The sequence below is a fragment of the Pinus tabuliformis genome, chromosome 4_2 (genome assembly GCF_031772625.1).
Source record: "Pinus tabuliformis cultivar Carrire ecotype Pingquan chromosome 4_2, CPIR1, whole genome shotgun sequence".
NCBI classification, from domain to species: domain Eukaryota; kingdom Viridiplantae; phylum Streptophyta; class Pinopsida; order Pinales; family Pinaceae; genus Pinus; species Pinus tabuliformis.
In genome coordinates this window covers 1,178,703,988-1,178,776,076 of record NC_142304.1, presented here as the reverse complement: position 1 = coordinate 1,178,776,076, position 72,089 = coordinate 1,178,703,988, and the positions used below count along the sequence as shown (strand labels likewise).

General features: G+C 37.8%; 2 protein-coding genes across 2 annotated transcripts; both read right to left on the bottom strand.

Annotated features, from left to right (window-relative positions):
• Nucleotides 1-29,734: 29,734 nt before the first annotated feature.
• On the bottom strand, nucleotides 29,735-30,568 carry LOC149173879 (uncharacterized). The gene has a single exon (XM_089426860.1). The coding sequence runs from the start codon at nucleotides 30,566-30,568 to the stop codon at nucleotides 29,735-29,737; it is 834 nt and encodes a 277-aa protein (XP_089282986.1).
• Nucleotides 30,569-34,005: 3,437 nt separating this feature from the next.
• On the bottom strand, nucleotides 34,006-34,839 carry LOC149173878 (uncharacterized). Its single transcript, XM_089426858.1, has one exon. It carries the CDS (start codon nucleotides 34,837-34,839, stop codon nucleotides 34,006-34,008), a length of 834 nt encoding a protein of 277 aa, XP_089282984.1.
• Nucleotides 34,840-72,089: the final 37,250 nt, after the last annotated feature.

Sequence of the window (72,089 nt, the reverse complement as noted above, 5' to 3'; positions counted from 1 at the left end):
ATGTCATTCCACTTGAAATTTGTGGTATTGTTTTGGGAAGACCATATCTATATGATAAGAGAGTGTTACACCAGATAATCCCTCTTGCAAACAAGAGTGATCTCCCTAGATCCTAAATGGAAACTAGAAACAATCATGACAAATGAACTGACTCTTTCCCTAAGTTGAACATGTTCGAATTATAAGCAGTATATCTAATGGATAGACCTCTTACCGGTTTCACAAAATGCCTGATGAAGATCCCTGGTTGTGACTTGATGCAGCTCTTCAATGCTTGATAGGACCAGAAAACATAAACCATAAAAGGATCAAAACCACATGTGATATAATAATCAAAACAACTTAGCCTAATGATTTTGGAAATCAAGGATTGAATTTGTCTTAATAAATATAATAAACAATTGCAAACCATTCATCATTCACAAAAGACAAAATCAATGGGAGAAAGTGTTCATTTTTATTAATCAGAAGATAAGAGGAGCCTTACAACCTTCGCCTTGATGCTGTGAGGTCCCTCTCAAATGCCTTCAATCTCCTCCTCAGATGACAAGCTCTCCAATCTCAAACCAACAACATAAGTTTGTATTCTTTGAATTCTGACCCCCTTCATCCCTCAACCCTCTAGTCCTTTTATAGATCAAAGAGGAGGAAGTTTCAGATTCCTAAGAAGAGGATGAACCTCCTTTAATGAGGGATTAGGTTACCATGAGAAAAGGGATGGAGATGCATCTTATGAGGGTTATAGTTCGAATAGTCATCACCTGGAAGATTTTAGTTGGGAAATATTCGACCAACTATGTTTCTAGAATGTACTTTTTATTTTTACTTTCTAGAATTCACCTGCGCGGGTTTATAGTTACAGACAGAGCACAGCTCTGTGTTGTTCTTAGAGTCAATTTCAGTGTATGTGCGGGAAACTCTAGAGAAATCGATGCAGGTGGAACTTAACAAGGTGTGAGAGATATTTGATCCAAATTTCTCATGTACTTCAACATATATTGAGTTGTTTGACTTCTAAGGGAGTTGGTTTCAACATGTTCACGAATGGTAAGAATATCCATAAACTAATCAAGTGTCATGGCGACAAATTGACATGTAACAGATTGCCCCCTAAAGTGCGAATTCTGAAAAATAAGTTTAAAATATTGAAGCGCTTTATCATTCCAAGGATTGGATCAGAGGCAATGGTCGAAAACCTGCAAGGAACATTCAAGGGAACACAATGCAAAATATATATCAAAAATCATCTTTGAGGTAAGCATTCCCATACTCAGAGTAAAGCGAACTCAATGAACAAGCATGGGAAAACTAAGATCATATAGATGGTAGACATAGCATGGACACAACCATCTGTCTACGTAATCATGAATATAAAATCTCCCCGCAACCTGGACTAATGAAACTAGATCCCGAGTCTTGATCTTCGTCTCTCGATCCACAGTACGATTCTAACCATGCAAGTGAATGTCTCGAAGTCAAACATGGCAGAAACCACTTGATTACCAATCAATGATGTGAACCCTTAACAAGTGTGAGAGAAACCCCCAATAATGACAATGGTTCTCAAGGTACTCCTAGTACAATCTATGAAGTGCGAATATGTGACCTGAAGTCAAACACTCATAGAATCGTTCCACTGAAGGCCAATGATGAGAACCTGTTAGGCCCCTATACTACTAGTGTAACCCCTTATTGTTATTAGTACAACCCCCTTATTATATTGTTGTACCCATTTAGTCCCCATATTGTTATTATTGTGCCCCATAGAAGCCCACTATTGTTATTATTGTGCCCTTACATTATTATTGTTATGTCGGCTCTGGTTATATTATGACCCCTTATAATCCTATATATAGAAAGGAGGTCCTGTCATTTGTATCATCTAAGAATTGTTTATTTGTGTAACGTAAAGGAGGTTTCCCCTTCGAAGAGGCTAAATTCTAAGGTGTTTATCTCTCTTTTATATCTTTTTGTGAGCTGGTTTCATAACATTTGGTATCAGAGCTTTGGATTCTAGGGTTTCACTACTCCAAACAAGTCATCGTGGCATTTTTGCTGTAACTTTTTTCTACGACATTTCAGATGCTAAAAAAAAACCCATTTGGGTTGAAATCGTTCTGAACCTCGGGTCCAAATTTCAGAGCTTTTCATTTTATATTTGCGAAGATATGATCTGCGAAAGTTGGCCTTTTTGCAGACTCCCGAATTACATTCCAAACAGGTGACCTGGGAAAAATAGTCATAACTTCTGTTTTGAGCATCAGATTGAAATTTCGTCAGAAGTTACAGAAAGAGGACGGATTTTAGTTACATGTATATATCTTTCAGATCCTAAGGTTAAAACAGTGACACGTGGCACTTGATACAAGTTCGATCTTCTGAAAAGGTATATAATCAGGTCATCTTGGGAGATTGTGCATAACTCTTTCTTGGAGAATCTAAATTTGATCAGACTGGTGGCATTGGAAAAAGGACGCAGAGGGCTACTACAGGTCGCAATTTCAAAACTTAAAGATCCGAAAGTACATAGTTACAGTTGTTTCAAGATCGAGCTCCTAAAATCAAGAAAAAGTGAGATGAGGAAGTTTGATGGCAAGGATCCAGTAAATTGGATACTACAGATGGAGAAATATTTTGATCTACATGGTGTACCACTATTACAAAAGGTATGTATTGCATCTTCATATTTAGAACAAGATCAATTTTTACGGTATAAAGGGATTTGTTCTTGTAAACAACTTGTTACGTGGTCAATTTTCACGGAGGAAATTATAGCACATTATGAGAATACAAAGAGCAACACCTTCTTTAGAGCAACACCACAACAATTGGAAGAAAAAAGAGAAAAAGGGCTTTGTTACAAAGTGGAAAGCAAAATTATGGCAACAAGGAATTCTACCCCTCACAACTATAAAGATGGAAGTGTTTTTTCTCCTAGCCTTCCACAACCTACAAGGGTTACACCACAACAATTGGAAGAAAAAAGAGAAAAAGGGCTTTGTTACAATTGTGATAGAAAATGCACTAAAGGTCATAAGTGTGCTGAAAAGAAATTATTTTACATAGAGTATGAAGAGGAGGAAGAAAAGGATCAAGAAACATCAAAAGAAGAGTATATACACTAGGAACCAACCCCAGAGAAAGAAGAAATGAATCCGACCATATCTTGTAAAGCATTGGAAAGAATTACCACTCCTCAAACTCTCAAGATAGAAGGACATAACAAGAAGGAAAAGGTTCAAGAAGTGAAAAATCACATCGAGAAAGAAGAAATGAATCGAGCCATATTTTGTAATGCATTGGCCGGAATTACCACTCCTCAAACTATCAAGATAGCAGGACATATCAGGAAGAAAAATGTTCAAGAAGTGAAAGATCACATCGAGCATCAAGAAATGAATCCGACCATACTTTGTAAAGCATTAGAAGAAATTACCACTCCTCAAACTCTCAAGATAGAAGGAAATATCAAGAAGAAAAAGGTTCAAGAAATGAAAGATCACATCAAGCATCAACAACAAGTTCTCCAGCTTTTAAGGGATAACACCACTTTGGTGCAGAATCGAATGAAACAACAGGTAGAACAACATCGTAGTGAATTTTTTTTTGATGTAGGTGATTGGGTATTTTTACTGCTACATCTCAAGAAAGCTATTTATGAGAAGGAAATGTTGGCAATACTACATGCACTTCAGAAATGACGACCTTACCGAATGGGAAGACACTTCAAGGTAAAAATGGATCATGATAGTCTTAAATACATTTTAGAAAAACTATTATCTTTAGAAGAATAGACAAAATGGGTCACAAATATGTTGGGTTATGACTTTGACATCATCTGTAAAAAAGGGAAGCAAAATTTTGTTTCAGATGCACTCTCAAGAAAGGATAAGATTGTGGAAGCATTGTTTTGTGCTATTTCTATTATCCAACCAGATTGGATAAACGAAGCAAGGGATGAATGGAAGAAGGACGAAGAAGTATGGCCACTCATTCAAAAGTTGCAGAAGATCCCAATTCAAACAATATTGCCAGAACATAAAGAGGAAGGAAAAATCATATTGGAACCTGGAGTAGTCACAGAAACAAGAACCCGCCAGCTACGAAATCGATCAATTTCAGAGTATCTCATCAAGTGGAAGAACTTACTCGCTGAAGATTCCACATGGGAGGACAAGAATTTTATACGGAAGCATCAAGAACTACTCAAGCGTTGAGGACAACACTTTTTGAAGGAGAGGGGCATGTTAGGCCCCTATACTACTAGTGTAACCCCTTATTGTTATTAGTACAACCCCCTTATTATATTGTTGTACCCATGTAGTCCCCATATTGTTATTATTGTGCCCCATAGAAGCCCACTATTGTTATTATTGTGCCCTTACATTATTATTGTTATGTCGACTCTGGTTATATTATGACCCCTTAGACTCCTATATATAGCAAGGAGGTCTTGTCATTTGTATCATCTAAGAATTGTTCATTTGTGTAATGTAAAGGAGGTTACCCCCTCAAAGAAGCTGAATTCTAAGGCGTTTATCTCTCTTTTATATCTTTTTGTGAGTTGGTTTCATAACAAAACCTGTCGTCAAAAGCGAAAAACCTGCCATTAAGGCATGCAGGCTTCAAGGTACTAAAGGTTTCTAAATCCACTTCCTAGATAATGAGTTGAAGTCGATAGGAAGTGATCCGTCGTAGGAAAGGCTACGACACGAAACATGATATCAATTTTTGAAAATAGTTTGCAATGACTTACTCAAGGATGGCCGACGTGAATGAAGGTAAAGATTTTGCAAAGGGATTTGAACCAAGGTTGAACTTCTCTTGAACACATAACGACACTATAATGATTTAGCAGCATTTGACTTAACGATAATACCCAAAACCATGAATAATTTCAATGAGGTTTGATTAAATGTAAGGCAAATGGATTTCCCAACCCAGACATGAATGTGACGAAGTGCCATGTTCAAGAGCGACATGCTACCTTTTAAATGATGGTGTAAAAATGGACACCTTCCCCAATTTTCCACCACCATTACTGGCAAGTTCCTCTTTATTTTTTACAAGCTTGAGGAGGATAACATAAGCTTGGACTATAATCTCATCCTTCAGATGAGTCCATCGAAGTATTTTTAACGAACCCTAAGAAGGAATGGTTCGGTCTCATCATGCTTAGCGAGTCCTATACTGTTTAATTTTTTACGAGTCCAGTAAAGGGGTAACTTGATCTCGTTTTATTTTAAGAGTTTGAAAAAGACACAAAAAGAAAACTCATTCAGCTCTTTAACCGTAAAATTGTAATGAGCCCAGAGAAAGTAAAGCTCGACTTTTTTCATTTTTAGAGAGTTAGAAGAAAAACATAAGTATACTCCATCAAGTTCTTTTTCGTCAGTTTAGTCTCTCATGTCCGAAAAAGGATAAAATAATACAAGAGAGAACTCTATTGACCATGTTTGATCAACGTATAACTTTTTCGTAAATAGTCCTAGCTCAGTCCGTAAAAGGGGTAAACTTATACTGAGTGGATGGTTGTTCATTTACTTTTACGAGTTTGAACAAGCAAGTACTCGACGATCTTTTCATGTTTTAAGAGTCTGAAAATGGCTTAAAAGAAGACTCCATGATTTTCACTTTTCGTAATTTTTAAAGAGCATAAAAAGCGATAAAAGTTTGCTAAAATGTCAAAAATGATTTATCTTGACTCCATAAACGATCTTGCACATTTAAATTCAAAAACTCATCATAACTGCTGTTGGGCTCTTAATTGGTCATTATTATTACCACTTCTTAACATTCATTTCATCTATTTCCACTATTCTTTTATCACATTATTTACCATAATTTATTATATAATTCCATTTCATAATCATTTATGCTCTTGTGGATAAATAATATCTGATCTCATTTATTTTTAATAATTAATGATTATTATGCATGATTTTGTTTTATTCATTCGTTATAACCTCACTCGTGATTTTAGCCTCCAAGATCTCTTTCAGATTGCAGATTTGGTCTTCAACAGATAATTAGATATTCCAACTCAGGAATTCGCTGGCATAAGAAGCGACCGTTTTTCATTGGATGTTTTGGGCAAATGAAAGTGAATCTGGAAAATCTGAGACATGGGTTTTGTTTAGAACGGACCAAATCAGTTACCTTATGAGCCATTTTCAAAAATTCGATTTGTATTGGGAGAAATGCAAGGTTCTTCAAAGGACATATTTGCAGATTTGCTGTTGTGGCCATTTTCTAGAATTGCCCAAATTGTAATAACCAAATTCGACTTGTTCCAGCTGAATCATGATGGACAGATCTCTCAGATCTCATCTTGAATATTGAGATCAATTTGTTGTAACTTTCCTTTGGATGTTTGTATATTTAAAAGACACAATTCAGAGAGAAAGGGGAGCTAGCTGATGGAAGAATTGAGTCTTGTAACAGTGGAACTCTTGTTAATGAAATTTCCAAACTTCTAATATTTTTCTCAATATGTGAGTTGAGCACAGCCCTGACCAGGGAGTTGGTCCCACTCTTCTGATCAGTTGTTGTGCATGTGTCCTTTTTATGTATATTTCTTTTACTAGTTGTATTTTTTTTATTGCTGTTACAGATTTCTATAGATTGTTATGAATGCTTTTCTTTCTGCAATTTAGCTTTCATTACTTTTACAATGATGTTTTGATTTCTTAATCGCGAGCCCTTGATTGATGTAGATTGTAACCTTGCCCCTGCATATACTTTGCACGTTACCTTGAAAAGAGTACGCACCCGGATTGACATATTAATGTAGGAAACGAGATTGAATAATTTGTTCATATTTGGACACCAACATTTTGGCGTCGTTGTCGAGGAAGGCTAACAAGGTGCAAGACACGATTTGTATCGACCAGAGGGTCAATCTCTCGTCCTGGGGAGGGAATCGTTCTTTGACACCCTACTCCAGGTCCTAAGCATAGTTATTTTTCCTGCATTTTTGCTTGTTTTTATTTTATAGGATCCACTCTTGTCCTGGGGAGGGAAAGAGTTCTCTCACACTGCTCCAGGTCCTGAGCTTAATTTTTTTTCCTACATTTTTGTTTGTTTTGATTTTGGAAAAACTAATCTCTCATCTTGGGGAGGGAATGGTCCTTTGACACCCTGCTCCAAGTCCCGAGCTTTAGATTTCCTTGTGTGCATTCTTTTCTTGTTTGGTTTCTTGTCCTGGGGAGGGAAGGGTCTTTTGACACCCTACTCCAGGTCTTGAGCTTTAGATTTCCTTTCAAATTGTTTTTTTTAATAACTAGGAAGAAAAAGGTAGAAATTTGAAGAAATCTTATCATTTCACTCAAAGTGGTGATGTAATCACTACCCATTCCACTAACAAATTGACAGGAATATCTGAAGGAGGAACCTCAAAGTAGCACATGAAGAACATCTTATATTATGGTAAGAAATGGCTTACATTGTTACTTTTGAATTCCCTATCAGCGATCTAGGAGGAGTGACACAAATGCATATAATTCCTCCATCTTCTCTACCAAATTTTCATGTTTTGGATAATGAGGACCCAGAGACATTCTTATTTGAATTTGAAGTAATTTGTAGAGGATATGATTATTGTACTAATGATCAAAGGTTGAAAGTGTTTCCTCTTACTCTAAAAGGAGCAGCTCTCCGATGGTTCATGAGCCTATACTAAAACCTTCTCCCCTGTTGCCAAAATGAACTCTATCTGCCTTGTTCTTTCCCTTGCTGCCTCTTTCAAATGGGAAGTCCATCAAATGGATGTTAAATCTGCCTTCTTGCATGGGGACTTGCATGAAGAAATCTATATGGAACAACCTACTGGCTTTATACAAACAGACTCCAACCTTGTATGTCGGCTTAAGAAATCCCTTTATGGTCTCAAGCACGCCCCTCGAGCTTGGTATGCCAAAATGGATATCTTTCTTTTAGAAACTGGCTTTTCTAGGTGTCATTCTGACAATACTGTCTACACCAAGAAAGTGGGCAAGTCCCTTATCATTCTTGTTCTTTATGTTGATGATCTTATCCTTACTGGTAGTGATCCCAACCTTATAAACCATGTGAAGTCCAACCTTAAAAATAAGTTTGAAATGACAGACTTAGGACAATTGCATTATTTTCTTGGTCTTCAAGTCTTGCAATCCAAGGAAGGTATTTCCCTTACCTAGTCCAAGTATGCCTGTGATCTTCTATGCCATTTTCACATGGAAGACTGTAAGCCAGCCCCTTCTCCCTTTCAGTCTGGAGCCAAACTTTCAGTCACTTGTACTTCACCTGAAGTTGATGCTACCTTATACCGTCAACTTGTAGGAAAACTTTTGTATCTGACCCATACTCGTCCTGACCTTTCCTTTGTTGTTGGCCTTATTGCTCGGTTTATGCAAAACCCACATGAAAGTCATTGGAAAGCAGCTAAAAGAATACTTCGTTATGTTCGAGGTACAGTTCAATTTGGGATTCATTACAGTGCTGAAGCATCTCCTCTATTGGTTGGTTTCACTGATTCCGATTGGGCTAGTGACCCTGATGATCAGAAGTCTACTACATGTTATGTGTTCACTCTTGGTTCAGTACCTATTACATGGGCTTGCAAGAAACAAAGTGTCATTTCTCTTTCTTTAGCAGAAGCAGATTATCGTGGTGTCGTAGAAGCTAGTAAGGAAGCCCTGTGGATTCATCAGATCCTATCAGAGTGTGGCTTTTAGCAGCAGCATCCGACTACACTTTGGTGTGATAATCAAAGTGCCATTCAACTATGCAAAGATCCAGTCCAACATCAACGCAACAAATTCATTGAACTGCACATGCACTTCATCAAAAAGCTCATTCATGACCATGTTCTTGAAGTGAAATATTGTTCATCGGATGATCAAGTTGCAGACATCTTTACAAAGGTTCTCACAAAGGCGAAGTTTACTAAACTTCGATTTATGGTTGGAGTTCAGGAAGTTGTCACTAAGGGGGGATAGGCTCTAATGCCTCCTTCCTTCTCCTATTGTGTCATATTTGTACATCTTTCAATCCTATCCCAAGTTGCTTTTAAGGGGAAATGTTAGGATATTCCAACACATAAGAAATAGTTAAGTATAACTTGGTATAATGTAGAGTTAGGTAAAGTGTGTTTCTTTACTATGTACTTTTGTAACTTACAATCCGACGGTTCATTCTCTCCTCGGTATTACCAACACTTGATCCGTAGCTTAACACCTGATTGGTCCATGATCTTTATTTACAGAGCATGGAGGGTCATTTGTAGGGTAACCGTTCATGAGAGAAGCTTATGTAAATTTTCATTCTTTTATTAATAAATTACCCAAAGTGACCACGTTGGCTCAGGTTGTGGACTGTTTCCCTCTTTGAGGGTCTTAACCACGTCAACAATACTGGTGTATTGATCTGTGATCTGTTTGTGAGCGGTGTCCTTTGGTGTTTTGTCTGAGGAACTTACCCTATAAATTCCTACACTGTAGTGTATCTTAAGAATAGGAGTCCTACTAAGTGTATGAATTATAAAACTCCTTTCGAAGCAGTGTTTGGCTTCATGCCTGCAGTAAGTCATCTTAGAGTTTTTGGATGTAAGGCTTTTGCTCATGTCTCGAAAGAAGATAGGAAGAAGTTAGATTCAAAAGCCATTAAGTGTACTTTTATTGGATATTGCAGTGAGTTTAAGGCTTATAAGTTGTTTAATCCTTCTACTCATAAGGTGTTTGCAAGCAGAGATGTGGTATTCCATGAACAAGTAGATGATGGGAACCCTGTTCGTAGTGATGAAGAATGGCATATGCCTTTACTGTTAGAAGAAGGTGATGAAACAGGGGCTGGTGAGAAGCAACAACAACAAAAACAACATGAGAAAGAAGAAGTGGATGATCAAATCAGGTTTGAAACTAGTGTGCAGAGGGGAGATCAAAACAGGGCTGAAGCCACTCCACCACTTAGGAGATCAGGGAGGAAAACTCAATTTCCAGCAAGATATAGGGAGAATGCTTTTATAACTAGTATGTTAAGTGTAGTTGAACCCTCTAGTTATAAAGAAGCTATTCAATATAGTGAATGGAGGGCAGTCGTGGAAAAGGAATATGAATCAATACTTAAAAATAAAACTTGGGAACTAGTTAAATTACCTAAAGGAAAACAACCCATAAGTTGTAAATGGCTATACAAGCCTAAATTTAAAGCAGATGGGAGTATAGACAAATATAAAGCTAGGCTAGTTGCAAAGGGGTATTCGCCGAAAGAAGGTATTGACTATGAGGAAACCTTCGCCCTTGTAGCTAAATTAAACACAATCAGAATGTTAATTGTTTTAGCTACCAAACATCATTGGGCGATACACCAACTAGATGTGAAATCTGCTTTCTTAAATGGCGAATTAAAAGAAGAAGGGTATTTAGTGCAACCTGAGGGGTTTGTTAAACAGGGGGAAGAACATTTAGTATGTAGATTGAAGAAAGCATTGTATGGACTAAAACAGGCACCCAGGTCATGGTATGACAAAATTGATTCATTTTTCCTACAACATAGTTATAAAAGAAGCAAGAATGACCCTAATTTGTACACCGTGTTTGACAAAGAGGGGCGAATTGTTTTGATTTCTTTATATGTAGATGATCTTATCATTACAGGGAATGCAGATGAACTCATTAAAGAAATCAAAGAGCAGATGTCCCAGGTTTTCGAGATGAAAGACCTTGGAGAGGTACACTACTGTTTAGGTCTCGAAGTTTGGAGGGATGTTGGCTAGACTTTTATGTCATGGGGTAAGTATGTCACGAGCTTACTAGAAAAGTTCAGCATGGATCAGTGCAACGCTATAGCAATGCGCCTTTACAACAGAATACCATACTTCGGAATGATGATGGTTCTAAGGAGGTTGATGCAACATTGTATAAACAACTAGTTGGGAGTCTAATCTACTTGACTACAACTAGGCTGGATTTGGCTTATGCAGTCAGTGTATTGAGCCAATTCATGTCAAAGCCTCTTGAGAGTCATTGGGTTGCAACGAAAGGCGTCTTAAGGTATCTGCAAGGAACCTTAGACTTTGGTATTATTTATATTGATTCATTTGATGTTAGATTGACAGGTTTTTCAGACTCCGATTAGGCTAGAAATGTAGATAATAGACGATCCATAACAAGTTATGCATTCAGCATTGGGTCTAGGGTCATTGCATGGAGCAGTAAAAAGCATAATACAATATCCTTGTCTTCAGAAGAAGCCGAGTATCAAGCGATGTGTGCAGCGACTTGTGAAGCAGTTTGGTTGAGGAGACTTCTCCATCGTGCTGGAGAAGAACAGAAGGTTGCAACAATTATCAAATGCGACAACCAGAGCTCTATCAAACTTGCAAATAATCCAATAATTCATAAAAACACAAAGCACATTGATACACAGTTTCATTTTGTTAGGGAGAAAGTTTGGTCAAAGGAAATTTGTATTGAATATTGTAATACATGTGACAATGCTATGGATATTTTCACTAAGCCTCTCGGTAGAATCAAGTTTGAATTATTTAAGGAAATGTTAGAAATACTTGTGAACCCCTTTCTCCATTAAGGGGGAGTGTTGAAGATAATGAAGAATATGTAAATCTGGAGAGATTCGGTTCACTAGAGCCTTAGATTAGAAATTAGTTCTTACTTCTTAGGTAGTTGTTCTAACTTCCCTAAATGTGTGAACACTATATATATTTTTGATTTAAGATGATTGGGGTAGAATGTTATGCCAGAGGCAGTCTCTAGGTGGAACTCCTCATCTATGAGTTGTCCAATTTGTCAATAAAGTTGATTCTTCAGTTTTTTAACCAGCGCTTCATAGTCGTATGTCGTCCCTAATTCCCAATGCTCGGCTAGGAGCCATTGCGAATAGCCTTTGACATTTGGTGGACTCTGCGTTCTGGTTGCCGAAAAAATATTGCAGCGTTCTATTCCGCATGATGGAAAAGTTTCCAGGCTAGAATTACACCAAATTTGTAGACAGCGACATCCGAGACCAGAGGTACATCCCTTCCCTAAATTGGAAAGAGGGGTGTCAACTGTTCCTTACAGGTGTGAAATTAGAAGAATACCGGGAATTACCCTTTATGGAAGCCAACAGACAAAAAGTTTTGTGGACAGGTTCGATCCCTCACAACTCTTTCGTTAGCTCTGATACCAGTGGATGGGATCAGAGGTGAGCATAGAAGCATAAACAGACACAACAGAGGAGCACAGACAAATGGACAACAAGATAAAGATCACAAATAAAAATGGAGAACACACAATATAAGCTTTTTCATTACTGGAAGCCCTGGGCTTGGCCTTGGCTTGCTTTATAAATGAGCTTTATAGCTGATAAAAATTAGCTAGATGTAAAACTCAGCTGCAAACTGCCCTAACTTTCGGCATAGACGGCAAAGTGGTGCAGAAAATTTCAATTCAACTTCACATTTAACAACAATCACCATTTTTGTTACATCTTCATCTTTGAAAGCTCATCCTCTCCCCAAAAAATAAAATGTACATGCATCCTGATCATAGTTCGAGGAAGGCTTTACAACCTGTAGCATCTTTATGTAACAATTGCGCAAATTCCGCAAGACCAACTTGAATATTAACATTGAAAAAGTATTGTTGAGCAGACAATTTTGGCTTCAATGTTAAAATTGTAATTTCAACGCAGCCCAAAACCACCGAACAAAACCACAAACCAGCTGAAGGGATTTCGCACCGCTTTTCCGAAAAAGCTGTTTCCGTATGAAGGGAGCCGCCGCAATCACTTTCTGCCACGCGTCCCTTGTACAAACACCAAAACTGCTTTCCCCGGACGGTAAAGATCATTTGGTTTGCTGGAGGTTGGCGTGCGAACCACGTAGGATCGGCTCAGCGATTTGATCGCGTGATCTCAGCCGTTGACTTCCCGAATGTGCATTCCGCCTACGTCAAATCACATCTTGCGTGGAGTGAAAGACTTTTGCATTGACCGCCGAGAAGGGAATTCAGTGTCTTTAATGTTTTACGTAGTTTTTAGGTGGAGGCTTTAATTTTGGTGATGGGCATACGTCCCACATATATTTTTTATATATGTTTTATGTAGATTTAGGTGAGGCCCTTTAATATAGTTATGGGCATGCATACGTTATATTTTTTTATGTTTTCATATATGTGTTATGTAAGTTTTTTTTGTGTGCGTGGTATGTATGGTGGCTACGCAAAGCAGTGTGTGTAATTTTTGGTGCACAGCAGTGCGAAATTTCCAAAAAGAAACAAGGGTTGTAATGTTTAGTTTTTAGTCATTGAAGAACAGAGGACAATTTATGTAATATCCATAGCAGTGAAAAATCTGTGAGAGAAGCAGAGTTTTTTTTGTGATTCCCTCTTTGAACAGAGGAAGAAATATGTAACAGAATGTTTGTTTTAATTAATAGAAATGCTTTGTGACTGTGTTGTCTTCTGAGTCAATTTGTTTTAAAAGCTTCACTGAGTAAAGATCCTGGACAGAGGAAACAGAGCATTGTCTCTGTGGTGAATTTTTATTTTGGTTTTGGTATTTCTCCATCAAAAATACCCAACAGTGGTATCAGAGCAGGTTCAGGCTCTTTAAAGAAGTTAAAGAAGCTGAAGGGAGAAGGTTGTTGCTGCAGCAAAACCTCTCAGGTAGACAGAAGACTCAGACAGCGAAGGATTCAGGTATTCCCCAAAATCATTTCTCTTGTTACTGCTGAAGACAGTCAGTTTTTTTTAAAAAAAAATCACAGTCAAGGATTTAAAACCATAGTTCAAGATGCAAGGAATGGCAAGCACAAGTATGGGTATGTTTAATACCCAGCTCCCACAGTTTAATGGGAAGAACTATGACTACTGGTCAATAACTATGACAGCCTTATTTGCCTCCCAAGATTTATGGGAAATAGTTGAGGAAGGTTTTGAAGAACCAGCAGATGAAACTGAGTTTAATAGATTAACTCCAGCAGAGAGAGATCTGCTGAAGAGCAATAGGAAGAAAGATTCAAAAGCCCATGTGTTGTTGTATCTAGCAGTAGACCAGAGTATGTTTCCAAGGTTAGCAGCAGCCAAGATAGCCAATGAAGCATGGCAAACCCTCAAGACAGCCTATCAAGGCATGGAGAGAGTGAAGACAGCAAAACTACAATTGCTGAGAAAGGATTTTGAGAATCTGAACATGAAGGAGTCAGATAACATTGACTCATTCTTCACTCATGTGATTGGTGTAATCACACAAATGAGAACTCATGGAGAAACCATTGAAGATAGAAGGATTGTGGAGAAAATATTGAGGGTCTTACCCTCAAAGTTTGATACCATAGTCACCACCATTGAAGAGACAAAGGATCTCTCAAACTATTCAGTTGATGAGCTACATGCATCACTGATAACTCATGAGCAGAGGTTGAGTAGGAATGAAAACTCATCTCTTGAACAAGCCTTCAAGACCCAGATGTCCTTTGGAAGAGGAAGAGGTCAAGGAAGAGGAAACCGAAGAGGAAGAGGCAGAAGCCAGAAGAGAGGTGGAAGGAACAGCCCATCAAATGCACAAGGAAGAGGCAGCAATCCAAATCAGAACCAAGGTCAAGGCAGCAGCCAACAAAGAGATCAGTATCAGGCTCAAGGACAAAGGTATGATAAATCTAATGTTCAATGCTATTATTGCAAAAAGTATGGACATTATGCTAGTGATTGTAGAAAGAAACAGCATGATATGAACAGCAGACAAAATGCAAATGTTACAAGAGAAAACAGCAGTCAAGAAAATGTCCTGTTAGCTTGTAACATGGCTGAAACACATAGTGAGGACATATGGTTTTTAGACTCAGGTTGCAGCAACCATATCACAGGAAACATTGCCCTCTTCTCAGCCTTAAATCAGAATTTGAAATCAGAGGTCACACTAGGAACTGATAGTAAAGTGTCTGTTATGGGAAAAGGGGAGGTAAAAATATTTACAAAGCAAGGAGAAAAGAAAACCATAGCAGATGTATACTATGTTCCCGGAATGAGATGTAACCTATTGAGTGTTGGACAGCTTGTCCAAAAGGGTTACAATGTTTACTTTGTAAATGATGTGTGCACCATCATGGATATACCACCCAGCAAAAGATGCATTGCTGAAGTGAAGATGACAAGGAACAGAATGTTCCCTCTCCGGATCAGGGAAGACTTGAAGAACAAAAGGGAAGTGGCAGCAGTCACCCAAGAGGCCTTCCAAAGCATGCCAAAGGATGAGAACTGGTTATGGCACTTGAGATTCGGGCATCTAAATTTTGGAGGTCTAAACTTATTGAGAAGAAAAGGAATGGTAAAGGGATTACCATTGATAGAGAAGCCAGACAGCCTTTGTGAAGGTTGTATATTGGGCAAACAACATAGAGAGAGTTTTCCATCAAGGAAAAGTATAAGGGCAAAGGCACCCTTAGAGATTATCCACTCAGATTTGTGTGGACCAATGCAAGCTCCATCATTAGTTGGCAGCCTATATTTCTTGACAATCATTGATGATTTACAAGAAAGACTTGGATATATTTCCTCAAGAACAAAAGTGAAGTCTTTGAGAAATTCCAAAATTTCAAAGCACTTGTGGAGAACCAAAGCGGGCTGCACATAAAAGTATTGAGAACTGATATAGGAGGTGAGTATATCTCCAATGAATTCCTAAAGTTTTGTAGAGAAAATGGAATACATAAACAGTTCACAACTCGGTACACCCCACAGCAAAATGGAGTTGCTGAAAGGAAGAACAGGACCATCATGGATATGGCAAGGAGCATGTTGAAGGCAAAGCATTTGCCAAATGAGTATTGGGCTGAAGCTGTACATTGTGCAGTTTATATTTTGAACAGGTGTCCTACAAAAGCAGTCATGAACAAAGTGCCAGAAGAGGCATGGAGTGGGAGAAAGCAAGAAGTCACCCACATGAGAGTTTTTGGGTGTGTGGCCTATGCACACATTCCGGATCAGCTAAGGAGGAAGTTGGACAGCAAAGGGGAGAAATGCATCTTCATTGGATACAGTGATGAATCCAAAGCCTATAGGCTGTACATCCCATCTACCAAGAAGTTCTTTGTTAGCAGGGATGTTCAATTCATTGAAGAGGAAGCTTGGGATGGAAGCATAGAGAAAACAGTGAATGTCAAAAACTGTTTGTCTCATGATGAAGATGAAGAGGAGGTGGCTGAAATGAATCCCCAAACAGCAGCGCCAACACAAGGACAGCAAGGTACACCATTGAGGATCAATGAGAGTGCTTCTCCAAGCACACCACAAGGAGGAAATTCAAGTGCATCTTCAAGCACTTGCACACCAAGTGAAAGAGGTAAGAAATTTAGAAATCTAAGTGACATTTATGATGAAGGAATGAATTCCTTATTTGCCTTGTATTGTCATGTTGATGATCCTATTCATTTCGAAGATGCAATTAAAGATAGGAAATGGATAGAAGCTATGGATGAGGAGATGAATGCCATAGAGAGAAACAAAACATGGGATTTGGTTGAGCTACCCAACTATTTCCCATAAATCTTGGGAGGCAAATAAGGCTGTCATAGTTATTGACCAGTAGTCATAGTTCTTCCCATTAAACTGTGGGAGCTAGGTATTAAACATACCCATACTTGTGCTTGCCATTCCTTGCATCTTGAACTATGGTTTTAAATCCTTGACTGTGATTTTTTTTTTAAAAAACTGACTGTCTTCAGCAGTAACAAGAGAAATGCTTTTGGGGAATACCTGAATCCTTCGCTGTCTGAGTCTTCTGTCTGCCTGAGAGGTTTTGCTGCAGCAACAACCTTCTCCCTTCAGCTTCTTTAACTTCTTTAAAGAGCCTGAACCTGCTCTGATACCACTGTTGGGTATTTTTGATGGAGAAATACCAAAACCAAAATAAAAATTCACCACAGAGACAATGCTCTGTTTCCTCTGTCCAGGATCTTTACACAGGGAAGCTTTTAAAACAAATTGACTCAGAAGACAACACAGTCACAAAGCATTTCTATTAATTAAAACAAACATTCTGTTACATATTTCTTCCTCTGTTCAAAGAGGGAATCACAAAAAAAACTCTGCTTCTCTCACAGATTTTTCACTGCTGTGGATATTACATAAATTGTCCTCTGTTCTTCAATGACTAAAAACTAAACATTACAGCCCCTGTTTCTTTTTGGAAATTTCGCACTGCTGTGCACCAAAAATTACACACACTGCTTTGCGCAGCCACCATACATACCATGCACACAAAAAAAACTTACATAACACATATATGAAAACATAAAAAAATATAACGTATGCATGCCCATAACTATATTAAAGGGCCTCACCTAAATCTACATAAAACATATATAAAAAATATATGTGGGACGTATGCCCATCACCAAAATTAAAGCCTCCACCTAAAAACTACATAAAACATTAAAGACACTGAATTCCCTTCTCGGCGGTCAATGCAAAAGTCTTTCACTCCACGCAAGATGTGATTTGACGTAGGCGGAATGCACATTCGGGAAGTCAACGGCTGAGATCACGCGATCAAATCGCTGAGTCGATCCTACGTGGTTCGCACGCCAACCTCCAGCAAATCAAACGATCTTTACCGTCCGGGGAAAGCAGTTTTGGTGTTTGTACAAGGGACGTGTGGCGGAAAGTGATTGTTTAAATCCTTGAGCTACCCAACTATTTCCCAAGATTATTATCTTCCTCAGTACAACTATCTGTCCTCCTTAGTAAACCCAAGTCCACCACATCCATTAGTCGGTTTGGAAAACTACTACCCACCCATTTTTGCAAGTTCATTCCTTCGACAAACATGTCGTGGGTGGGCTTCTTTCCAGTGAGCATTTCCAATAGCAGTATTCCATAACTATAAACATCACCATTTGTTGTGACTTGTCCACCTACTCCATATTCTGCATTCATAGATCATCATCTTAAGGTTTTTAATTCACAATGGTTAATAAAGATTTAGAAAAAAAAATCACAAGATTAATTAAATATGGTATATAGTTTAAATAATACCTGGAGGAATGTACCCAGTAGATCCTTTGAGTGCATTTGTGGAAGTGAGAGCTCCATCTTCATTTTTTGCAAAACATATAGTAGCAATGCCAAAGTCTATTAAATATGCAGTCATATCTTCACCCAACAATACATTGTTAGGTTTCAAATCACAATGAATCACTTGCACAAAGCAATGATGATGGAGATATGTCATGCCTTGGGCGATATCTATTGCTATATTCAACCTTTGAATCAAATTGAAACAACTTTGTTCTCCATCATCGGGATATAACCACTTTTCTAGGCTTCCTTTTGGCATTAATGGAAATATCAAAGCTTTGATTTGGAGATCTGAATAGCAAGTTATGACCCGAATCAAATTTCGGTGTCTAACTCTACCCAAAACTTTGCATTCTCTATCAAAACTCTTTTGAGCCCCTTCATTTTGTAGATTGAGAAGCTTGACAGCAACCATTGTGCCGTCATTCAAAATCCCTTTGTACACTTTTCCAAAACTACCAATTCCTAACAAGTTTGCATCACTAAATTCATTTGTTGCAATGACGAGCTCTGCATAGGAGATTCTTCGATGCCCCACATTTAATGATGGATCAATCTCTCTTTGAATATTTCTCTTGCAATTCCATCCCCACAAGATTGCAAGAAACAAACACAATACAACAATTGCGACAACAACAACAGGTATGATAACTCTTTTGAGATTCAAAACACTTTTATGTTTATGAGCATAGCACGGTGGTAGTTTTACCCAAGGTCCACATAGACCAAGATTTCCCATAAACGCTGTGGCGCCAATCGTTTTGAAAACTCCTTCTTTAGGGACTTCCCCTGACAACTTGTTAAAAGAAAAATTCAAGTGATGGAGCATTCTCAGATTTGCTAGTGATATAGGTATTCCACCTGACAAATTGTTGGAGGAGAGATCTAGGTCTTCAAGACTTAGAAGTTCACTGATTGACACTGGAATTGGACCTTCAAGTGCATTGTAAGAAAGATTCAGATATGCTACTTCTTTGCAGCTTCCAACGCTACTTGGAATGTAGCCACTTATTTGATTTGTGGAAATATCTATGGCTTGAAGCATATTGAACTTTCCTAGTTCTAATGGCACATGGCCACTTAATAAATTGTTTGACAAGTTGAAATAGAAGGCTAAATTTGCAAGGCCTGCAAGCTCTTGAGGTATGTGCCCACTAAGCTTGTTGTATGATAGATCTAGCAGTAGTAAGTTCACACATTTCCCTAAATTTGCATTTATATCTCCTGATAACTGGTTATGATTAAGATCTAAATATCTTAATTGCTGGAGATTGGCCACAAAATCAGGGATTTTTCCAGACAAATTATTTCCAGAAAGATATAAGAGACCTAAACCCTTTAGCTGCCCAATTTCCATTGGGATGTTCCCTTGTAAATTATTGGAATTCATATATAACCTCTCCAACTTCTGAAGCATACTAACTGAAGATGGGATTGACCCTGTAAAAAAATTACCTTTTAAACTAAGGAATATTAAGTTACTTAAATTTCCAATAGCAGGAGGTATTTCTCCAGCTAATTTGTTGATGCTCAAGTCTAAGTATTTGAGCTTTGTAGAGAGGTGGCCTATAGAAAACGGCAATTGCCCAGTGAAGTTATTCTCAGATAAGTCTACTTTTTGTAGATCGGAGCAGTTACTAAGAGCAGTAAGAATGGGGCATGTCGTGGTGTTGCCACTAATCAGGTGATTGCCCTCCAAGACAAGCTGCCGGAGATGTGTCAATTTACCCAACTCCATAGGCACTATTCCGCTGAGCTGATTCTTTGCTAAGTCAATCGATTGCAACTTGGTACAATTGAAGATGGATGAAGGAACGTTGCCACTTAGCTGATTAGCACCCAGATAGAGTTGCTTTAACTGGGCGGTCTTCTTGGTACACAACTCCAACGGAATGTGGCCAACTAATTGGTTAAAACCTATATCCAATGCTACAAGATTGGTGCAGTTGGACAACGAAGACGGAATAAGTCCCGTGAGATGGTTATGCGCCAGGTTAAGAAGGATGAGCTGGCTTAGCATACCCAATTTGGAAGGAACTCTGCCGTGAAGGTTGTTGCAACCTAAATCTAAGTACTGCAAAGAGGATATGTTTCCCAAGCAGTCCGGTATTGTTCCCATCAAATTGTTAACTCCCAAGGCCATGAATACTAGGTTGGGGAGAAGACATAGTTGTGGGGTAATGTTTCCTGTGAGATTGTTAAAGGAGAGAGTCAAGTTCCGTAAACTGTGGCAGCTACCGAGAGTGGGCGGAATGGAACCCTGGAGTTGATTCTTAGACAGGCGAATGTGGAATGTGGCCGTGCAAACTATTATTGTGAAGATCGACTACTGTAAGAAAGGAGAGATTGGCGAGAAGGGGAGAGATTGTACCTTGTAATGCCATGCTTGAAAGATTGAGGGAAACGACTCTCTGCCTGCGCCTGCTGCATATGATTCCCGTCCACTCACAAAACGAAACATTTGGCATCCAAGACGTGGCTAAGGACTGGTAGGGATCATATGTGATTGCAGACTTGAATGCAAGCAGAGCGTGTTGATCGGAAACATTGGTGAGACGAGGAGGATGGTGAGGGAAATGGGCGATGGGTGTGGAAAAGACAAAAGGAGGATTGAGAAAGAGAATGGAATAAAAGAGGAGTAGGTGGCAGCACCAGAAAAGAGAAGGGACGTAACAGGTATCCATCATTTCCTTCTGTGAAACACGCACAACAATGACAATGCTTCAGAAAACCAAATTGTGATTGTTTAGATAGACGCATAGATACATTTGTAAGTTTGAACTTAGAATTCATAGAAATTCGAACTTGGAATAAAGTTGTCTCGAAATCGTCGAGTCCGTCGATTTTTTGGATCAACAATGTGTTGGTTATTTTTTTGATGGGAAAATACCAAAACCAGATAAAATAACCACCACAGAGACAATGCTCTGTTTCCTCTGTCCAGGATCTTTTGCAGAGAACCTCTTTTAAAAAAAATTAACCCAGAACACAGTCTATTACACAGTCACAACACATTTCTATTAATTTAAAACTGAAAGACTGATACAAATTCCATCCTCTGTGCAAAGAGGGGTTCACAAAAAAAACTCTGCTTCTCTCACAGATTTTCCACTGCTGTGGATATTACATAAGCAGCTTCAAAAACATTCCTGTGTTTTTCATTTCCCGACAAAACACTATAGCACTGCTGTGCATATACAAAAAGATAATCACACTCTCGTGCGTAGCCACCACTTAAAAAAAACTACACTACTACAGCACGTAGACCCTTTTTTTAATGTATGACAACGTGTATTAAAAAACATATAAAAAATAAAGCGTATGTCATATGGGACATATGCCCATAACCAAAAACATAAAAACATTATATGTGCCGTAAGGAAATTAAGACAACTACCTACTTTCTACGAACAACAATGAATACATTAAATTTCCCTTCTCGGCGGTCAACTAATAAACTAGCACTCCACGTAAAAATTGATTTGACGCGGGCTGTATGCATCTTCGGGAAGTCAACGGCTGAGATCACGCGATCAAATCGCTGAGCCGATCCTACGTGGTTCGCACGCCAACCTCCAGCAAACCAAACGAACTTTACTGTCTGGGGAAAGTGGTTTTGGGCGTCGTACAAGAGACGCGTGGCGCCATGTGAATGTGTTCGGAGCCTCAGCTACGGATACCGCCTTTGGTGAATGGCGGTGCGGGGAGACCGGGTGGTTTTCCTAAACCACCGCGCGCCGTAAAATTACAAATTTAACACTCCCCTTTAATTTTAACAGCCGCGCGTTCAGTCATTCCCAAGCATTTTCTCAAAAATTCGAAACTCTTCTGAACTAGTGGCTTTGTCAAGATGTCTGCAACCTGTTCCTGGGTCCTGCAATGTTCGAGGACAATTTCTCCATTGTTCACTAATTCTCTGATGTAGTGAAACCTTGTATCGATGTGTTTCGTTCTCTTATGAAACACTGAATTCTTTGACAAAGCAATAGCTGAGCTATTGTCACAAAAGACCACTGTCGCTTTTGCCTGCTCTTGGCCTAAGCTTCTCAACATCCTTCTCATCCAAACTGCCTGACATGCTGCTGTTGTCGCTGCCACATATTCTGCCTCTGCTGTAGACAATGCTACTATGGACTGCTTCTTAGAAGCCCATGAAATGGCTCCTGAACCCATATTAAAAACATAACCGGAAGTGCTCTTCTGATCATCTACACTTCCAGCCCAATTGCTATCAGTGTATCCAACTAAATCTGAACTTTCTGAGACACTATATAATATGCCAAACATTTTGGTACCTTTGACATACCTTAAAATTCTTTTTGTTGCCTCCCAATGTGCCTCCTTTGGCCTCTCCGTAAATCTGGAAATTAAGCTAACAGCATACATTAAATCAGGCCTAGTTGTTGTTAAATACATAAGGCTGCCCACAATGCTTTTATACAAGCTAGGATCAAAATCCTTGCTGCTGTCCTCTCTGCTGAGCTTTAATCCCATCACTGTGGGAGTGATTGCTGCCTTGCATTCTTCCATCTTAAATCTGCCCAAAACTTGATTTACATATCTTGCTTGAGATATAAAAATTCCTTTTTCATTTTGATCTACTTCTATGCCTAAGAAGTATCTCAACAAACCCATGTCAGTCATTTCAAATTCATCCTTCATGACTGATTTAAAATTCTCAATAAGATAAATATCATTTCCAGTGAAAATAACATCATCTACATACAAGACAACAATTAAAATTTTACCATCCTTTTCCTTGATGTAGATTGTGGGTTCTCCTTCACATTTGTCAAATTCATTATCCAATAGATATGAATCTATCCGGCTGTACCATGCTCTTGGCGCTTGCTTCAGCCCATAAAGAGCTTTCTTCAATTTGCACACTTTGTGCTCTTCACCTTTCTTCTCATATCCGAGAGGCTGTTCCACATAGACCTCTTCCTTTAACACTCCATTTAGGAATGCTGATTTCACATCCATTTGGTAGACTTTCCATTTGTTTTGAGCTGCTATGGACAGCACTGCTCTCACGGTTTCCATTCTTGCAACCGGTGCGAAAGTCTCCTCATAATCTCTCCCATACTGCTGCTTGTAGCCTTTGACAACCAGCCTTGCTTTATGCCTTTCAATCTTGCCTTCAGCATTGCTCTTGGTCTTGTAGACCCATTTCACACCAATGACTTCTTTGCCTTTTGGTAACTCAACCAAATCCCATGTTTTGTTTCTCTCTATGGCATTGATCTCCTCATCCATAGCTTCTATCCATTTCCTATCTTTGATTGCATCCTCGAAATGAATAGGATCATCAACATGACAAAACAAGGCAAATAAGGAATTCATTCCTTCTTCATAAATTTCACTTAGATTTCTAAACTTCTTACCTCGTTCACTTGGTGTGCAAGTGCTTGAAGATGCACTTGAATTTCCTCCTTGTGGTGTGCTTGGAGAAGCACTCTCATTGATCCTCAATGGTGTACCTTGCTGTCCTTGTGTTGGTGCTGCTGTTTGGGGATCCATTTCAGCCACCTCCTCTTCATCCTCATCATGAGACAAACAGTTTTTAATGTTCACTGTTTTCTCTATGCTTCCATCCCAAGCTTCCTCTTCAATGAATTGAACATCCCTGCTGACAAAGAACTTCTTGGTAGATGGAATGTACAGCCTGTAGGCTTTGGATTCATCACTGTATCCAACAAGGATACACTTCTCCCCTTTGCTGTCCAACTTCCTCCTTAGCTGATCTGGTATGTGTGCATAGGCCACACACCCAAAAACTCTCATGTGGGTGACTACTTGCTTTCTCCCACTCCATGCCTCTTCCGGCACTTTGTTCAACACTGCTTTTGTAGGACACCTGTTCAATATATAAACTGCACAATGTACAGCTTCAGCCCAATACTCATTTGGCAAATGCTTTGCCTTCAACATGCTCCTTGCCATCTCCATGATGGTTCTGTTCTTCCTTTCAGCAACTCCATTTTCCTGTGGGGTGTACCGAGTTGTAAACTGTTTATGAATTCCATTTTCTCTACAGAACTTTAGGAATTCATTGGAGATATACTCACCTCCTCTATTAGTTCTCAGAACTTTTATGTGCAGTCCGCTTTGGTTCTCCACAAGTGCTTTGAAGTTTTGGAATTTCACAAACACTTCACTTTTGTTCTTAAGGAAATATGCCCAAGTCTTCCTTGTAAAATCATCAATGAATGTTAAGAAATATAGGCTGCCTGCTAATGATGGAGCTTGCATTGGTCCACACAAATCTGAGTGGATAATCTCTAAGGGTGCCTTTGCCCTTATGCTTTTCCCTGATGGAAAACTCTCTCTATGTTGTTTGCCCAATATACAACCTTCACATAGGCTGTCCGGTTTCTCTATCAATGGTAATCCCTTTACCATTCCTTTTCTGCTCAATAAGTTTAGACCTCCAAAATTTAGATGCCCGAATCTCAAGTGCCATAACCAGTTCTCATCCTTTGGCACGCTTTGGAAGGCCTCTTGGGTGACTGCTGCCATTTCCCTTTTGTTCTTCATGTCTGCCCTGATCTGGAGAGGGAACATCCTGTTCCTTGTCATCTTCACTTCAGCAATGCATCTTGTGCTGGGTGATATATCCATGATGGTGCACACATCATTTACAAAGTAAACATCGTAACCCTTTTGGACAAGCTGTCCAATACTCAAGAGGTTACATCTCATTCCGGGGACATAGTAGACATCTGCTATGGTTTTCCTTTCTCCTTGCTTTGTAAATATTTTTACCTCCCCTTTTCCCATAACAGACACTTTACTATCAGTTCCTAGTGTGACCTCTGATTTCAAATTCTGATTTAAGGCTGAAAAGAGGGTTATATTCCCTGTCATATGGTTGCTGCAACCTGAGTCTAAAAACCATATGTCCTCACTATGTGTTTCAGCCATGTTACAAGCTAACAGGACATTTTCTTGACTGTTGTTTTCTCTTGTAACATTTGCATTTTGTCTGCTGTTCATATCATGCTGTTTCTTTCTACAATCACTAGCATAATGTCCATACTTTTTGCAATAATAGCATTGAACATTAGATTTATCATACCTTTGTCCTTGAGCCTGATACTGATCTCTTTGTTGGTTGCTGCCTTGACCTTGGTTCTGATTTGGATTGCTGCCTCTTCCTTGTGCATTTGATGGGCTGTTCCTTCCACCTCTGTTTTGGCTTCTGCCTCTTCCTCTTCGGTTTCCTCTTCCTTGACCCCTTCCTCTTCCAAAGGACATCTGGGTCTTGAAGGCTTGCTCAAGGGATGAGTTTTCATTCCTACTCAACCTCTGCTCATGAGTTATCAGTGATGCATGTAGCTCATCAACTGAATAGTTTGAGAGATCCTTTGTCTCTTCAATGGTGGTGACTATGGCATCGAACCTTGAGGGTAAGACCCTCAATATTTTCTCCACTATTCTTCTATCTTCAATTGTTTCTCCATGAGTTCTCATTTGTGTGATTACACCAATCACATGAGTGAAGAATGATTCAATGTTGTCTGACTCCTTCATGTTCAAGTTTTCAAAATCCTTTCTCAGCATTTGCAATTTTGCTGTCTTCACTCTCTCCATGCCTTGATAGGCAGTTTTTAGGGTTTGCCATGCATTGTGTGATGTTGTAGCTGCTGCTATCCTTGGGAATATACTCTGGTCCACTGCTTGATACAACAAGACAATGGCATTTGCATCCTTCTTCCTATTGAGCTTCAATAGGTCCTTCTCTCCCTGAGTTAGGTTATTAAATGCTGTTTCATCTGTTGGTTCCTCAAACCCATATTCTACTAGTTCCCATATATCTTGAGAGATGAACAAAGCTCTCATGGTTATAGACCAGTAGTCATAGTTCTTCCCATTAAAGTGTGGGAGCTGGGTGTTGAACATACCCATGCTTGTGCTAGCCATTCCTTGCATCTTGAACTATGGTTTTAAATCCTTGACTGTGATTTTATTTTTTTTAAAAACTGACTATCTTCAGCAATAACAAAAGAAATGCTTTTGGGGAATACCTGAATCCTTCGTTGTCTGAGTCTTCTGTCTGCCTGAGAAGTTTTGCTGCAGCAACAACCTTCTCCCTTCAGCTTCTTTAACTTCTTTAAAGAGCCTAAGCCTGCTCTGATACCACTGTTGGTTATTTTTTTGATGGGAAAATACCAAAACCAGATAAAATAACCACCACAGAGACAATGCTCTGTTTCCTTTGTCCAGGATCTTTTGCAGAGAACCTCTTTTAAAAAAAATTAACCCAGAACACAGTCTATTACACAGTCACAACACATTTCTATTAATTTAAAACTGAAAGACTGATACAAATTCCATCCTCTGTGCAAAGAGGGGTTCACAAAAAAAACTCTGCTTCTCTCACAGATTTTCCACTGCTGTGGATATTACATAAGCAGCTTCGAAAACATTGCTGTGTTTTTCATTGCCCGACAAAACACTACAGCACTGCTGTGCATATACAAAAAGATAATCACACTCGCGTGCGTAGCCACCACTTAAAAAAAACTACACTACTACAGCACGTAGACCCTTTTTTTAATGTATGACAACGTGTATTAAAAAACATATAAAAAATAAAGCGTATGTCATATGGGACATATGCCCATAACCAAAAACATAAAAACATTATATGTGCCGTAAGGAAATTAAGACAACTACCTACTTTCTACGAACAACAATGAATACATTAAATTTCCCTTCTCGGCGGTCAACTGATAAACTAGCACTCCACGTAAAAATTGATTTGACGCGGGCTGTATGCATCTTCGGGAAGTCAACGGCTGAGATCACGCGATCAAATCGCTGAGCCGATCCTACGTGGTTCGCACGCCAACCTCCAGCAAACCAAACGAACTTTACTGTCCGGGGAAAGTGGTTTTGGGCGTCGTACAAGAGATGCGTGGCGCCATGTGAATGTGTTCGGAGCCTCAGCTACGGATACCGCCTTTGGTGAATGGCGGTGCGGGGAGACCGGATGGTTTTCCTGAACCACCACGCGCTGTAAAATTACAAATTTAACACAATGATGGTAAATACCCAATTTTGTGTGGAAGTTTGAATAAAGTAGGAACTGACTTATAAACAATGATGGTAAATACCCAGTTTCCGAAAAAGTAAGAAAGAATATCACTAATAAAATAAAATAAAATTAATCAAAATGCATTGGTTGCATACACCACGGGAGTAAATTTAGTGACGAAAAGACCGTCCTCAGATTAATTAAATCTTTCCGTCTGTTTGAAGTTTGAATAAACGAAAAAGCATTCTCATTTTCAAAAAGAAAGACCTCACTCACTCGGATTAATTATTAAATCTTGTCATCTTTTTGAAGTTTGAATAAATGAAAAAGCATTCTCATTTTCAAAAAGAAAGACCGCACTCAAGAGATTAATTAAATCTTGCCCTCTGTTTGAAGTTTGAATAAATTAAAAAGCATTCTCAGAAGTCTTGTGGAGATCATCAGGTCTGTTAATTTATTTTAAAAAAGAAAGACCGAAGTCAGGTTAATTAAATATTTCCGTTTGTTTGAAGTTTGAAGAAATGGCCCCATCTTAAGGAAATAAGGAAAAGAATAAGGTGTTTTTGATAAAATTAAACACAAAAGTATGTGTTGCACCGTCAATGGGCAAGAATTAGTGAGCAAAAAGATTGCTTTCTAAGAAATTTAATGAGAAGTAATTTTATAGTTTTGAGAAGTAATTTTATAGTTTTTTTAAAAATCAATTAGAAGTACATATTTATCAATCACATTAATAATTATTAGATGTATAGTGTTAATTTACTTATGAGAAAATCTCTATTCATACTTATTAATAACCTTATAAATAATAACAACCTTTATATATCTATATATATATATATATATATATATATATATATATATATAAGCATTTATATATTTAACAATAACAAAATTAACATAATATAATAATAGTATGCGGTTATTACTAATAGTACTTATTTATTTCTCACTATTATCCTAATGATTAATATACATTTATTAACATATTAATATAACTATCAATATTCTTTATATATACTTAGATTATAATCACAATGTTAATAATATTGACCCATATATAAATAATATAGTATATTAATAATATTAATTATATTAGTAGAGATTAATTGTCCAATAATATTATAAACTCAAGGGATTAATATTATAAAGCCAAGGGAACAATATTAAACCTTAAGAGGTTCAAAACTAGGGAAACAGAAGAAGAATCATCTGAAGAGCTAGGGTTTCTTGGATTTTTGCAGGGTCACATGGCGAAGGAGGAGGATCGATGGCCATACGAAGGAGATGGTGCAGGCGGCAAGCTTCGCACCACTTGCTTGGGACGCAAGAACAACACCCCATATGACTGCCCGCAGACTGGACACCATGCACCCGCCGTTGTTAAGGCAGAAGAGGCCGCCGCCAACAATAGAAGGAGCGGCAATACCTGGTTCTCAAGGATCGTCGATCCGGACCCCCGTTTGATCACTCAGGGCGCCGCTAAATGGCTTCCTTCGGCCTTCAATAAAATTCACCCCGCGCTTTCTTTTGTTGGAGACGTTGTGGAAGAAATCGAAGAGGACAACCTTCAAGAAGTTCCTAAAGAAGCAGTGGAAGGAACCAAGGCCGAGATGAAGGTCGACTACAACAAGAGAGTATGTGATTTGCTGGAGAAATACGCACAGATGTTGGACTGCGTTGCAGACAATGTGGGATCTGTTAGCGCTTGAGATTTCACCCTAGGCTGAGGAAGGTAAACCTTCAAGGCTACATCAAACCATTTCACCTCGTAGCTAGCCCTACGAGGTATGAGAAGGCTCTCTCGGGTCAGATTCGATAGATCTTTCAATATGATTAGGCTGACCAATTAAGAATAAGGATTTTAGGCTAGTAAATTGATAGGGGGTTTGGATTTAATGATTTTTGGGGTTTTTTAATGGAATGACGGGGCTTTTCTGGGCTACATGGGCAAAATCACAGCTTCAAACAGAAAAATATAATGACTACACAGGTTATCAACTGAGGCAAGGTAGGCATGCAATTTAACACCAAATCTGGTTTCAAATGGGATGGCAAGACTGGTGAGGAGCTAAGGAGGGCAGACAATAACTCTGAATCCTACTTAAATAGTAGAAAACATCGAATGCGAACAAACTTATAGGAGGAGCATATAATACTATGAATTCCTACCTAATCACTTCATTTGTTCAGCTTGAAAGGGTCATGAAATGAAATGGAACATAACTGATTACATATGAGACAAAGGGAAAAACTTATGCTAAATCAACATACCACATGAATCTCAGCAAACAGAGCTGTGAAATTCCATTAAATTCTCTGTCATAAAACTGTACAATAAAAAGCTCTCTGCTTCTCCAGCAGCTCCCAGCGCTCAGAAAAAACTCTCCCTCCTTCCCTCTCTCTTTTTATTACAAAATTATTATTTTATAAACTATTCTAAAACAAAACAACAGATCAACCCACAATCTGGGCGCTGTTTGAAACTGAAATTACAAAAAAAAAATCAAAAATAGAAAAGCCTTCTATTCTAAAACCATGTCCCTAAAAATCCTCTGATTGACTAATAAAAATATAAATGCTGGAGCGCAGATCTTTCTGAGGTCTTGAAATAGGAAATTGGTTCCTATTTTTCTGTTTATGATTGACATTCTGTGGCGTAAATGAGGGCCGGATCTAGTGCCTTGGCGTGGTTCCCTGTTTTACATTTGTCATTTAACCGCACCCCATCCATGTATTCCAAAACAAGAACTTTTTCTGCTGACCGGATGACTTCAGGAATAAGTACATCAACATAATTAGCAACGGAACTATCACTCTGCCTGCTTCGATAATTAAGGTTCCTGGCAACCTTTCGTGTATTTTCAGCTTCTGTGTTGAAGTCGAGTTCTTTGGGTGCTTCATTACACCATTCATCAATCACTGGACTAAAATCATATTGTGGTTCTGCCCAGGCTATCCATTCAACAATTGTCCTAGCATTCTTCAAATCCTGAAGAATGACATCCTTGATGCCCTTATGCTGAACCTTTACAACCACATCCCGTCCATCCTTCAAACGACTTCGATGAACTTGGGCTATCGAAGCTGTGGCAAGAGGTGTTTCATCAAAATCCGTAAATATTTCACTTTTGGGCTTTCCCAACTCTTTCTCTATGGTCTGGTAAACCTCTGATAATGGACGAGGTGAAAGAGAGTCCTGTAACTGCTTGAGCAGCTGTATATAAACATCGGGAAGAACATTTGCACGGGTAGAGAGATACTGGCCTAATTTCACCCATAATCCTTCTAATTCAATCATGGCACTAAGAAGGCGATTAGCATTCCGTTCATGAGCTCTCTCCCATAGATCATCCCGTTTATCCACAGTAATCCATTCGTCCTTCTTCTGGATTGTCTTGTAATCCAAATATATTGTCAAGGCAACTGTAAATATTTTCAAACGCCTTCTGAAGTTGCTTCCCTGTCCCATTGACAAGAAGGGGATATGCACTTGCTTCCCTTTCCTTTGACTAGTTCCATCCAGTAGAATCCTCGTTTAAAGGACAAAATATATAACAATGGAGATGACTCCCACTCCAAAGACTATCTGTAACCTCCCCAAATAAAGGAATGATATAATATTAAATGCATTAACCTCATGGCAATTGTTCTCTTCTCACTTTACCGTGTAAATAACAAACAGCTCTCGTCCATCTAAACATGAATGTGGTTTCTCCTTTCAATGGGCTTCAGGCTATCTGGCAGAGCATCTTATCACAATAATGGAAATCAACCCCTGGATGGAACAACGCTTGAAGAATGCCGAGAAGAAAAACGAATATGGGATTATTAAGTTAAAGCAACCATGTAGAGATATTGCTGCTTTACTCTGATGCCACCGCCACCATCAAACTTATCTACAATATATAGATACTCTGTTTCTCCATTTTGTAGATGATCAATTACAGGGAAACCATTATGACTATTGCTCTGTAGCATTGCAACTACATCTCCAACCTTAACGACACGTGGAAAATATGCAACCTTTTGATTTACACAAGCTTCTTTGGCAATCATATTGCGCATATACTGTTTTGGCCTCGATTCGAGCAATGGGATACCTCTCAGCCGAGCTTGCTCTTCATAAAATCCTCCATTAAAAACATCACCAACAGCCTTAGATATGAGAAGAACTAGCATAATCAGGGGCAAAAGCTGCAGATTGTTTGTGATTTCGACCATAATGACACAAAAAGACACGGTCATTCTCATGGATCCTCCAAGAAAAGACGCAGCTCCAGAGACACTTATTGCTATCCTGACCTTTGAAAACATTGTGCTTAATGCAAATGCCATAGTAATCAGAGATAATTTGAAAGAATAAACAAGTAGAAAAGTCACTTTTGTATCTGATACAGCAAAGAGTCCAGTGACTTTGGCCATCAAAACCAAGATCAGAGAGGTGAAAGCACCCATTGCCTTGACTGAACCTGCATGATAATCTGCTAAACAATGACCCCTTGCATTTCATCTTTCGCTGTTTCACCATCTGCTCTATTCATAAAAGCAACAAAACCACAGTTCCGTTGCCTCCTTCGCTCTTCTTCTGTTCTTGGCCACATTAATTGGGTTTTTATCCCTCATTTCGTTGCCAGGCAAATTTAATATCCTATTTTGGAGATATTGGCTCCATCAATGACCCCGCCTCTTCATGTTTTCTGGATTCAGCTTCGCCATCAATAAACACTTCCCTTTTGAACCTACCATGACAGATCAATTACATAAATTTAAACAATACATTAATGATTTCTTCTTCAAAACAGGGTTTTGAAGAAGAATCAATCTCTGACAAGAGACGGAGTCTAACATCGGCTCCATTTGGGATGGCAGCTGCCGCTTCGTGGAGGTGCCAAGAACCGCAGAACTTTGGGAGAGCAGACCGTGCCTCCACCATTGGGCAATGGAGTCATCATCAACAAATCAACACAGCTGAAGACTTATTTTCACACTGAAACTGAACTCAAACAAACTAAAAGCCAACCGAAACAAGATGCTGCCCCTGTGGCTGCTTATTTATTTACAACATCTACTCTAATCTGCTGTACAAATAATAGATCAGGTAATGCTAAAATGCCATATTAACCATTCAAGTAAACCTGATAATGAAGCCGCTTGAGAATGCTGCCACGAAGTCACAGATGCAATTGCTGGCAGCCCTTCATGCACATACTGATCCTGGTCACCGAGAAGACAGCCCGATCTGTCAATCAACCTGAAAAATGTATCCATGTATGCCGCAATAGGATCACGGACACTGGACTCTGTTGGCTGCCCCAACTCTGCAATGCATACTTCCAGCTGCACATTGTCAATGTATACCTCTATAGGCAAGTCTGTTATTGCTTGTTGTGAAGGAAGAAGGATTTCCAAGAACTTTTTAGGGTCTTGGAAATCATAAGACTGAATCTGCTCATCGAGACACTGAATCTCATTTTCAACTCTTTCAACAACCAACTCACAGACGCTAGGATGATAATTCGGAGATTTCAAAAATTGAAGGAAAATACTGAAAATTTCTTCATTAATTTCAATATCTACTAACCATTCTCTAAATTCGTTTAGAGGTTCACACAGTGCAAGGTTTGCCACATACCCTACCATTTCATGAACATATCAACAGGCACTGGAATGTCTGGATCGAGTTGAGGTCGCCAGGTGAATGATTCAGCCTTTCAAGTGTCTGATCGTTGTCCACTATCAACAATCAGATCTGAACTTGATATATGTACTGGGGTAAAGTGTCAATGAAGCGCTATGTTCACAAATCCCACGGAGATAGACTGAAGCAGCGTTTATCTACTTGCGCTGATGTAAAACAAGAGCGTTTTCGAAGGCTTCTGGCGTAACTTCAGGCTCCGTCTAAGACTTATGAAATAACACGACAATGAGCAAACGATTAATATGTTCTCCCCAGTATGGTCGCCACTATGTTAGCGCTTGAGATTTCACCCTAGGCTGAGGAAGGTAAACCTTCAAGGCTACATCAAACCATTTCACCTCGTAGCTAGCCCTACGAGGTATGAGAAGGCTCTCTCGGGTCAGATTCGATAGATCTTTCAATATGATTAGGCTGACCAATTAAGAATAAGGATTTTAGGCTAGTAAATTGATAGGGGGTTTGGATTTAATGATTTTTGGGGTTTTTTAATGGAATGACGGGGCTTTTCTAGGCTACATGGGCAAAATCACAGCTTCAAACAGAAAAATATAATGACTACACAGGTTATCAACTGAGGCAAGGTAGGCATGCAATTTAACACCAAATCTGGTTTCAAATGGGATGGCAAGACTGGTGAGGAGCTAAGGAGGGCAGACAATAACTCTGAATCCTCCTTAAACAGTAGAAAACATCGAATGCGAACAAACTTATAGCAGGAGCATATAATACTATGAATTCCTACCTAATCACTTCATTTGTTCAGCTTGAAAGGGTCATGAAATGAAATGGAACATAATTGATTACATATGAGACAAAGGGAAAAACTTATGCTAAATCAACATACCACATGAATCTCAGCAAACAGAGCTATGAAATTCCATTAAATTCTCTGTCATAAAACTGTACAATAAAAAGCTCTCTGCTTCTCCAGCAGCTCCCAGCGCTCTGAAAAAACTCTCCCTCCTTCCCTCTCTCTTTTTATTACAAAATTATTATTTTATAAACTATTCTAAAACAAAACAACAGATCAACCCACAATCTGGGCGCTGTTTGAAACTGAAATTACAAAAAAAAATTCAAAAATAGAAAAGCCTTCTATTCTAAAACCATGTCCCTAAAAATCCTCTGATTGACTAATAAAAATATAAATGCTGGAGCGCAGATCTTTCTGAGGTCTTGAAATAGGAAATTGGTTCCTATTTTTCTGTTTATGATTGACATTCTGTGGCGTAAATGAGGGCCGGATCTAGTGTTTTGGCGTGGTTCCCTGTTTTACATTTGTCATTTAACCGCACCCCATCCATGTATTCCAAAACAAGAACTTTTTCTGCTGACCGGATGACTTCAGGAATAAGTACATCAACATAATTAGCAACGGAACTATCACTCTGCCTGCTTCGATAATTAAGGTTCCTGGCAACCTTTCGTGTATTTTTAGCTTCTGTGTTGAAGTCGAGTTCTTTGGGTGCTTCATTACACCATTCATCAATCACTGGACTAAAATCATATTGTGGTTCTGCCCAGGCTATCCATTCAACAATTGTCCTAGCATTCTTCAAATCCTGAAGAATGACATCCTTGATGCCCTTATGCTGAACCTTTACAACCACATCCCATCCATCCTTCAAACGACTTCGATGAACTTGGGCTATCGAAGCTGTGGCAAGAGGTGTTTCATCAAAATCCGTAAATATTTCACTTTTGGGCTTTCCCAACTCTTTTTCTATGGTCTGGTAAACCTCTGATAATGGACGAGGTGAAAGAGAGTCCTGTAACTGCTTGAGCAGCTGTATATAAACATCGGGAAGAACATCTGCACGGGTAGAGAGATACTGGCCTAATTTCACCCATAATCCTTCTAATTCAATCATGGCACTAAGAAGGCGATTAGCATTCCGTTCATGAGCTCTCTCCCATAGATCATCCCGTTTATCCACAGTAATCCATTCGTCCTTCTTCTGGATTGTCTTGTAATCCAAATATATTGTCAAGGCAACTGTAAATATTTTCAAACACCTTCTGAAGTTGCTTCCCTGTCCCATTGACAAGAAGGGGATATGCACTTTCTTCCCTTTCCTTTGACTAGTTCCATCCAGTAGAATCCTCGTTTAAAGGACAAAATATATAACAATGGAGATGACTCCCACTCCAAAGACTATCTGTAACCTCCCCAAATAAAGGAATGATATAATATTAAATGCATTAACCTCATGGCAATTGTTCTCTTCTCACTTTACCGTGTAAATAACAAACAGCTCTCGTCCATCTAAACATGAATGTGGTTTCTCCTTTCAATGGGCTTCAGGCTATCTGGCAAAGCATCTTATCACAATAATGGAAATCAACCCCTGGATGGAACAACGCTTGAAAAATGCCGAGAAGAAAAACGAATATGGGATTATTAAGTTAAAGCAACCATGTAGAGATATTGCTGCTTTACTCTGATGCCACCGCCACCATCAAACTTATCTACAATATATAGATACTCTGTTTCTCCATTTTGTAGATGATCAATTACAGGGAAACCATTATGACTATTGCTCTGTAGCATTGCAACTACATCTCCAACCTTAACGACACGTGGAAAATATGCAACCTTTTGATTTACACAAGCTTCTTTGGCAATCATATTGCGCATATACTGTTTTGGCCTCGATTCGAGCAATGGGATACCTCTCAGCCGAGCTTGCTCTTCATAAAATCCTCCATTAAAAACATCACCAACAGCCTTAGATATGAGAAGAACTAGCATAATCAGGGGCAAAAGCTGCAGATTGTTTGTGATTTCGACCATAATGACACAAAAAGACACGGTCATTCTCATGGATCCTCCAAGAAAAGACGCAGCTCCAGAGACACTTATTGCTGTCCTGACCTTTGAAAACATTGTGCTTAATGCAAATGCCATAGTAATCAGAGATAATGTGAAAGAATAAACAAGTAGAAAAGTCACTTTTGTATCTGATACAGCAAAGAGTCCAGTGACTTTGGCCATCAAAACCAAGATCAGAGAGGTGAAAGCACCCATTGCCTTGACTGAACCTGCATGATAATCTGCTAAACAATGACCCCTTGCATTTCATCTTTCGCTGTTTCACCATCTGCTCTATTCATAAAAGCAACAAAACCACAGTTCCGTTGCCTCCTTCGCTCTTCTTCTGTTCTTGGCCACATTAATTGGGTTTTTATCCCTCATTTCGTTGCCAGGCAAATTTAATATCCTCTTTTGGAGATATTGGCTCCATCAATGACCCCGCCTCTTCATGTTTTCTGGATTCAGCTTCGCCATCAATAAACACTTCCCTTTTGAACCTACCATGACAGATCAATTACATAAATTTAAACAATACATTAATGATTTCTTCTTCAAAACAGGGTTTTGAAGAAGAATCAATCTCTGACAAGAGACGGAGTCTAACAGGATCCAAGCAGTTGTAGGGCATTTGTGCCGGGTTGAGGCCCAATCCAGTCGTTCTGATGGGGAAAAGTGCAGAGAAGTTGGGGAATAGCGCCTACCACTCTGTAAACAAATCTGTACAGATTTTGAAGAACAACATCTTCGCAACAAGATCTGTATCCCCGGTAAGCTCCCACCGCTTCCAAGTCTTTGTCAAAACTCCTGCCGGAAAAACACAATTACTTTGGGTAAAAGAAACCGACTCTGTAAAGAAACTTCAGAATTTTATACTGCAACAATTTGGATATCCCACCAAATCACAAAATCTGATTCATGGGGGCAGGGTACTCCAAGACACAAAGCACCTCAAGGAATACAAAATCTCACCCTTGTCAACAATAATTCTCAATCTGAGAATAAGAGGGGGCGCGACAGACAACAGCAGAAATCCTTACAGGGGGAGGGAAGTGGGACTGGTACAAAAACTACAGGAACACATCAGGGGAAAAAAACAGGAAGTATATCCTTAAAAAATATTCTTCAAGGAAAAACACAACTGAAGCAGCACCAAATCAAATAGGTATGGATGCAAGGCCATACATTGTGGAACAGCTGAATCATACCCCAAAATATAACACAAATATACCAGAAACAGATGAGCACTGCATTATATATGAAAGACAAGCAATAATTTGTAGATTCAACTGTTTTTGGCCCAAACCAATTGACCTATTTCATTGGATCTTCACAAACTAGACTACACAATGTGAAATACATCTCTGTTCCAAGGGGTTCTTTATAGTGATCTTTCCTTCAGCAGAGGCTACAGACTTTGTAATACAAGAAGGACCTTGGTTCTGGGGATCCATAGGACTCTTCATCACACCATGGTCCCCAGAATTTGATGCAAATACAATGGTTGTCTCTAAGATGCCAGTTTGGGTGCGATTGCACAATCTCCCATTACACCTCTGGAGTCAACAAGTACTCACAGGAATCGGTAATACTATTGGGCACTACATCAAAATGGACACCCAAAGACTGGAGGAAAGAATCTACACTTATGCACGAATATGTGTGGAAGTAGACTTCAGCAAAGGCTTGCCAGACCAAATTCAACTGAAGCATATACAGAGGAGCTGGTCATAGATTTTAGATTACGAAAACACAGCATTCAGATGCAAAACCTGTCAACAAACAGGACACCTACAAAGCACGTGTCCAACAGCCAAAAAAGACACTAGTAGGAAAAAGAAGACAGGGAAACAAGCCAAGGGATGGCAATTTCCTCCACCACTCTCGGATGATGAGGAGGAAGAAGAGGAGGAATATGTAACCCCCAATGAGACCAACCATATGAACAAAGAACCAGAAGTAGAAGACATAAATCCACAAGAACCTATAGACGTACAGTCGGCAAGGTTACTAGAAACAATGGATATGAGCAGATCCAAATGTCAACACATATCAGACACATTAGATTATGATAAAGACAATCCCCAACCTGTGGCTGATACAGCGCTAGCACTTATAACTCCAACAGAATCTCAGGGGGGGTGGAGAAAGGTTGAGAAGAAAAAAGGGTGAAAAGCTTGACTTTTCCCCATCTGTACATTATTACTTATGTTTCTTGTTTTTCTGAAAACTGAACACCCTGTGTGGTGATAGATGATATATGCATCTTTTTTTGACAAAACTGAGCACCTTTTTAGATTATGGCTCACAACAAAAGGGCCAACACAGCATATGCCGAAAGGCATCTACAACATGTAATTTTTCAATTATAATGAAAGATTACGATTTTTCCAGTGGAAAAAAAAAATATTAAACCCTAAGATTTATATTGTAAGCACAAATCATTATAAACTTGAGCATTAATATTATAAATCCAAGAGATTAAAAACCCTAGGATTAATATTATAAACCCTACAATTATAAACCTTAAGATTATAATCCTCAGAGATTAATATTTGAAATCCAAGGGATTAATATATAAACCCTATGATTATAAGCCTTAAGAGAATATTAAACCTTAAGATTAATAAAAAATAAACCCTTGGGAATAATAGACATATTATAAACCCAAGGGATAAATATTATAAACTTTTAGGATTAGTAAATCCAATAGATTAATAAACTTAAGGGATTAATATTAATATTAATATTATAAACCCTAATATTAAAAATCCAACATTTGAAATCCTTACACTAGATGCGATATTATATCCAATATTAAAAACCCTAATATTATAAACTCAAAGGATTAATATTATAAACCCAAGGGGAAATAAACCCGAATTAATATTATAGACCCAAGATTATAAACCCTAGTGTTAGACCTAAGATTAGTATTATAAACCCTACGATTATAAACCTTAAAATTATAAACCGAAGGAATTAATTTTATAAATGAGATAATATGACATTGATATTAATCACCTAAATATAAATATAAATATTTATAACTAAAAATAAAAAATAATATAAATATTGATATTAAAAATGAATAATCCTAAAATTAATATTAATAGTTAATAATTATTCAATATTAAATATTTATTATCAATAATTACTATAATTAATGTTCGTAAAAGGGATAAATATTATAAACCAAATGGATTGATACTATAAACCCAAAGATGAATATTATAAAACAAAGGGATTAATAAACCCAAGGGATTATTCATATTAAAAACTAAACATATTTAAAACCCAATGGATTAATATTAAAAGCTTAAGGGATTAATAAAACCAAGGATTAATATTATAAACTTTGGGGATTATGAACACAAGCGATCAATAAACCCAAGGGATTAACATTATAAACCCAAGGGATTAATGAACCCAACTAATTATTAGCATTATAAATCGAAGGGATTAATAAAATAAACATATTAATATTATAAACCCAAGGGATTAGTATTATAAACCGAAGGGATTAATATTATAAACCCTAATATTAGAAGTTATAAATCCAAGAGATTAATATTACAAATTATAAACCCAAGGGATTTATATTAAACCTTAGGATTAATATATAAACCATATCATAATACTATACCATAAGAATATGAACCTTCAGATTAATAAACCATAGGGATTGATATTATAAACCCAAGGCACTAATAAAAACAAGGTATATAAACCTTAAGGTAAATATTATAAACCCTAAAACAAGCATGGTTGACCATGATTGATTTTCATATTGACACAATATTTGTCACAATGCAATGTTGGACCATAGTTGATCATGATTGATTTTCATATTGAAAGAATCATTATCACAATGTGACGTTGGACATTGGTTGACCATGATTGACCATGGTTGGATTTAATATTTACAATATTTGTCACAATGCGATGTTGGACCATGGTTGACATAACATTAAACCTTCGGTTTAATATTAAATCCTAGGAACATAAACACTAGAATTAATAAACCAAAGGGATTAATATTATAAACCCAAGGGGCTATAAACTAAAGGGATTAATATTAAACCTTAAGATTAATATTATAAACCATAGGCTTAATATTAAACCCTTCGAATATAAACCCTATGATTAATATTGGAGACACTAGGATCAGTACAATAAACCTAAGAGATTAATAAATCCATTGGATTAATATTAAAAACCCAGGGGATTATAAACCCAAGGGAATAACATTAGAGCCTACAATTAATATTAAATCCTAGGAATATAAACCATAAGATTAATATTATAAACATTAGGATTAATATTATAAACCCAAGAGATTCATACTATAAATCCAAGGAATTTATAAACCTAAGGGATTAATATTATAAACTCAATTGATTATAATCCGAGGGGAATAATTTTAACCCAAAGAATTAATATTATAAACCGAAGGCAATAATTTTAAGCCCATGGGATTAATATTATAAACCTAAGGGAATAATTTTAAACCCAAAGGGATAATATTAAACCCTAGGAATATAAACCCTAAAACTAATAAACCCAAGGGATTAATATTGTAAACCCTAAGCTTAATATTAAACCCTAGGAATGTAAACCCTAGGAATTTATAAACCTAAGGGATTAATATTATAAACTCAATGGATTATAAACCAAGGGGAATAATTTTTAAACCCAATGGATTATTAAATATTAAATATTTATTATCAATAATTACTATAATTATTGTTCGTAAAAGGGATAAATATTATAAACCAAATGGATTGATACTATAAACCCAAAGATGAATATTATAAAACAAATGGATTAATAAACCCAATGGATTATTCATATTAAAAACCAAACATATTTAAAACCCAATGGATTAATATTAAAAGCTTAAGGGATTAATATTATAAACTTTGAGGATTATGAACACAGGCGATCAATAAACCAAAGGGATTAACATTATAAACCCAAGGGATTAATATTATAAACCCTAGGTATTAAAAACCCAAGGGATTAATGAACCCAACTAATTATTAGCATTATAAATCGAAGGGATTAATAAAATCAACATATTAATATTATAAACCCAAGGGATTAGTATTATAAACCGAAGGGATTAATATTATAAACCCTAATATTAGAAGTTATAAATCCAAGAGATTAATATTACAAATTATAAACCCAAAGGATTTATATTAAACCTTAAGATTGATATATAAACCCTATCATAATACTATACCATAAGAATATGAACCTTCAAATTAATAAACCATAGGGATTGATATTATAAACCCAAGGCACTAATAAAAACAAGGTATATAAACCTTAAGGTAAATATTATAAACCCTAAAACAAGCATGGTTGACCATGATTGATTTTCATATTGACACAATATTTGTCACAATGCAATGTTGGACCATGGTTGATCATGATTGATTTTCATATTGAAAGAATCATTGTCACAATGTGACGTTGGACCATGGTTGACCATGATTGACCATGGTTGGTTTTAATATTGACAATATTTGTCACAATGCGATGTTGGACCATGGTTGACATAACATTAAATCTTAGGTTTAATATTAAATCCTAGGAACATAAACACTAGAATTAATAAACCGAAGGGATTAATATTATAAACCCAAGGGGTTATAAACTAAAGGGATTAATATTAAACCCTAAGATTAATATTATAAACCATAGGCTTAATATTAAACCCTTAGAATATAAACCCTATGATTAATATTGGAGACACTAGGATCAGTATTATAAACCTAAGAGATTAATAAATCCAGTGGATTAATATTAAAAACCTAGGGGATTATAAACCCAAGGGAATAACATTAGAACCTACGATTAATATTAAATCCTAGGACTATAAACCATAAGTTTAATATTATAAACATCAGGATTAATATTATAAACCCAAGAGATTCATACTATAAATCCAAGGAATTTATAAACCTAAGGGATTAATATTATAAACTCAATTGATTATAATCCGAGGGGAATAATTTTAAACCCAAGGGATTAATATTATAAACCTAAGGCAATAATTTTAAGCCCATGGGATTAATATTATAAACCTAAGGGAATAATTTTAAATCCAAAGGGATAATATTAAACCCTAGGAATATAAACCCTAAAACTAATAAATCCAAGGGATTAATATTGTAAACCCTAAGCTTAATATTAAACCCTAAGAATGTAAACACTAGGAATTTATAAACATAAGGGATTAATATTATAAACTCAATGGATTATAAACCAAGGGGAATAATTTTTAAACCCAAGGGATTAATATTATAAACCCTAGGAATATAAACCATATGATTAATATTGTAAACCCTAAGAATTTATATTATAAACCCAATGGATTATAAACCTAAGGGATTTATATTAAACCTTAGGATTAATATATAAACCCTATAATAATATTCTACCCTAGGAATATGAACCATTAGATAAATAAACCCAAGGGATTGATATTATAAACACAAGGCATTAATATTAAAACCCTAAGGGATTAATATTAAAAACCCAAAGAATTTTAAATACAAGGGAATAACATTAAAACTTAGGATTAATATTAAATCCTAGGAACATAAACCCTAATATTAATAAACCTAAGGGATTAATAATATAAACCAAATGGATTTTATACTAAAAGGATTAATATTAAACCCTAAGATTAATATTATAATCCATAGATTAATATTGAACTTGTTGACACCTAATCATTGGGATTGTGTGAACACTTGTAAATAATGTAAATAGTAAATTATGGAAAATGAAGAGTCATCGGGAGGTGAAGCCCAAGAGTCACTCCCTCATGTATATAACCATGAGTAATCTTAATGAATACACATAATTCATATGAGGAAGTAATTCTTTGCCTAACATGGTATCAGAGCCAACTCCTAAAATTAGCTTTTGTGTAACTCATGGGATCAGTTTTCTACCATATTTTGCCCCTCTATTCTCTGTCGCTCTCTACGATCTCTGTCATATTGTCCCTATGGTCTTTTTTTAATAATTGTTGTATTATATTTTCATTGTCCATTGTGGCCTGAACGCACCATAACCCGAGAATTAATGAATAGATGTCCATCTAATGCTATTAGAAACAAGACTCCTTACGAAATGTGGTATGGCCACATTCCTTCGGTAAAGCATCTCAGGGTCTTTGGTTCTACCTGTTATGCCTTGATACCAAAGGTACATAGAAACAAACTTGGTTCAAGGAGTCGTAAGTGTATCTTCTTGGGGTATTCAAATACCTCCAAAGCATACCATCTCTATGATGAAGTTAATAAAAGGTTTGTTGTATCTAGAGATGTAATCTTTCTTGAATCTCCCAAAGCTTACAATGTTATTGAGCGAAAACTTGATCGTTTGGATAGATTCAGACATGAAAAATTATTTCAGGAATTTGATAATCAGATTCCACATCTTGAAGGGGGGATTCCTATACTGGATCAATATGTGGAATCTTCTTCTGAAGCACTCTCTCCCCCACATGAAACTCCAACCACTGATGATACTTTGAGTGATGTGATTGACATAATTGGGAGACTCAATCTTGATTCAATCCCAACTCTATCAACTGCGCAGCCTGGACCATCTCAGAAAGGTCCCCCAAAGTGGTTGACAAAGACACTTGAAAGTGTTCATCCTGATGAGGTTGGAAAGACAGGAACAAGAAATTCAACCAGGCAAAATGAAGGTGATGTAGATGATTCTGATTCACCTATTGATATGGATGTTTCTTATGATTGTGAACTGAATTTGTCTACATATTTTGAACCAACTTCCTTCAAAGAAGCCACTTCTCATGATGAATGGAAAGAAGCGATGTAAAAGGAGTATGATGCCTTCATAAAGAATGGCACTTGGAAGTTGGTTGATCCTCCACTGGGAACCAAACCAATTGGCTGCAAGTGGGTCTACAAGAACAAGCATAAAGTTGATGGCTCACTTGACAAGCACAAAGCCAGGCTTGTGGAAAAAGGTTTTGCACATAAGGAAGGGGTCGATTATGAGGAGACTTTTCCCCCATAGAAAAATGGGCTACCATTCAGACACTCTTTGCCTTAGCAACTCAGAATGGTTGGAAAGTCCATCAAATGGATGTAAAAACTGCTTTTTTGAATGGAGATCTGAAAGAAAATGTTTTTATGTCCCAGCCAGAAGGATTTGTTGTGAAGGGACATGAACATAAAGTATGCAAACTTGTGAAATCCTTGTATGGCCTCAAGTAAGCAACGCGAGCCTGGTATGAAAATTTAACTGAGCATCTTCTGAAACTCAACTTCAAATATTATGATCTTAATGATGCAACTTCGTTTGTCAAGAAAGTTGGGAAAATAGTTGTATATCTTTTGGTATATGTAGATGATATTTTGATGACAGGGAACAATTAGAGCTACATTGCATCCGTAAAAAATTAATTGAGGAAAGGTTTTGAAATGACTGACTTGGGCTATGTTCACTACTATCTTGGTATTGAAGTAACTCAACATCTAAAGTCTATATTCCTCTCTCAAAAGAAGTACATTGGAGATCTTCTGAACAAGTGTGGCATGGCTGAGTGCAATCCTCTGACTACTCCAATGGAAGAAAACTTAAAGCTCACATCCATTGAAGAAAAAGAATTTGAGGATGCAATAAAGTATAGACAACTTGTAGGAAGTCTCAACTACCTGACTACTACCAGACCAAGCATTTAATTTGTTGTTGGAATCCTCTCCAGGTTTATGCAAAAGCCTTGTGAGGGACATTGGTCTGCTGCAAAAAGAGTTCTAAAGTACTTGAAGGGAACCCAAGACTTTGGACTCAAGTATACACAGGTGGGCGACTTCATCTTGATTGGATACTCTGATTCAAACTTTGGTGAGGACAAAGAAACTAAGGTATCTACTTCAAGTTATGCTATGAGTCTTGGATCAAGAGTTGTCTCCTAGAGATCATGCAAACAATCAGTTCCAGTAGATTCCACAACAGAGGCAAAATATGTGGTAGCAGCTGAGGCAACAAAAGAAATTATATGGCTCAGGAAAATTCTAGAAGATTTGCAGGTAAAACAAGTACATTCAACTCCACTCATTATTGACAACACCTCTGCAATAAAGTTGGCCAAGAACCCAAAGTTCCATGATCGAATGAACCACATCAATACAAAATACCATATGATTCGACATCATGTTGAGGCCAAGACAATCCATCTACGCCATTGTTCCACTATTGAGCAGATTGCAAACATCTTCACCAAAGCTCTTGGAAGAGAAAATTTTGAAAGATTCAGAACGATGCTTGGACTCACCAACATCCATTCAGATTAAAGGGGGAAATGTTCACACCTAATCATTGGGATTGGGTGAACACTTGTAAATAATGTAAATAGTAAATAATGGAAAATGAAGAGTCATCGGGAGGTGAAGCCCAAGAGTCACTCCCTCATGTATATAACCATGAATAATCTTAATGAATAAACATAATTCATTTGAGGAGTTACCTCTTGGCCTCACAGAACCTTCACAATATAAACCCTATGATTAGTATTAGAAACCCTAGGATCAATATTATAAACCTAAGAGATTAATAAACACATTGGATTAATATTAAAAACCAGAGGGATTATAAACCCAATAGAATAACATTAGAGCCTAGGATTAATATTAAACCTTGGGAATATAAACTCTAAGATTAATATTATAAACCTTAGGATTAATATTATAAACCCAGAAAAGATTAATACTATAAATCCAAGGAATTTATAAACCTAAGGGATTAATATTATAAACCCAAGGGAATAATATTAAACCCTAGGATGAATATTAAACCCTAGAAATATAAACCCTAAAACTAATATACCCAAGGGATTAATATTGTAAACCCTAGGCTTAATATTCAACCCTATGATTAATATTATAAACTCAAAGAATTTATATTATAAACCCAATGGATTATAAACCCAAGGGATTTATATTAAACCTTAGGATTAATAGATAAACCCTATTATAATATTATACCATAAGAATATGAACCCTTAGATTAATAAACCCAAGGGATTGATATTATAAACCCAAGGCACTAATAAAAATAAGGGATTAATACTAAAACTGAAAAATCCAAAGGATTAATATTGTAAACCCAAGGTATATAAACCTTAAGGTAAATATTATAAACCCTCAAACAAACGTGGTTGACCATGATTGATTTTTATATTGAGACAATATTTGTCACAATGTAATGTTGGACCATGGTTGACCATGACTCATTTTCATATTGAAAGAATCATTGTCACAATGTGACGTTGGACCATGGTTGACCATGATTGACCATGGTCGGTTTTAATATTAACAATCTTTGCCACAATGCGACATTGGACCATGGTTGACATAACATTAAACCTTAGGTTTAATATTAAATCCTATGAACATAAACACTAATATTGATAAACCGAACGGATTAATATTATAAACCCAAGGGATTAAAAACTAAAGGGATTAATATTAAACCCTAAGATTAATATTATAAACCCAAGGGATTAAAAACTAAAGGGATTAATATTAAACCCTAAGATTAATATTATAAACCATAGGTTTAATATTAAACCCTTAGAATATAAACCCTATGATTAATATTAGAAACCTTAGGATCAATATTATAAATCTAAGAGATTAATAAACTCATTGGATTAATATTAAAAACCAAAGGGATTATAAACCCAATGGAATAACATTAGAGCCTATGATTAATATTAAATCCTAGGAATATAAACCCTAAAATTAATATTATAAACCTTACGATAAATATTATAAACCCAAGAGATTAATACTATAAATCCAAGGAATTTATAAACCTAAGGGATTAATATTATAAACCTAAGGGAATAATTTTAAATCCAAGGGATTAATATTATAAACCTAAGGGAATACTTTTAAACCCAAGGGAATAATATTAAACCCTAGGAATATAAACCCTAAAACTAATAAACCCAAGGGATTAATATTGTAAACCTTAGGCTTAATATTAAACCCTGGGAATTTATAAACCTAAGGGATTAATATTATAAACTCAATGGATTATAAACCAAGGGGAATAATTTTAAACCCAAGGGATTAATATTATAAACCTAAGTGAATAATATTAAACCCAAGGGAATAATATTAAGACCTATTAACATTAACTCTAAAACTCATAAACCCAAGGGAATAATATTAAACCCTATTAACATTAACCCTAAAACTCATAAACCCAAGGGATTAATATCGTAAACCCTATACTTAATATTAAACCCTAGGAATATAAACCTTATGATTAATATTATAAACCCTAAGAATTTATATTATAAACCTAAGGGATTTATATTAAACCTTAGGATTAATATATAAACAATATCATAATATTATACCCTAGGAATATGAACCCTTAGATTAATAAACCCAAGGGATTGATATTATAAACACAAGGCATTAATAAAAAAGAGGGGTTAATACTGAAAATACAAGGATTAATATTGTAAACCCAAGGTATATAAACCCTACGATAAATACTATAAACCCTAAAACAAACATGCTTGACCATGGTTGATTTTCATATTAAGACAATATTTTTCACAATGCGATGTTGGACCATGGTTGACCATGATTAATTTTCATATTGAAAGAATATTTGTCACAATGTGACGTTGGACCATGGTTGACCATGGTTGATTTTAATATTGACAAGCTTTGTCACAATGTGATGTTCGACCATTTCCTAAAACTAATAAACTAAAGGGATTAATATTGTAAACCCTAGGCTTAATATTAAACTCTACGAATGTAAACCCTAGCAATTTATAAACCTAAGGGATTAATATTATAAACTTAAGGGAATAATTTTAAACCCAAGGAAATAATATTAAACCCTAGGAATATAAACTCTAAAACTAATAAACACAGGGGATTAATATTGTAAACCCTAGGCTTAATATTAAACCCTAGGAATATAAATCTTATGATTAATATAATAAACCCTAATAATTTATATTATAAACCCAAGGGATTTATATTAAACCTTAGGATTAATATATAAACCCTATCATAATATTCTACCCTAGGAATATGAACCCTTAGATTAATAAAATCAAGGGATTGATATTATAAACACGAGGCATCAATAAAAAGAAAGGATTAATACTGAAAATCCAAAGGATTAATATTGTAAACCCAAGGTATATAAACCCTAAGATAAATATTATAAACCCTAAAGCAAACATGGTTGACCATGGTTGATTTTCATATTGAGACAATAATTTTCACAATGCGATGTTGGACCATGGTTGACCATGATTGATTTTCATATTGAAAGAATCTTTGTCATAATGTGACGTTGGACCATGGTTGACCATGGTTGATTTTAGGATTGACAAGCTTTGTCACAATGCCACGTTCGACCATTTCCTAAAACTAATAAACCCTAGGGATTAATATTGTAAACCCTAGGAATTTATAAACCTAAGGGGTTAATATTATAAACTCAATGGATTATAAACCGCGATGAATAATTTAAACCCAAGGGATTAATATTATAAACCTAAGAGAATAATTTTAAACCCAAGGGAATAATATTAAACCCTAGAAATGTAAACCCAAGAGATTTATATTAAACCTTAGGATTAATATATAAACCCTATCATAATATTCTACCCTAGGAATATGAACCCTTAGATTAATAAACCCAAGGGATTGATATTATAAACACAAGGCATTAATAAAAGGGATTAATACTGAAAATCCAAAGGATTAATATTGTAAACCCAAGGTATATAAACCCTAAGATAAATATTATAAACCCTAAAACAAACATGGTTGACCATGGTTGATTTTCATATTGAGACAATGTTTGTCACAATGCGATGTTGGACCATGGTTGACCATGATTGATTTTCATATTGAAATAATCTTTGTCACAATGTGACTTTGGACTATGGTTGATCATGATTGACTATGGTTGACCATGGTTGATTTTAATATATACAAGCTTTGTCACAATGCGACGTTCAACCATGGTAGACCATGGTTGTGATAATGTGATGTTGGACCATGAGACAATCTTTGTCACAATGTGACCATGGCAATTAATGATCATTAACCATGATTGACCATGGTTGACCATGATTGATTTTCATTTTGAGACAATATTTGTCACAATGCGACATTTGACCATGGTTTACCATGATTGAAGATGGTTGACCATGATTGAATATGGTTGACCATGGTTGATTTTCATATTGAGACAATCTTTGTTACAATGTGATGTTGGACCATGGTTAACCATGAATGACAATGGTTGAAGATGGTTGAAGATGGTTGATTTTCATATTGAGACAATATTTGTCACAACGTGACATTGGGCCATGGTTGACCATGAATATAAACCTAAGGGATTTATATTAAACCCTAGGATTAATTTTATAAACCATATGAATAATATTATACCCTAAGAATATGAACCCTTAGACTAATAAAACCAAGGAATTGATATTATAAACCAAAGGGACAAATAAGCGCAAGGGATTAACACTAAAAACCCAAGGGAATAATATTAAACCCAAGGTATATAAACCCTAAAATAAACATGGTTGCCATCGTTGACCATGGTTCATTTTCATATTGACACAATCTTGTCACAATGCGATGTTGGACCATGGTTGACCATGAGTGATTTTCATATTGAGACAATATTTGTCACAATACGATGTTGGACTATGGTTGACCATGGTCCTAGTGAGACAATATTTATCACAATGTGAAGTTGGACCATGGTTGACCATGGATGACCATCATTGTCATAATGTGACGTTGGATGAAGAGACGATCTTTGTCAGAATGTGACCATGATTATTGACCATGGTTGACCATGATTGACCATGGTTGACCATGATTAACCATCATTTACCATGGTTGAGGATGGATGAGCATGGTTGATTTTCATATTAAGACAATTTTTGTCACAATGTGATGTTGGACAATGGTTGACCATGATTAACGGGAAGAAACGGGAAGAAGAAAAAAGGCAAGGCACAATGACAGAGCGAACAATGCCAATACATGTGGATAAGCCGAAACAACCAGCAGTTGATAAAGAGAGTGAACATATGCAAGTTCCCTTACCAAAGCTAAGCATAAGAACCAAGTCCGGTTAGAGGTCGACAGGTACATGGAGTAGCTGATGCGCATGGCCACTAGTGATGACCTGCAGCTGAGCGCAGACAACATGAAGAAGTACATTAGTGGTCTAGCCACACTCACGACAATGTATCAAATACTTCAAGATGAGATGGAAACAGGTTCCAAGACCACATACCTGGATTCCATGGAGGCAAGAATCCGCTTTCAGAAAGATAACATCAAGAAGTTTGGGGACATCACATCACAACACCAAGCTTGGCATCAGTACATAACTGAGAAGCATCAAGTGGGTGTTGTCGGGTTGGTATTTCCCCAAACCTCAAATTCATAGTGTTTTTTCTTGTTAGGTTGTCTCGAGCCCATTTTGTCTCACATGGGTACATGTGGAAAATGTATATTATTGTAAACATGTTGTAAGTGAAATTCCAAGTGTCACTAGTGGAATGTGAACAGTCACTATGTAATGTGAAGAGTCATGAGCGTAGTCCAAGAGTCACAAAGGGGAATGTCAAGGCTAACCCCACCCTTTGTTACAAATAGAACCTCATAACTCATAGAACTGGCTTTTGAGAGCCAAGCTTATGGCTAGGCATTCCTTAGAGAAGGCTTGGAGAGTATTCTGATGAGCCTTTGCTTCTTCCTAGTGTAGAGCGAGTACATCTCTTTGGAGGAGCAGGCAATGTTGAATGTAATGTTCCACTATTGGGGCTAGGGATATTCAATGGTGTATGTATGGATGTAATTTTCACTTTATATATATAATAGATCCAACACGTTTTCATGTATATGTTGTTATTATAGTTGGACTATTCTGGTTTCTTTAGCAATGTATGCTATTTAACTTACACATTTATGTATGAACTATTTTGTATGCAATTGTACGAATCTTGTTGCAGATGTGTTGTTGGTTTAACCTGTCACTTTGGATTGTGGACTATTCCGCTTCAAACTTGTGATGTCATTCAGCTCGTGTGTTCCTTTCAGGATGCGTACTATTATAGGCTTCTATGGGACACACTTCCTTTTCCCCTCCATGTGATAGAACCCCCATGCATCTCACCTGACTCGCTGCAAGGTCACACACTTGCTTCTAACAAAGTTATCACACTTACCTCTGCGTGCTACCGCAGTCAAGGCATTATTTTACTACCCACTTCTGGGACTCCTACTCCGAACGGTCTGAGGTCTAGTTGGGACTTCTTATTAGGGAGATCCCCTAACATGTTGGCGGGTCCAACATCGTCAACAGGACCTAGGGGAAAGTTACCTGAAGTGTTGGCATGGTTCTCATGGGACCTTTAGCTGATGTGGAAGGTCTGTGTGTTGTGTTTCCATCGATTCCATTTCCTTAAGGTCACATAGGAGGTCGAATCCAACCATAATAACCTCTCGTCGCATGTTTACCCTGGTTGGTCGATTACTTGGGTAGATGTGGAAGGAGGGTGTTATAGTAATGTGGTCGTATGGTGGGCTGTCACGACCGTTGAAACATATGTGGTGGTTTTGGTTGGGCCTTCGAGCTATGCGGTGGTGGGGTTTTACCACCCACCACCACATATATATAATATGACCGGGGGTGGCAACTCGTCCCCCAATTTTAATATTTATTTTTTTTGTTTTACTAAAAACAAGGAGCCAAAATTTTCGACCAGTTTTTTAAGGGTCACTAGAAAAATTAAGCAGGCAACAAATTTTCCTGTTCCGATGGATGGATTTCATGCATTGCGACTCTACAAAATTGTTACTTCATTAATGGCTCCCACTTGGCCAAGTTTGACCAGGACTTTGACCAGCTATAGCTTGAGCATATGAACTCAGATTTGAGTGTCGTTCACGCCATTGAAATCAGGACGACGAGCGCTATGATCTTGTCCTATTTTCACTTCAATCCGACAACTTTTATTTTTGAGCTATTTCTGGATTATGAGCATTCCTGGAGCCACCTGGATCATTCCTCCCCAATGAGGAGATTTTCGTCCTCCAAAACCATGAACATAATCTACAACTGTTGTGTTACATTGACTACACCACAAGTGTCTTGACAGGTCACACTTCCTTCTCCTTCACCCTTGTTCTTCGGAGCCATAAGTTATGAGCTGACACCTTCATCCTCTAGAAACCTGTAGTACAATTTTTTGCAAACTAGATGACCAACCATGAACCAATCATCCCCATACTTACCAAGAGTTTATAAGATACACTCTTTGGTCAAGTTTACATTAGAATAGAAACCAATACCACAACTATCAATACAAGGCCAAAACATCATTGTTTCTTTAATAAGCGATGGAAAACACATCATCACTTTTACATTTATATTGCAACACATGATTTATAAAAATGTGGAGATGATAATATATCATATCTACTAAAACCATCTCTCACTGATTAAGGTGAATGGGTCATCTCCTTGTGAAATATTTGCTTATTGAACAACTAGTTTTTGCACGGGTTCTTTCTCCCTAAGACGCCACTCTGGATGGAGCCTCCAACACATGTCTCTTTGATGTCCACCCCTATAAAAATGAATGCAAAATTTCTTCTTCCTCCAGACCTACTTTACCTTCTTCCTTCCTTGATGTGGAGAAGTCCTTTCACGCCTCATCCTCTTTCTTTTTGCCATTCTCTTCCAACACTCAACAACCACATGGTTATATAAACCACAAAAACTACATGGTTTTCTATGCCATGATTTCTTGTCATCATGAACTCTAGAATAATGAGAATGTTTGTACCTCTCTTGGTTGTCTCTAACATGATCCTGATGATGAGAGATTGCCTTATCTCTTCCTTTGCAATGTGCATTGTTATGTGTTAGAATCATCCTCTTTCTCCGATGCTTCGACAATGTCTTGGAAGCTTCCGTTGCCTTTGCGCCCTCTCCTTCAGTGTACCCCAAACCTAAAAAACAAGTTCTTAATGGTTGATTCATCCCTTGGCCATTAACACCAAGTCCTCCTCCTTTATACCCCATCTTGGTAAGGAATCCCATGCCAGTTCCTGTTGGAAGTTTGACAACTAATTATGTAAATTTGGGTAAAATATGTTAATTAGTAACAAGTTAGTTTTATACCCAAACATCAGTTATGTAACTGAGGAGGCTCATATAAAACTGATAAATGCCCGAACTATTGTATGGAGAATCATTTATTGATTGAATAGAGATTCCAATCCCTTGCCCCGTGGATGTTTCCTTGACAGCCAGTCAAGGTTTTACCACGTAAATCTTGTGTTGTTACTTGTGTGTGTGCATTCATTTTTCCAGTTAGTTATATTCTTTTCTCGGTTAATGTATAACAGCAAATGTCTTCTTTCTTTACTCATTCACCTATTTGAACAATATATGGTATCAGAGCAAGTTAGTTGAGTTGAAGGTCTTGGAAGCTCTTGGAGAAATCGGAACTGTGAGTGTTGCATGTTAAAAAAAGACCGGAGCCATCTCTGCGAGAAGAGAGGAGGACTGCGCCTGAGATCTCTGCTTTCTGCGTGGCATAGTGGCCATCTCTGTGAGAAGAGAGGAGGATTGCGCCTGACTTCTGCTTTCTGCATGGCATAGTGGCCATCTCTGCGTGAGGAGAGGAGGACTGTGCCTGAGACTTCTGTTTTCTGCATGGCGTGAAGGCTCCAGTGTGGTGCTGCGTGGTGTGAAGGCTCCAGTCTGGTTCTGCGTGGTGTGACTGTGCTTGAGACTTCTGCTTTCTGTGTGGCGTGAAGGCTCTAGTGTGGTGTTGCGTGGCGTTAAGGCTCCATTCTGGTGCTGCGTGGTGTGAAGGCTCGAAGTCTGCGTGTTGGAGCAGAGCAGCTGTGTCCCTATGTAATAGAGTGCGTGGCCTATTGCTGCGTGAAAGAGAGGTCCAGTGTGGTGTTGCGTGGTGAGAAGGCTTGAAGTCTGCGTGCTGGAGCAGAGAGGACCAGTCTGGTGCGTGCTGCCAGGAAGTGTATCCGTTGAAGTTGACCTCTGCGTGTTGGAGCAGAGAGGAGTTGTGACTGCGTGCTGCCAGAAGTGATGCCAGAGCAAAGCATGCGTGCTGCCAAAAGCCTGGCTTGTGGATCCGGGTAATTTTTTAAATTTGAGAGAAATTTTTCCAGAAATTTGAATTTGGAGGGAAGAAAATCAAAGAAATCCAAGAAATTTTTTTCCAGAAATTTGTGAAAAACAAAGGGGTGGATTTGTTTAAATTGAAGGAAAGAAAAAATCAAAGGGTTTTTTCATTAAAATTGAAGGAAAGAAAAAACAAGGGTTTTTTCATTAATTTGAAAGAAAAATCTGTTGAAGGGTTGTTTTTTTTTTTTTAAAGGGAATTATTTTTTAGTACAAAGAGTTTTTTTTTTTAAGAAAGAAAAAATATAAACCCTAGTTGAAAGACTGAAGACTAAAACCCTAGGAGGAAAAAAAAATGGCCAAGATGTTGAATGCAAAATTCGAGGTGGAGAAATTCACCGACAAGAGCAATTTTGCTCTTTGGAAACTGAAAGTTAGGGATCTGCTGGTGCAACAAGGGTTGCACAAGGCATTGGACGGGGCAACTAAGAAACCTGCAACCATGATTGATTCGGACTAGGAGGACTTGGATGCTCGAGCTCTCAGTACCATCAGGTTATGCCTGGCGGATGAAGTTCTCTTCAACATTGTTGAAGAGAGTACAGCTTCAGGTTTATGGGGAAAACTGGAAAAACTCTATATGACAAAGTCGTTAACCAATAGAATTTATCTGAAAAGACAACTGTACAGTCTTTGAATGAAGGAGGGTTCAAAAGTTGCAGAACATTTGAATGTTTTTAATACACTCATATGCCAATTAACAGATATGGAAGTTAAAATTCAGGAAGAATACAAAGCTATAACTTTGTTGTGTTCTCTGCCCGAATCATGGGACCACTTCGTAACTTCAATCAGCTTGAGCACCGCTGATTCTTTGAAATTTGAATCAGTTGTGGGAGCTCTCTTGTCTGAAGAAGTATGAAGGAAGTCCAGTATTGAAATAGCTGCATCAGAAGCCATGATAGCTAGAGGATGGTCAAAGGAAAGAGGAGAAAAAACAAGGGGGTCTTCCAGATCTAAATCAAAGGGAAAGAAGTGTAAGGAAAAATGTTGGCACTGCAATAAAATTGGACACCTGAAGAAAGACTGTTGGAAACGAAAAGAATTTGATAACCTGAAGAAGGAAGAAAATCAGGTCGATTTAGGTATGATAGATGAAGTTTTATCTGCTGAAGAATTATGTATGATAGATGAAACTTCACCTGAATGTAATGTATCTCAGGGTTTAGAAAGTTGGCTATTAGACTCTAATGCTTCTCATCACATGTGTCCACACAGAAATTGGTTTACTTCGTATGAAAATGTAAATGGTAGTTCTGTGTTTATGGGTAATAATGTATCATGTCAGACTATTGGGATGGGAAATATCAGGATTAAAATGTATGATAACACAGTTAGAACATTAACTAGTGTTAGACATGTACCTGATTTGAAGAAAAATTTGATTTCTTTGGGAGTGTTGGATTCGGATGGTTATAAGTTTACAGGTCAGAATGGCGTGCTGAAAGTCTTTAAAGGCACCCTAGTTGTTATGAAAGCAGAAAAGGTCGGAAATCTTTACAGACTCAAAGGAAGTACTCAGGTCAGTGAAGCAACGGTTGCATCAGAAAAGGAAGAAGCAGGTACTTGTCTATGGCATCAACGATTGGGTCACATGAGCGAGAAAGGTCTTCAGATACTGATGAAATGTAAATCTCTTCCCGATCTGAAATCTTTGAAGTTAGATTTATGTAAACATTGTGTGTATGGAAAACAGTGTAAACAGAGATTTAAAACTGGAAATCATAATAGTAAAGATATTTTAGACTATATTCATTTTGATTTGTGGGGACCATCTCCTGCTGTGTCATATGGAGGTGCTTTATATTTTTTAACGTTTATTGATGATTTCTCCCATAAAGTTTGGGTCTTTATGCTAAAAAGGAAAGTTGATGTATTCAATGTCTTTAAACAATTTAAAGCAATGGTAGAGAAAAGAACAGGCAAATCAATTAAATGTTTAAGAACTGACAATGGTGGTGAATTCACTTCAATAGAATTTGAACAATACTGTAAGGATGAAGGAATTATTAGACACAAAACTGATGTTTATACTCCTCAGCAAAATGGTGTTGTTGAATGTATGGATCAGACTCTTATGGAAAGAGCAAGAAGCATGATCAGCAATGCTAACTTGCAAAAGGAGTTGTGGGTAGAAGCAGTATCCACTTCTTGTTATTTAGTTAACAGATCACCTTCAGTAGCAATTAATTGTAAAATTCCTGAAGAAGTTTGGACAGGTCAGTCTTGTGATTATTCACATTTAAGGATATTTGGCTGTGATGCTTATTCTCTTATTCCTAAAAATCAGCATTCAAAATTAGATCCAAAATCGAAATGTTATGTCTTTGTTGGGTATGACTATGCAGTGAAAGGATACAAGTTGTGGGATCCTACATTGCGGAAGATAGTCATTAGTAGAGATGTAACATTTGATGAATCTTCTCTTTTAAAATCAAATGTTGAAAGAATTGAACAGGAACAGGTATCACCAAATCAACAAGTTCAGTTGGAGGCTAGACCTTTCGGTGACAGTCAAAAGGAAGGAGAGACTTCTAGAGAAAAAGGTGTTGAAGATACAAAGGAAGCTATTGAAGTTTCTGAACCAGTTCAGCAACTAGTCACTCTAAGAAGGTCTACAAGGGAAAGAAAAACTCCCAAAAGGTATGAAGATTCTGCTTCATCTTTTGCTTCGATTACTGAAGATGTGGAACCTTCTTGTTATCAGGAAGTAGTAGATGATACAGATAGCGAAAAATGGAAAACGGCTATGAAAGAAGAAATGGATTCCTTAGCCAAGAACAATACCTGGGATCTTGTAGAACTTCCTGAAGGGAGAAGTGTTGTTGGATGCAAGTGGGTCTTCAAACTGAAACGGAAATTTGATGGAAGTATCGAAAGGTATAATGCAAGACTGGTAGCAAAAGGATATTCTCAGGTTGAAGGTATCGACTTTCATGAGATTTTTTCTCCAGTTGTAAAACTTGTTTCTATTTGTACTGTGTTGGCACTAACTGCATTACTTAACCTTGAGTTAGAACAGTTAGATGTTAAAACAACTTTTCTACATGGTGATTTGAATGAAGAGATATATATGGAACAACTAGAAGGTTTTGTACAAGGTCACAGCAAAAGATTAGTTTGCAAGCTCGAGAAATCATTGTATGGTCTAAGGCAGTCTCCCAGACAATGGTACAAGAAGTTTGATTCCTTCATGGTGAGCCAGAACTTTATTAGAAGTGAGTATGATCATTGTGTATACTTCAAAAGTTTCAATGGAATATTCATTATCTTAGCTTTGTATGTTGACAATATGCTTATTGCAAGCAAAAGCATGGAAGAGATCAACAGGTTAAAGGCTCAGCTTTCTAGGACATTTGATATGAAGGATCTTGGAGCAGCAAAACATATCTTGGGCATGGAGATACACAGAGATAGGAAAAATGGTAAGCTTTGGTTATCACAACAGAAGTATGTGGAGAAAGTACTTGAAAAGTTCTGTATGAACAATGTGAAACCTGTTAATGTTCCATTAGCTTCCCATTTTAATCTTTCTTCGGTTTTGAGTCCTAGAACTGATGAAGAAAAGCAGTATATGTCTCATGTACCATATGCAAATGTTGTAGGCAACTTAATGTATGTGATGGTATCTACAAGACCTGACATTTCACATGCAATTGGAGTTGTCAGCAGGTTCATGGCAAATCCAGGTGAAGAACATTGGTGAGCAGTGAAATGGGTGCTTCGATATCTAAGAGGCACAAGTGACCATTGCATCATCTTTAGTGGTAGTGAAGGATCAGTCTGCGAATATGTAGATGCTGATTATGCAGGTGATTTCGACAAAAGAAGATCTACTATAGGTTATGTCTTTACTCTTGCAGGTGGAGCAATTAGTTGGATGTCAAAGCTTCAAGAAACAGTTGCATTGTCCACTACCGAAGCAGAATATATAGTTGCTTCAGATGCCAGTAAAGAAGCAATCTGGTTAAAGGTTCTGCTTGATGATATTGGAAGAACGCAGGAGAAAGTGAATATACTTTGTGACAGTTAAAGTGCTATTCACTTGGCTACAAGTCCTGCTTATCATAGTAGGACCAAGCACATTGATGTAAGGTATCATTTTTTGAGACATGTGATCAATGGCAGAAAAGTACCTCTTCAAAAGGTCCATACGCGAGAGAATTGTGCAGACATATTCACAAAGCCAGTTACAGTAGATAAGTTGCGATGGTGTTTAGCTTCTCTTGGCTTGCAGAAAAGATGATGAATGGGCATGGGCAAGGGATTAGGAAAATTGTTGTTAAGGTGGAGTTTGTTGGAAGTTTGACAACTAATTATGTAATCTGGGTAAAATATGTTAATTAGTAACAAGTTAGTTTTATACCCAAACATCGGTTATGTAACTGAGGAGGCTCATATAAAACTGATGAATGCCTAAACTATTGTATGGAGAATCATTTATTGATTGAATAGAGATTCCAATCCCTTGCCCCGTGGATGTTTACTTGACACCCTGTCAAGGTTTTACCACGTAAATCTTGTGTTCTTACTTGTGTGTGTGCATTTAGTTTTCCAGTCAGTTATATTCTTTTCTTGGTTAATGTATAACTACAAATGTCTTCTTTCTTTACTCATTCACCTATTCGAACTACAGTTCCTGAAATGGGTACCTCCATGTTTCCAATAGAAACAACATCATGTTAAAATGAAACTAAAGAATGATCAACACTATTTACCTCAACTGTTGATTATGAAACAGGTGATGATTTATTCTCTAAGCCTTCCTTGCGCTTAAATTTTTCCAAGGCCTTTTCTGTGGCTTGTAGCTGAATCTACAATATCCGCTTCTCCTATTTTTCTTCTCATAGAAGTCTCCTCAATTCAAAATTCTCTGCTTGAAGGATCTGATTGATCTCCTCGGCTGAATGATGAGAAGATGATGAAGAATATGAATAATCAGTGGAATATGGAGATGGATTATTATCGTCTGTTCTTTCTTTTTCCTATTCCTCAATTTCCATCTTCTCCTCATAATCTACATACATTAAATCTACCACGCGTTCCATCCTGAGGAGGTCCTCATAGAGATCTCTGTTGTTCTCCATTTCCCTTCTTGTCGCACATTCAACCATCGATGAAAACTTGACTAAACCAAGAGGGGGGGTGAATCAGTTTAGTCCATTCATGGACATTAAACTTGTTTTCTTTAAACTCATTAACTAATAAATTAAATGAACAACTTAACAATTAATGACCAGGAGATGGAGTAGAGCTCAATTAAACTAGATGTAAGTCTCTTTCGTATTTTTGGAAGTGAAACATGGGCCCATATTCCAGATGAGAAACATAAAGCTTTAGAACCTAAGAGTGAAAAATGTATTTTTGTTGGATATTCTGAAGATGTCGAAGGATATAGACTTATTCCACTTAAGTCCAAAAATGTTATCATTAGAAGAAATGTAAGGTTTGCTAAAAATATATCGACCTACGAGCCTAGTTCGACGGATGTGCCACCTCTATCTATCCATTCTACTTCTGAAAACATTTCTTCTTCAGATGATGACAACGAGGATGACAATCCTCCCCCACCTTCTCAGGATCCTCCTTCAGCTCATCAGCTTCCAAAATGGGTCCATGCTACTCGGGATGCAGCAGGTGCTCTTGCAGGTGACCCTACAGATCATCGAAGTACACATTCTCAATTCGATAGAGCCTCTTCTTTACTGGCTCAAGCTTCAACGAATCATGATCCTAACACCTTTGTAGAAGCTTCAGGCCATCCAGATTGGGACGCAGCTATGAATGAAGAATATCGTTCATTATTGGCAAATGATACATGGGATCTTGTTCCTCTTCCAAAGGGACGAAAACTTGTTAGATGTAAATGGGTTTACAGAACCAAGTATGGACCAGATAGAAAAGTTGATAAACATAAAGCTCATCTTGTTGCTAAGGGTTTTTCACAAGTTGAAGGCATTGACTATACTAAAACCTTCTCCCCTGTTTCCAAAATGAACTCTATCCACCTTGTTCTTTCCCTTGTTGTCTCTTTCAAATGGGAAGTCCATCAGATGGATGTTAAATCTGCCTTTTTGCATGGGGACTTACATGAAGAAATCTATATGGAACAACCTCCTGGTTTTATACAAATAGACTCCAGCCTTGTATGTCGGCTTAAGAAATCCCTTTATGGTCTCAAGCTGTTAGAAAAGTATATATTACAGAGCAATGGAACACATAGAATATTGCATAAATATAAACACAGAAAACGCATAAAACCAGAGAGACACAGATATATGTGGTTCACCCAGTTTGGGCTACGTCCACCCCGAATAGCCAGTCCTTCTTTTCTATTATCCAGCAAAATGAAGAGACACAACCTACAGCAGATCCGCTGTAATATCCTCTGTTTTCTCTCACAGTCTCACCTCTCTGTTTCTTGCTCGGAGAATACACATCTATTACACAGCCTCAATACAATGCCCTCATACGAAGAGAGGGGTTGCCTTCTAGGGCAAAAAACCCTAAACTAAACATAAGTTCTACCGTCAGATCATCCGCCTAATGAACGACCCAGATTGACTAGAAATTACTACACTTTTACAAGGCACTTTTACATCTGTTTTCAGCACTTTTACAACTCCCCCCCGCACCCCCCCCCCCCGCGTGGAGGGGTGTACAAACTTCCTGGGGTATACATCCGGCTGAAACAAAGACCTCTAAATAGTCATGCTCTACACCCAACACCCAGGGCTTGGAATGCCAAAATGGTTAGCTTTCTTTTAGATATTGGCTTTTTTAGGTGTCATTCTGACAATATTGTCTACACCACGAAAGTGGGTGAGCCTCTTCTCATTCTTGTTCTTTATGTTGATGATCTTATCCTTACTCGTAGTGATCCCAACCTTATAAACCATGTGAAGTCCAACCTTAAAAAGTAGTTTGAAATCACAGACTTAGGACACTTGCATTATTTTCTTGGTCTTCAAATCTTGCAATCCAAGGAAGGTATTTCCCTTTCCTAGTTCAAGTATGCCTGTGATCTTCTACGCCACTTTCACATGGAAGACTGTAAGCCAACCCCTTCTCCCTTCCAGTCTGGAGTCAAAATTTCAGTCACTTGTACTTCCCCTGAAGCTGATGCTACCTTATTGATGCAGGTGGCTCTAGACACAGGCAGAAGTCCTAGAGGACTCAGAAAGGGGCAAAATTAAAAGTGGCCATATTGTTCCCAAACTAGCACTAGATCAAAGTGCTCATCGCCCTGATTCCAACGGTGCAAACGACACTCAAATCCGAGCTCATATGAGGGAGAACGAGCCAGTCAAAGTTTTGGTCAAAGTTGGGTTGTGGGCCAGGTATAATGGTCCTACAAATTCACCATCAACCGGCGTGGGAACCTGGCTCCCGAAAATGAGCGAAATTGTGGCCTCTTTAAATTGCCCAATATCCCTTATATTCGAAAAATTTGAAAACGACATTATTATTAAAAAAAATATAAAAAAATATAAAAAATATGGGTGGCGGGCCACCACCCCAGCCACCCACCGGCCTGTTTTACATATAAAACAAAATTTTATAATTTTGGGTCGACGGGCCATGACCCCCGCCGACCCTCCAACCACCCACCGAATGCATATATATAACATATATCATATTTGGGGTGGGCGGGCCACCTCTGGTGGACCCGGCCCACACCCCCACCAAAATAGTCAACGCAATGGAATGTGAGGCCGACGGGAATCAAACGCGCCCAGCCCACATGGGCCAGCCCCCAATGGGCGGCCCCATGTACCAACCTCCGCACTATTTTCAAAGCCAAACACGCACGGTTACCAAAACCAATCCACACACCATTTAATATGACCAAACCATACCATATTAAAAATATGTAATGTGACATTTTCAAATGGTTAAAACAATTTTCCAAGTATGGTGGTTGACGAGGTTGGAACCCCAAACCTCCCGCCTCGTCACCTCTGCACCTAACCAATACACCAACGACCCTTTTGTTGATAACTCCGCCCACGAACAGATCAATGAATCTAAAATCATTCGCACGGGAAGGAGAGAGGTGCGAAACATAGGAATGAAACCCCATTATGCAGAGCAGAATAGAGGCCAAGGTGGAGCACGGAAATCGAGACGCATTTTTTTTAATTGTTTTGCAGGCAGAACCATGATTGAGCCAAATTCTCAGGAGGAATTTTCCTAGTGTCCAAATTGGACAAGTTTTATGTCGATCTTACACCTCTTAGCGACATGAACCTGATGACGCAGTCAGAATCTTGATCTGAGCAGCATATCTTCAGATGACCCGGAGGAGGGAATCTTTGAGGAATCTAGGGGGAATCTAAAAGATTCCTTAAGCCCCATATTTTCACTTTCTCAGAATTCAGAAATTTGACAGTCGATTTTACTCTATTTGACGTCACAAATCTGATGGTGTATTCAGATTTTCCATTTGATGATTTCGTTTTTCAACCACTTTCCAAAGTGGAGTGCAAGTGTCAGCATTCATGTGCGAGTAGTCATTTCCATGCGATTCGACATCGCGAGATTGATGGTACGACAAGCTTCAACAGTTTGACATCATTTTCTTTAGATGGCCCCAGGATGTGAGGTATATGTAGTGTGTTCATGTACTTCTTTTTGTTATGAGATGCATTATGCGGCATAGATCCCTGTTTGATGTTTGATGTGGAATTTTGTTTTCTTACTTGTGTCATGATTCCTACTTGATGTGATGCGTAATCATCTGTGGGATGTACTTGTTGTCATGATTCGTCATGTTTTATTTGAGATCCCTTTGTTGTTATGTTGATGGGATACTCACGTGTCGCCATGTATGTTTGCATTGAGATCCCTTTTATGCCATGTTGCGAGATGCTCATTATCATCATGCATGAGTTTAGGTTATACTAATAGGAGTCCTTTTTGAATGAGAGTTCATGCAGCGGAACATCTCTTGGAGCCACACCTGCATGAGGGAATTTTCCTTGTATGATAACAACATCACCACCGATGTACATCATCACTATTGACAACACTTAATGCAGCGGCCTACACCATCTTGATACCGGGGCCCGAAGACGTAGTCCCTCCTGGATGAACTCCATTATCAACGTCTTGTAGTTTTATGTTGCTGACTCTTGTCCTGTTCATTCCTCTTTACAACATGCATATATGTTCAATTATGCTATTTTAAATGCAATTCTTAGCACATCATGAAAGTAAAAGATCTTGGTTAAATCTGGGAGTTGAGTCAACTCAGATCAAGTTTGGTATCAGAGCAGTCTTTGCATGGATGTGAACTGCAAGCGTTAACAATGGAACGTGCAGCGATAGAGGATGAAAAATCGATGTATGAGACCATGCTCAAAATTTCCCAAAGGGTGGAAATAATGTATGAAGCTCTACAAAAAGAGACAGAGGAAAAGGAGTGATTGCAGCTTCAGGTTCGAGCGACGCAAGAGGCCCTAGAAGAACTGAAGCACAACAAGCAGAATCTTCAAACAGAGAACGGTGAATTGAAGATGCTTCTACATGAAGAGAAAGAGGAAAAACAAAGTTTTCTATGACAGCTGCAAGCTAAGGATGAGGCCTTGGAAAAGCTACAGCATGACCCATGTGAGGTAAAAAGAAATTCTCCGAATTCATGTATGTTTTCTGATGATGACTTCGCCATTTTCGAAAATCATACCACAAGAATTGGCTCCAAACTGTTGAAGAAAATGGGGTATGAAGGAAAAGGCTTGGGCATTAATAGCTAAGGCATTGTAAACCCCATCAAAGTAGAGGAGTTACCCCATTAGGAGGGACATGGGTATGTCGAAAAGGAAGTTGGGGAATGTGCCAAGACAGCCAGCGAACCACCAACAAAAGATGATGAGAAGCCCTCATCAGTTCTTTCCAACTCGACAGTGGAGGTAAAAGATGTTGATTTCCCTTCAGTTTTGTCTTCACATAGTATGATTTCTGTTGGAAATGTGGAGATACCAATTACAGGGACAAACTTGAGGCTCCTTACTAGGATGAGGTACAAGGAGGAAAAACTTGGTGTTAATAACCAAGGCATAACTCAACCATTGGAGGTTGTGCAGAGACCTCGATTTGCAGGCTTGGGATACACCGAAGGAGAATGCTCGAAGGTGTCAGATTCTTCCGAGACATCGTTGAAATCATCAAGGAAAGAGAATGATGGGAACACATCCCCATCATCCCATGGAAGTTTCCATTGCAAGGAAAGAGTTGAGGCTAGCTCTCACCGCCATACTTACACCAGAGACGGCAAGGGAAGGTATAGCCAGTCTCGATATTCGAATGTTCATTTCAATTATAATCATGTTGTTAATGATGGACCTAAATCATGGAATCGAAAGACATGTACCTTTTGTGGATTACATAGTCATACATTTTCTAAGTGTTTGGAAAGAATAGCAACACACAAAAGGAGGAGGCATGAAAGACCCTCTCCACAACAAGTAAAGAAACATGCAGATCTGGAGGAAGAAGATGTATTGCAGCCATTGCAACAGAGGTGGCCATCAAAGAGCCACATGTTGGAGGTTCCATCCAGAGCAACGCCTCAAAGACAAAGTGTCGATGCATGAACTAGATGAAACGATTGTTCGACAAGAAAAACCACCACATGGGGATGACCCATTCACATCGATAAGTGAAAAATGGTTTCTAGATATGTTAGCTTGTCACAGTCGTGCTTTTGTAAATCATTTGTTGCATTTTAAGATGTAAAAGTGATGATGTGTTTTCCATCACTTGCTAAGCAACAATGATGTTTGTTCTTATTTTGTGTTTCATTTTAAACTCTGAAAGTGATGTCATGTTTCCATCACTTGTCAAAGAAACAATAGTGTTTGGCCTTATTTTTGTAAATCATGTGTTGCAGTGATGATGTGTTTTCCATCACCTGTTGATGCAACAATGATATGTTTGCCTTGTTTTCATAGATGGGGTATTGTTTCCATTTTGATGTAAACTTGACCATCGAGTATGTGTTATAAACTCGTGGCAAGTATGGGATGCTTGGGTCATTAGTTGGTCATGTAAGTCAAGCATGTAATATGTAGAATTGTACTATAGGTCCACAAAAGTTGTAGGTTTCGGCTCATCGCTTAAGGCTCCGAAGAACAAAGGTGAAGGAGATGTAAGCGACACCTTTCAGGATGCTTGTAAGTGCAGATAAGGAACACAGAAGTTACAGATTATTTTTCATGCTTTTGGAGGACCAAAATCTCTTCAGTGGGGAGGATTGATCCAGGTGGCAGAAGTACCAGAGGACTCAGAAAGGGGCAAAATTCAAAGTGGCCGGATTGTTTTCTAACTAGCACCAGATTGAAATGCTCGTCCCCTTGATTCCAACGGTGCAAACAACACTCAAATCCGAGCTCGTATGAGGGAGAACGAGCCAGTCAAAATTTTGGTTAAAGTTGGGTTGTGGGCCAGGTTTGATGGTCCTACAAATTCACCATCAACTGATGTGGGAACCTGGCTACCAAAAATGAGCAAAATTGTGGCCTCTTTAAATTGTCTAATATCCCTTATATTCGAAAAATTTCAAAATGACATTATTATTTAAAAAAATAAAAAATATATAAAAAAATATGGGTGGCGGGCCACCACCCCCACCACCCACCGACCTATTTTACATAAAAAACAAATTTTTATAGTTTTGGGTCGACGGGCCATGACCCCTGCTGAGTGTCCAACCACCCACTGAATGCATATATATAACATATAACATATTTGGGGTGGGCGGGCACCTCCGGTGGACCCGACCCACACCCCCACCAAAATAGTCAACGCAATGGAATGTGAGGCCGGTAGGGATCGAACCCGCCCGGCCCATGTGGGCCGGCCCTCATCGAACGGCCCCATGTACCAACCTCCGCACTATTTTCAAAGCCAAACACGCATGGTTACCAAAACTAATCCACACACCATTTAATACGACCAAACCATGCCATATTAAAAATATGTAATGCGACATTTTCAAATGGTTAAAACGATTTTCCAAGTACGGGGGTTAGCGGGGTTGGAACCCCCGACCTCCCACCTCGTCGCCTCCGTGACTAACCAATACACCAATGACCCTTTTGTTGATAACTCCGCCCACGAACAGATAAATGAATCCAAATTCATTCGAACGGGAAGGAGAGAGGCGCGAAACGGAGGAATGGAACCCCGTTATGCAGAGAAGAATAGAGGCCAAGGTGGAGCATGGAAACCGAGGCACATTTTTTTTAATTGTTTTGCAGGCGGAGCCATGAACCTGGGAAAAGAGCAGGGGGAACCATGATTGAGCCAAATTCTCAGGAGGGTGAAATTTTCCCAATGTCCAAATTGGGTAAATTTTATGTCAATCTTACACCTCTCAGTGACACAAACCTGATGCCGCAGTCAGAATGTTGATCTGAAAAGCATATCTTCAGATGACCCGGAGGAGGGAATCTTTGAGGAATCTAAAAGATTCCTTAAGCCCCCGATTTTCACTTTCTCATAATTCAGAAATTTGACAGTCGATTTTACACTATTCAACGCCAAAAATCTGATGGTGCATTCAGATTTTCCATTTGATGATTTCATTTTTTTGCCACTTTCCAAAGTGGAGTGCAGGTGTCAACATTCATGTGCGAGCAGTCATTTCCATGTGATTTGACGCCGTGAGATTGATGGTACGGCCAGCTTCAGCAGTTTGACATCCTTTTCTTTAGATGGCCCCAGGATGTGAGGTATATGTAGTGTGTTCATGTACTTCTTTTTTCTATGAGATGCATTGTGCTGCATAGATCCCTGTTTGATGTTTGATGTGGGATCTTGTTTTCTTACTTGTTTCATGATTCTTGCTTGATGTGATGCAGAATCATCTGTGGGATGTACTTGTTGTCATGATTCGTCATGTTTTGTTTGAGATCCCTTTGTTGTTATGTTGATGGGATACTCATGTGTCGCCATGTATGTTTGCATTGAGATCCCTTTTATGCCATGTTGGCGGGATGCTCATTATCATCATGCATGAGTTTAGGTCATACTGATAGGAGTCCTTTTTGAATGAGAGTTCCTGACAAAGGAGGTTGACAAAATAAGGCTAAAGTCTGATAATAGACTACTGGTTAATTTAATAACCAATCAGCTACGTTATTTCAGATTCTGTACGTGGCTACTATTTCCCTTGAGGGTCCCGTTTTTCCACTAAATACCGCCAGTCCCACTTGAATTTTCCACTGAAGTGAGCGCTTCAATCTTTACCACCGGTTTCAACTTTCTAGATCCAACGGCTATTGCTTTCTCTGATCATCAACCAGCCCGTAGATTTTCTACTATCGATTTGTTATGTCTGATCTAACGATTGACAACCATGTCGGGTGGACCACTTGCGCGTTGGTTAACTGCCCGATAAAGCGGTTTTTCTCTCTCCTTTGTTTGCTCCGTGTCGAGCGCTAAGGCTAATCCCTTGACTCGGAATAATATCGCATACCACTTTTTCAGCACCCGATACACTGCTTCTCGCTCATCAAATACAACCCACGTGCTTATTACTTAACTTTAAGAAAGACACTTAAATGATGGTTTAGTGCTTTAACCCCAGTATTAACCTTAACCACGAATCGCAGCGTTTAACGATAAACCACATAAACACTGAGATTTATAATTAAAACATTAAAATAGAGAAATACCCGTTGAGGGTTTGGAACATCGATACACAGGTGAAAATGAAATTTCGTACCAGGATTAACACACAACACCACAAATTCAATCAATTACTCAACAATATGAAATTTACAGAGTCTTGGCCCTCTTGGCTCGGTTATAGCAGTTTATCTTACTTCTGTCTCAATCTCAAACCCTATCTCTGTCACACCTCTCGCCCACTCACTCAATTTCCTATCATCTCTGCTAATCCTCTCTATTACATTCTTTTTCATTTTATGAGTCAAATCCTAGCCTAACTACATTGACAACTCGATCCCTATTTTAATCAATCTAAAAACTAAATCTCTATTCTCAACTCTGTTACACACCTACATTAACAAATTATCTCTTAGTCTAAAAATATTATAATATTCCAATTATTACAATAACTGAATACTAAGACAAATTCGAGGGATCCAATCCTCTCTACTAAAACTGATTTTTGACCATTCAGGTCAATGAAATTCATCTCTTTTAGCCACAACATGTGAACAAACAATCACATTGCTGGCTAAGTCCAGATGCTCCTACATCAGACTCCCAGGGAAGAAAAGAATCATCCCTCATACTTTCAGGGTTTACTCCATACTTCTGCAATTCTGTTGTTGTCATCCAACTAGCATCCTCCACTGGATGTCCCTTCCATTTGACCAGATACTGAAAATAAATCTTTCCTCTGGTTCTTTTGGATACTCTTTTCTCCAGAACTATTTCTACCTCTTTCTTGGCTGTCTTTGGCATTTGTTCTTCCCAGTTCAAAGTTTTAACTTCATCTTCTGTAGCTTCCTTCTGTAGCTCTGTCTCTATCTCTTTGTATGGATACAAATCTGCAACATTGAAGATAGGTGATATTCCAATCCCTTCTGGCAATTCAATTTCATAAGCATTAGTTGAAAACTTCCTCACAATTCTGCATGGTCCTATCTTTTTCATCTTTAGTTTATTATAAGTCTTAGCAGGAAATCTTTCTTTTCTCAGGTATACCATCACTAAATCTCCCACTTGGAATTCTTTTTCTTTCCTCTTCATATCATCTCTCTGTTTGTATTTTCCACTTCTTTCTTGCAATCTGCCTTTAAAGTCTTCTTGTAGTCTCTACATCTACTCTGCAAACTCTTCAGCTTTTGCACTTCTTGTCTCCTGTTTACCCAAATTTCTGAGCTCATACACACCTCTTGGATTCATCCCAAATATAATCTGAAATGGACTCATTCCAGTACTTCAGTTTGGAGTGTCATTATAAGAAAACTCTGCTTGAGCAAGTGCTAAATCCCACTGTTTAGGATTTTGATACACTAAGCTTCTCAATATGTTTCCCAAGCTTCTATTTACCACTTCGGTCTGTCCATCTGTTTGAGGATGGTATGCTGAACTGAAACTAAGGTTAGCACCTAGTTTCTTCCAAAGAGTTCTCCAGAAATGTCCAACAAACTTTGTATCTCTATCAGACACAATACTTACAGGCAACCCATGTAACCTTACAACTTCTGAAAAAAATAGATTAGCAATATGTGTTGCATCACTAGTCTTTTTACATGCAATGAAATGTGACATCTTGGAAAATCTATCTACCACAACATAAAGAGAATCATTCCCTCTTTGGGTTCTAGGTAATCTTGAAACAAAGTCGATACTAACTACATCCCACGGTCGGTCTGGTATTGGAAATGACAGGTACAATCCTGTATTTTGGCTTCTCCCTTTAGCATGCTGACATATCCTACACTTGTCAACAAATATCTTAACATCAATTTTCATCTTTGGCCAATAGTAAAAATCATTTACCTGAGCAAAGGTTTTGTCTTGTCCAAAGTGCCCAGATAATCCTCCATTGTGTTTCTCCTTGATTATGTTCTCCCTCATAGAACATTTGGGAATGCACAATTTGTTACCTTTAAACAGTAAACCTCCTTGGATAAGATAATCCAACCACTGGCTTCTATTATGAACTATTGGATTTTGTACGGCTACATAAATATCTTTGAAATTTGCATCATCTTTATACATATCAACCATTTCTTCAAATCCTACAACATCGACTCTCAATTCTTTCACAATGAAACTTACCATGCTTAGAGCATCAATAACTTTGTTCAACTTACCACTTGTGTGTTTTGTCACAAAAGTAAAACTATGTAAAAACTCTACGCACTTGGCTTGTTTCTGGTTCAATTTTGGCTGGTTGTTTATGAACTGCAATGCATGATTGTCAGAATACAATATAAACTCTTTTGGTAGCAAATAATGTCTCCATTTCTTTAAAGCTTGCACAATAGCATAAAATTATTTATCATAAGAAGAATACTTCTTCTTAGCTTCATTTAGTTTTTCACTAAAGTACGCTATTGGTCTCTGTTCCTGACTCAAAACTGCTCCAATGGCAACTCCACTAGCATTTGTTTCAACTTGAAATACCTTTTCAAAATCAGGTAAAGCCAAAACTGGTTTCTCTGTAATTTTCCCCTTCAGGAACTTAAAATTTATGTCTACTTCTTCTGTCCACTTGAATGGCTGATTAGTCTCCTTAATTGTTTCAAGAATTGGTGCACAAATCTGACTAAAACCTCTGATAAATTTCCTATAAAAACTTACAAGAGCATGAAAGCTTCTTACCTCAAATATATTCCTTGGAATAGGCCAGTTCCAAATTTCTTGGACTTTCTCTAGATCCATTTTCAAACATTCTTTAGAAACTACAAATCCCAAATAGATTAATTATTCTTTCATGAAACTACATTTCTTCAGATTTATCAACAGTTTCTCTTTCTGAAAAGTTCTTAAAACCAAATTAAGATGCTCCAGATGTTCTTCTTTGCTTCTACTGAAAACTAAAATATCATCAAGATAAACAATGACAAACTTTCCTGCATATTCCTTAAATACTTTATTCATCAATCTCATGAATGTGCTAGGTGCATTAGTGAGTCCAAAAGGCATCACTAACCACTCATACAACCCACTATTTGTTTTAAATGTAGTCTTCCACTCATCTTCCTCTCTAATTCTTATTTGATGATATTCACTCTTCAAATCTATTTTAGTGAAATAATTTGACCCCCTCAAACAATCCATCAAATCATCCATGCATGGTAAAGGAAATCTATACCTGATTGTGATCTTGTTTATGGCTCTGGAATCAGTACACATGTGCCATTCACCTCCTTTCTTTGGACTGAGTACTGTTGGTACAACACATGGACTAAGACCCTCTCTTATTAGTCCCTTATCCATCAGTTCTTGCACTTGTCTTCCAACTTCTGCATTCCCTTGAGGAGTTAATCTATATGTTACTTTTTTTGGAAAACTTGCTCCTGGTATTAGGTCAATATGATGACTAATACTCCTGATTGGTGGCAATGCATTTGGCAACTCATCCACAATAATATCAGCGAAATCATTCAACAGAGTTTTGATTTCTTCAGGTAAATCATATAAGGTCGTGGATGTCAAAATTACCTTAGGTCTCCCTATGACAACAAAATGCATTTCTTTACCTTTTCCAACCTCTTGCAGCAGCTCCTTTCCACTCATTAGCATAACATTTTTTCCAGGTGCTTCTTTGTCAGCTTCATCCTTCAATGGCAGCAGTGTATGTTTATTTCCATCCTTCTCTAGAGTATAAGTATTTCTTCTCCCATCATGAATAACTTTCCTATCAAACTGTGAAGGTCATCCCAACAACACATGGCATACATCCATTGGCATCACATCACACAATATCACATCCCTATAAGTACCAATCTGTATCTCTACTGTGCATTGTTCTGTCACAATGATCTGATGTCCTTTTTGCAACCATGATACTTTGTAAGGAGTAGGGTGTAATGTCTTCACTAATCCCAACTTGTCCACCATTTCTGTAGAAACAAGGTTATCAGTGCTTCCACTGTTAATTATCACTTTACAACATTTGCCTTTGGATTTGCATGTCGTTCTGAATAAACTCTTTCTCTGAACTGGTTCTCCAATCTCTTTCTCTGCCTTAAGCAATACCCTTTTTAACAACAGGGATTCTCCTACTTTAAGGGGTTCTTCTTTGTCTGCAATTTGAGGTTTTTCTTCCTTTTCCTCTGCCACATTCACATTCCTTTGACTTGTTTCTTTATTACGAGGACAATCCCATCATCCATGTCCCCATTCTCCACATGTATAGCACCGAATGTCTCTTCCTCGGCCTCTTCCTCTCGGTGCAAATCTTCCTCTATTAAAGTCTCCTCTCTGTGGTGGTCTACTACTTGAACTTCCTTCTTCACTCTGAGGGTTTTGAAATCTTGGTCTGGTAGTTCCTCTACCTCTTATCGAACTTCTTCCTCTATTCCTCTGGTTTTGTTTCCTCAACATCTTCTCTTTTGCCTTCAAACCTACTTGATAGGCTTCTTAAATTGTCTTCAGACTCAGCAAGCTGATCTCATCCTATATATAATATCTCAAGCCATTGATGTATTTGGATACCTTCTCCATGTCATATTCTACATGTACTGCTCTAATACTCAG

Excerpts from the sequence above, each read along its gene's own strand:
- LOC149173879 (XM_089426860.1), bottom strand. The coding sequence starts at position 30,568 with ATGGGACAGGGAAGCAACTTCAGAAGGCGTTTGAAAATATTTACAGTT.
- LOC149173878 (XM_089426858.1), bottom strand. The coding sequence starts at position 34,839 with ATGGGACAGGGAAGCAACTTCAGAAGGTGTTTGAAAATATTTACAGTT.